The sequence below is a fragment of the Lycium barbarum genome, chromosome 8, assembly GCF_019175385.1.
Source record: "Lycium barbarum isolate Lr01 chromosome 8, ASM1917538v2, whole genome shotgun sequence".
In the NCBI taxonomy this organism is placed as follows: domain Eukaryota; kingdom Viridiplantae; phylum Streptophyta; class Magnoliopsida; order Solanales; family Solanaceae; genus Lycium; species Lycium barbarum.
Window position 1 is genome coordinate 2,193,789 of NC_083344.1, and position 67,475 is coordinate 2,261,263.

General features: G+C 36.6%; 4 long non-coding RNA genes across 64 annotated transcripts; 2 read left to right on the forward strand and 2 right to left on the reverse strand.

Moving 5' to 3' along the window:
- Positions 1–19,488: 19,488 nt before the first annotated feature.
- LOC132605655 (uncharacterized) lies at positions 19,489–27,867 on the reverse strand. The gene is made up of 2 exons (XR_009569301.1): positions 27,336–27,867; positions 19,489–19,831 (listed from the first exon to the last, which is right to left on the reverse strand). It is a non-coding gene; the product is annotated as an uncharacterized LOC132605655 (long non-coding RNA).
- A 2,995-nt stretch (positions 27,868–30,862) lies between these two features.
- LOC132604928 (uncharacterized) lies at positions 30,863–37,519 on the reverse strand. Its single transcript, XR_009568933.1, has 3 exons — positions 36,964–37,519; positions 32,278–32,351; positions 30,863–31,136 (listed from the first exon to the last, which is right to left on the reverse strand). It is a non-coding gene; the product is annotated as an uncharacterized LOC132604928 (long non-coding RNA).
- Positions 37,520–38,399: 880 nt separating this feature from the next.
- LOC132605656 (uncharacterized) lies at positions 38,400–50,201 on the forward strand. Of its 12 annotated transcripts, XR_009569313.1 has the most exons (9): positions 38,409–39,190; positions 42,608–42,699; positions 42,965–43,157; positions 43,703–43,762; positions 45,236–45,343; positions 45,672–45,722; positions 46,002–46,057; positions 47,827–47,901; positions 49,464–50,201. It is a non-coding gene; the product is annotated as an uncharacterized LOC132605656 (long non-coding RNA). The 12 variants fall into 12 exon arrangements; XR_009569307.1 differs by having other exon boundaries at positions 38,400–39,190; positions 42,965–43,762; positions 47,827–47,969; XR_009569312.1 differs by having other exon boundaries at positions 38,401–39,066; positions 43,016–43,762.
- A 1,724-nt stretch (positions 50,202–51,925) lies between these two features.
- On the forward strand, positions 51,926–63,871 carry LOC132605660 (uncharacterized). 50 transcript variants are annotated; one of them, XR_009569355.1, is made up of 13 exons: positions 51,927–52,169; positions 52,272–52,354; positions 56,372–56,486; positions 56,581–56,705; positions 56,798–58,685; positions 59,172–59,227; positions 59,715–59,765; positions 60,815–60,876; positions 60,970–61,082; positions 61,178–61,285; positions 61,380–61,494; positions 63,052–63,193; positions 63,287–63,819. It is a non-coding gene; the product is annotated as an uncharacterized LOC132605660 (long non-coding RNA). The 50 variants fall into 50 exon arrangements; XR_009569368.1 differs by having other exon boundaries at positions 51,931–52,169; positions 56,798–56,902; positions 60,720–60,876; XR_009569371.1 differs by having other exon boundaries at positions 51,931–52,169; positions 56,798–56,902.
- The last annotated feature ends 3,604 nt before the right edge of the window (positions 63,872–67,475 follow it).

A 67,475-nucleotide genomic window follows, 5' to 3' on the forward strand; every position in this document is an offset into this window, starting at 1 on the left:
ACCAATATTTTAAGATGTATAAAATTCATATGAGAAAAGTTGCAACTTCTATTAATTTTCATGTAATTTTCAAATATATAAATTTTAATGTTAAAATATTGAGTTAATCTAATCCAATTTAGTTTTAAAGTTTAATCAAATTGAATTTCGAAAAGCGAAAAGTGCCACATAAATTGGGATCGAGGGAGTACCACGTAAAAGTACGTGACTCTCTAATCTTAAAAGCTTAAACCATGAAATAAAATACATTTTTCTTTACTTAATTATATCCTCAACAAATCACTAGATCAATGCCAAAAGATCGATGATTTCCTGATGGTCTTTACGTTTAGCCTCAACTCCATCATCAATGTCATCTTTATATAATCCTTCCCCACCAGGCCACCTCCCCTTCTATTGAGCAGGTCTAATGTACCCTTCCCTTAGCTTTCATCTTTGTCATTGCCTATAATAATGAACCAAAAAATAAATAAATAGACATTTATTAATTTCAATTGTCCGCGGAGAGAGAAATGTCTATAACAAATTAACACTATGTAGAAACTTATAAAACATTGATTGATTAGAACAGAAAATACTTCTATTAAAAGGACAAAAACTAAAAAGAAGAACGAAAGAGCCAAGATAGTATTTCTTTTTCCTTTTTTTAAGAGCGAAGATAGTATGATTTACTTCTAGTCGCATAAATATTTAATTTCATTATCGGTTAGTATAATTTTTAAAATCAATATAAAAATGTGGACGAAAATATCAAAGACGTCCAAACAAATTTAGGTTGTGGACCATTGTGCAACATATCTCTTGGTTCCACATAGTGTCTATTTTTCCACAAGCCCCATGTTCATGTGTCAGATTTTCTAGTTAAGTTTTAATCACATAATGAATGGGACTCTGAAATTATGCAACCAAACTCACAATCAATCGCTTTAGTTTCTTCAACTTGATCTTAATATTATCTATTTCTCTCTTTTCCCAGATTTTTTCCAGCTTTGATTGAAGTGAAAACCAAGACTACGGAGGATTCCAGGCTGAATCGTGACATAAATGGTGTCATTCTTTTTTTTTTTTTTTTGTATAATCATCTTATATCAGGTGGATATCCACTTAAACATTAAGGTTGATTTGTGCAAATAGCCCTTTTTGAGGTCTAAGTGGAGCCTTAACGTAACAGGTAAAATTGTTTCCATGGTGCAGGAGATCACAGGTTCAAGCCGTCGGAACAACGTCTTAGAGAAATGCAAGGTAAGATTACGTACAATATGACCCTTGAAAAAGTTACCATTCAGGACCCCGCACATAGCGGGAGCTTAGTGCACCAGGGTGCCTTTTTTTAAGCCCTTTTTGAGTCATCACTTAAATTGTCGCTATTATCAAAATTGGGTAAATATAGCCCTTGAAAAATTGTCATTCAAGACATTAGACTCGAGTCTAATATCTGCTCATAAGTTGTTGAACCTAAAACATTAGATTGTGATCTAACGTTTTCTCAAAAGGAATTTTTAGATTGTGGTTTAAATGGTTAATAAGACGCAAGAAAATAAAAAGAGGGCAAGGTACCAAACAGTTAACCAAAACAAAGTGACAATCAGCAAATAGTTATGTTCGATTAATCCAGATTTGCACTGTGTAGAATCCGTTTTAAAAAGAAATCATATAAGTTTAGAAGAAACAAGGAATCTGCTAGGGTTGTTTCACAAGAGTAACTCGGAACATTCGAGTATGTTTAAGATTTTAAGATCTTTAAGGAACCGTTTGGCCATGATAAATTTTCACTTTTTTCCGGATTTTTTTTTTTACTTTATTTGAAAATCAGCATTTGGCCATGAAAATTTCAAATATAACTTGAAGTTTTTACTTTTTTCACTTTCATTTAATTCAAACGACCAAATATTCTTCGCAAAAACTATAACCAAACACAACTCCAACTTCAAAATTCCAAATAAAGTGAAAAATATTTCGTTTTCGTGGCCAAACGCCTACTTATTTAGTTTGTTTTTTCCACTATATCAAAAGAAAAGTTTAAACAAAGGGCATATTCAACCACTTTTTTTAAAGGCCTAGCCAAGGACCATTGGAAATTTGGATATTTTCAAAAATGTACCTTTCCCTTAGCTTGCATCTTTGTCCCCTTTGAAATTGTGACATTTCATTTTCTTTTTTCCACAAACCACATGTTCAGGTTTCGATTTTCTAAACTTTAATCACCCAACTGGAAATTTGGATTTTTTTAAAAATGTACCTTTTGCTTAGCTTGCATCTTTGTCCATTTTAAAAATGTGACCTTTCATTTTCTTTTTTTCCACAAACCATATGTTCATGTTTTGATTTTCTAAACTTTAATTGCATAACTGGACCCTTTCAACACGCTGTTTGTTTTCAATTTTATGTCTATTGCTTCTAAGTTATGCATCTTTCTCCCATTTTTAAGCATATATGATGTCCTTGTTACAGTCCGCTTTTACGCTAGCGCATAAAAGGTTCTCATAACTTTGGCTCTTTGTCGTGGACAAACAGAGTTGCCACCTAATTTATGGAATGAGAACTAGGAAACTAATTTAAAGATTAATTATTGAAAACCTTTAAATAAAATCCAGAGAACGGGTAAGGGTTCTGGTGATTCCCAGGGAAGGTTTTAAGCACCTCGGTATTAAGGATCCACCCTATGATCTAACATTTTATGGCTAAAATTTGTATAACTCGTTTTGTAAAATGTGTTTAAGACTCGTACGTATACAGTTTGAAAGGGGCATATTCATGGCTAACTAATTAGAAGAAGAAAAAAAAAGTGTATTTTATTTAAAAAATGAGCTTTAGGAGGTGTTTTAGTTTTGAAAATCATTTTTTTAGTGTTTCAATTATGTCATTGACTCAACAAGTGAATTAACTCATAATTTAGCTAATTATGAAGGATTTAATTCCTTCAAATGTGCACAGCTTATCGAGATTTTGAATTATATATATAATCCTACTTCTTAATCTGTTAGAGCCTATTTGCAAAGCCACCTGGTAATTGGAATTGATGTAATTACTACCCTAATAATTACACAGCCTAGTAATTACACAGTATTATAATTACAACGACTTGTTTATTTGTCACAATGTAATTACAGTGTAATTACAAGCATGTTGTTTGGTTGCACAGGTGTAATTACACAGTTAGTTTAATTTAAAATAAATTTAATTATAAAAAAATTAGAATTAATATTTAAAAATATGTGCATATATAAATGATATCAAAATAGTTATTTAATAATACATTGTTTCTTGAAAATATGTTAATTAATAATGCATATATTTGCAACTAATATTGTAAAAAATAATTGATATATAATTTCAAATTAATAATATTTTAATTGATTATAAAATTTAAAAGCATACCTTTTTTGTGGGAACATCGTGGGATTGAATGTTTGATAAAAAAATATTTATAAATATAATGTCATAGCATTATTCAAATATTTGACAATAATTCTATCAACTGTAAGTGAAAAATAAACAGCATGCAATGTGAAATAACAAGTCAATAGTACTAAAGAAAATATTTTTAAAATAAAAAATATAACCTAAATTCAAAATCCAAAAGATTTATTTTTTTAAATAATACTCTTATGTCAAATTCCAACGTTACATAAGTAAGTTTCAAAGTAACATAAGTAATTACTCCTATAATTCAAAAGAAAGGGAAAATATAAGTAAGTTTCAAAGTAACATAAGTAAATACTCCTATAATTAAAAAAAAGAAGGGAAAATACAGGTCTATAACCTCATTCACAATGAAATTCTACTTTATTAACGTCACTCATTATCTGCCAAGTTTGATAATGACTCATTCTTTCTAATATTAAGAGGTGTGGTTTCAAAAATTAGAATATTAACACGGTCATGTTAAATGAATAAAATAAAAAACTAAACAAATACGAGCAATTACATGGAACCACAAGAAGTAAAGATTAGGAATGAGAAGAAAGGAAATGAGATATATATACTATAAAAAAAATATTTTAAAAAATAAAATAATTAAAAGGTAAAAAAAAAAAAAAAATAGAAATAAAAAATAAATTAGAAAACAAAAGGAATCAAAATAAAATAAAAAAGAAATTAAAATAAAATTAAAAAGAAATAAACTAAAAAGTAATCCTGTAATTACAGGATGTGATTACACCGAATTCTCTGCCCCCCGGAGAATTGGAGAGTGTAATTACACCCTCTCAATTACACCCAATTCTCACCTAGCTATGTAATTACCTGGTCAAACAAACAGGTCAAACTGTGTAATTACACCCAATTTCAATTACATTGGTGTCTTTCCAAACAGGCCCTTAATGAATTCACTTGTTCATAATTCAAAAATACGAGAAATCTTTAAGTTATTCCAACAAGTTCTCGAGTTTAAATAAGTTTGGGCTTTGACAAAGTCCAACTCGTGCAACATTTCAATTGCGAGAAAAAACAGAAAAATGGTTACTCGGATTTAGACTAAAACATTTTGGTACTTTAGCCTACCTTCCAATTTATATTTTTTTGTTTTTGGGAAAATATGTGTTAACATTAAATTTAAGACCTCATTTCTCTTAAATTTGCACGCAGCTCAAGAGGACAAAATCTGCCATTACTAACTTTAAAAACAGCTCTCGAACTCAAGGCAACATTTTGAAATCATATTATGAGTAACAGTTCAAAAGAACGTACTCCATTTTAATGCTTAACACTTAATCTCATTTGATCTTTAATAGATTTTCGAAAGAAAAAAAAAAACCATTTGACAAAGTTTATCATGAGAAAAGTACTCAATTTAGCAACTAAGAATCACGTTCTGCCTGAGATTCATCTGAGGTTTAGGAAAAGAAACAAGTGGAGAGTTAGTAAATTTTTTTTACAAATTAACAATCTAGCATATAACTAGTATAATATAAATGAAGAAGAAAAATCAAAGTTATGGGTGTATACGGTAAGAACCGGATGTGAGCCAAACCGGTGGAAAGGGAACCGGAGGAAGGAACAATGATGTGCCCGAGGCTACTCGCCCTTGACCAAAACAGTGCCTGGGCCGAAGCTGAGCAAAGGCACCGACTGATCTGCCCTCTGCATCGTTGAAACGGCCAAGCCCGAGGACCCGGGCTTTCATGGCCGTTGGTCCGCATGACCGTTAGCCCGAGTGACCGTTTGTCCGTGTGGCCGTTGCAGACGGGTCACGCGCCAGTAACGTCCAGTCATGGTCAACTACCTACCATGCGTGTGTCAGACGGCGCCATCAGTCTAATCCCACCAAATCCGTGCAGAGCAGTCCTTTTTATTATTATTTTATTAACTCATATTGTATGAGAACCATGGGAGTGCCACTATAAAAGGGCATGTCCCCTTCCTTTAAGGGGGTTGGTCACTTTTATTTTCCAAGAACACTTGTAGTAGAAGAATTCATATATACAATCTCTCTCATTGTTTGATTCGGCCAAGGCCACCAGTTATTATTGTTATTGCATTCCATCCATCTAATATCATACTTTGTTCACTAACGCTCGTATCACTAGCAAACTATCGTCATTAGTCGTTTCACTAAGGAGCTCCCAAATACTTGTTTTTCCCCCTTAACATACATCAAGAACAAAGCACATATCCTATACCCATTCACAAATTTAATTGATTATCCGAATCCGGGGTAAACAGTTTGGCGCCCACCGTGGGGCTAGGATAATAGTGGTCTTTGGCCTTGATTTCTACCGTATTCATCAAAACCAAAAGCGTCCCTACCCATCTCTGTGAAAACGGTCCAAATAGCTGACGTCGAACAATCCGGTCATGTCAATAATACCGAGATTGTGGCGGAAAACGAGGGGAGCGGACTGCGGGCATTGCCGAACCCCGCTGACCTGAACCCCGTTGATTCAAGGGAGGGACTCAACCGGCAAAATACCGTGGATCAAGAGAATGCCGCCCTATCGGCCACCGATCCTCTAAATACTCACCATTCCGTTACGCTGTCCCGGGATCGGGGCCGGAGAGAACCGGACGCACCAAACGATGGTGTTAACTTACGTTTAATTTTTGAAATGTTGCAGGAACAAAGAGCGGCAATCGCCGAGCAAGGAATAACAATAGCGCAGCTGCAGAGCGGGAAGGGTGAAACAGGGCCGGTAAAGGCAAAGGGTATAGCCGAAACCGAAAGAAACGAAGCACGAATGGCTGAGAGTGACGGCTCCGGAGCCGGCTCCTCAACCGAGGTCCTAAAGATGCTCGAAACCTTGGCGAAACGGGTGGATTCGACCGAAAAGAGGGTCGAGACATACAATTCTCGGGTGGACCAGATACCGGGGGCTCCGCCTTTACTGAAGGGGCCGAATTCGAAAAGGTACATCCAAAGGCCTTTTCCACCGAGTGCGGCCCCGAAACTGATCCCGAAGAGGTTCAAAATGCCCGACATACAGAAGTATGACGGCACCACGGACCCGCACGAGCACGTGACCTCGTATACTTGTGCCATAAAAGGCAATGACATGGAAGAAGATGAGATCGAGTCGGTGTTGCTGAAGAAATTTGGGGAAACTCTGTCGAAGGGAGCGTTGACGTGGTATGACCATCTACCCGAGCACTTCTTTCGAAATGCTCGCCGATGCCTTCGTAAAAACACATGCCGGTGCCATAAAGGTGTAGGCCCGTAAGGCCGATATCTTCCGGATAACTCAAAGGGACGATGAGCTACTACGGGAGTTTGTCACCCGGTTCCAAAGGGAACGGATGGAACTCCCCCCGGTACCAGAAGAATGGGCCACACAAGCTTTCACAAAGGGGCTCAACATGCTAAGTTCAGTTGCCTTGGCCAAGTTGAAAGAAAATTTGCTGGAATACGAGGCCGTGACATGGGCCGATGTCCACAATCGGTATGAATCGAAGATTCGGGTAGAGGATGATCAGTTCGAGCTCTCTCCGGTAAAGTTAAAAGTGGATAGAGGATTCGAGAAGTCGAGGAAAGGTTATGAAATGAAGTCTGAATCATCAAAAGAAAGGTTTCGGCCATACTCCCACTCGGAGAGACCAATTTTCAGGTCGGAAAGGTCGAGGCAAAGCCCAAACCACCTCTCCGGTCGAGGTAGCAAGCGGGTCGAGCGCCCGTCAAACAGCCGGGGACTCTCTTTCGGAAGCAACGCCGAAAGTCCCGTCAACAATAAGGCTCCACCGAAGATTTCGGAGTACAACTTCAACGTCAATACCTCGGGCCTTGTATCGGCCATCGGCCGCGTCCCGGATGTGCGATGGCCAAAACCACTAAGGTCAGACTCGGGACAGCGGGATCCGAGCGTGGTGTGTGAATATCACGGAACCCATGGTCACAAAACGGAGAATTTCCGCCAGTTGAGAGAAGAGGTAGCCCGGTTATTAAAGAACGGCCACCTCCGAGATCTATTGAGCGAGCGAGCCAAAAATCACTACAAAGAAAGGGAAGCTCACCGAAGGGTCGAACCGGTTGAACACCAGCATACAATCAACATGATAGTTGGGGGAATTGACGTCCCTCGGGGACCGGTAATGAAACGGACCAAGGTCTCAATTGTTCATGAAAAACGCATCCGAGACCATTCGACGAGGGCTCTATTTTCTTCGATGACGAAGACGCGGAAGGCATCGTTCAACCGCACAACGATGCACTGGTAATTTCTGTACTTGTCTTTAAAACTAAAGTTAAACGTATTTTGGTTGACCCAGGTAGCTCGGCCAACATCATCCGATGGAGAGTGGTCGAACAGCTAGGGTTGCTCGATAGGATTGTACCGGTGGCTCGGGTACTCAGCGGGTTCAATATGGCCAGTAAAACCACGAAGGGAGAGATCTCGTTGCCCGTGAACGTGGATGGCACCATTCAGCAAACAATGTTCTCTGTGATCGAAGGGGACATGAAATATAATGCGTTATTAGGCAGACCTTGGATACATAGCATGAAGGCAGTTTCCTCAACACTGCATCAGTTGCTGAAATTCCCCACTCCGGAGGGGGTGAAAACCATCCGAGGCGAGCAGCCCGCAGCAAAGGAAATGTTCGCAGTAGAAGAGGCAACTCACCGGCCTGAGGAGCCGCCACAAGAATAGAAGGGAACAACCGGAGGGGAGGTCCCCCAATAGCAACTAAAGTATACTGGATCGGATCCAATGCATGAAGAGGATGACTTCGGGATGCCCAGATCCTTTGTCATGCCGGATGACTCGGACGCGACCAAGTCAACTGTGGAGGAGCTGGAGCAGATCATCTTGTTCGAGTTCTTACCGGACAGAAAGGTATACCTGGGCACGGGGCTTACCCCGGAGCTCAGGCGTAAATTAATTGAGTTTCTTCAAGCTAACGCCGATTGCTTTGCATGGTCGCATATAGACATGACAGGTATATCACCGGAAATAGCGTCACACAAACTCAGCTTGGACGGAAAATTTCCCCCGGTGAAGCAAAAAAGAAGGCCCATGGCAGAACCAAAACACACTTTCGTGAAAGACGAGGTAACAAAGCTTTTGAATATAGGTTCCATCCGGGAGGTGAAATACCCGGATTGGCTCGCTAACGTGGTGGTGGTGCCCAAGAAAGGTAATAAATTTCGAATGTGTGTCGATTATAAGGATTTAAACAAGGCCTGCCCGAAGGATTCATTTCCATTGCCTCACATAGACAGAATGATCGATGCGACGGCCGGACATGAAATGTTAAGTTTCCTCGATGCTTACTCCGGGTACAACCAAATCCGGATGCACCCGGAGGATCAAGAGAAAACGTCCTTCATCACCCGCTATGGGACTTACTGTTATAACGTCATGCCTTTCGGGTTAAAAAATGCCGGTGCAACTTACCAACGCCTAGTTAATGGGATGTTCGAAGAACAAGTAGGGAAAACAATGGAAGTTTACGTTGACGACATGGTTGTTAAGTCCCTGGAAACAGAGGACCATTTAAAACATTTGCAGGAAACCTTCGATGTGCTCCGCAGATACAACATGAAGCTCAACCCGGAAAAATGTGCTTTCGGGGTGAGGTCCGGTAAATTTCTGGGTTTCATGGTGTCGAACCGGGGAATTGAGATCAACCCGGACAAGATCAAGGCCATCGAGGATATCGAGGTCGTGAACAACATAAAGGGGGTACAGAAGCTCACCGGGAGGATAGCGGCGCTGAGCCGTTTCATATCGAGATCCTCGGACAAGAGTCATCGGTTCTTCTCTTTGCTCAGAAAGAAGAACGACTTCGTTTGAACACCGGAGTGCTAAGAAGCCTTAAGAGAGTTGAAGAAGTATTTGTCCAGCCCCCCGTTGCTGCACACACCGAAGACCGGTGAGCCACTTTTCCTCTACCTAGCAGTCTCCGAAATGGCGGTAAGCGGAGTTTTGGTCCGAGAAGAATCAGGTACGCAATTCCCTGTCTATTATGTAAGTAGAACTTTGGGGGATGCGAAGACCCGTTATCCCCATTTGGAGAAGCTGGCATTAGCACTGGTAAGCGCTTCTAGAAAGCTCAAACCCTATTTTCAATGCCACCCCATATGTGTAGTAACCAGTTACCCTTTAAAAAACATCATGTATAAACCAGAGTTATCCGGTAGATTAACAAAATGGGTTGTAGAAATTAGCGGTTACGACATCGAGTACAAGCCTCGGACGGCCATCAAATCCCAAATCTTGGTCGATTTTGTGGCAGACTTTACCCCGGCCATGGTCCCCGAGGTCGAGAAGGAACTTTTGCTGACCTCGGGAAAGACCACGGGCATTTGGTCTTTACACACGGACGGGGCCTCAAATGTTAGAGGTTCCGGACTAGGGATCGTCCTTAGGACCCCGGTCGGGGATGTCATCCGACAGTCCGTTAGAACTACTAGATTGATTAACAATGAAGCCGAGTATGAGGCTACGATTGCAGGTTTGGAGTTGGCTCGAAGCATGGGAGCCGAAACGATCGAGGCAAAGTGCGACTCGCTTTTGGTCGTGAACCAGGTGAGCGGCATATTCGAGGTAAAGGACGAACGGATGCAGCGGTACCTCAAAAAAACCCAAGTGGTACTTCATCAATTTAAAGGATGGACCATGCAGCACATACCGAGGGAACAGAACAGCGAAGCCGATGCACTAGCAAACTTGGGATCCTCGGTCAAGGGGGAGGAAATCAATCTCGGGGAAACGGTGCACTTATCAAACACGGCCATAGAAACCGGGCACGCCAAAATACACACCATGGGCTTGACCTGGGATTGGCGCAACAAGTACATCGACTACTTGCGTGATGGTAAGCTCCCAAATGACCCGAAGGAGTCACGATCATTACGGACCAAGGATGCTCGCTTTTGCTTGGTGGACGGTCAACTGTATCGACGCTCTTTCCTCGGTCCTCTGGCTAAGTGTTTGGGCCCCGGCGAAACGGAATACGTGATAAGAGAGGTACACGGGGGAACTTGCGGCAACCACTCCGGTGCGGAAGCTTTGGTTCGAAAAATTATCAGGGCCGGTTATTACTGGAATCAGATGGACGAAGACGCAAAAAGTTTTGTCCGAAGATGCGACGGGTGTCAGAAGCATGCTCCGATGATTCACCAGCCCAGGGAGTTGCTGCATTCGGTGACCTCACCTTGGCCTTTCATGAAGTGGGGAATGGACATTGTGGGTCCGTTGCCTCAGGCACCAGGTAAGGCCCGTTTCATTTTGTTTATGACTGACTATTTTTCTAAGTGGGTTGAAGCGCAGGCTTTCGAAAAGATAAGAGAGAAGGAAGTCATCGACTTCATATGGGATCACATCATATGCCGTTTCGGCATCCCCTCCGAGATAACCAGTGATAATGGCCCCCAGTTTGTGGGTGGAAAGGTCAACAGTTTCCTCGAGGGGTTGAAGATCAAGAAAATCGTGTCGACCTCATATCACCCGTGTGCGAACGGACAGGCAGAATCAACGAACAAAACAATAATCCAAAATCTGAGGAAGAGACTTGAAGCATCATTGGAGGGAGATACTCCCGGAGGTATTGTGGGCTTACAGAACCACATCCAAGTCGAGCATAGGGGAAACCCCGTTCTCGTTGGTTTACGGAGCCGAACCCCTCTTCCCCGTGGAAGTTGGCGAACCGACCCTCCGTTTCAGGTATACCACCGAAGAGTCAAACGGGGAGGCCATGGCAGTGAAGCTCGACCTCACGGATGAACTGCGCGAAAGAGCGGCGGTCCGCATAGCGGCCCAGAAACAGAGGATGGAAAGATATTACAACTGAAAAGCCAACTTCCGGCACTTCCAAGTTGGGGACTTGGTACTTCGAAAAGTTACCTTGCACACCAAGAACCCCAACGAGGGAAAGCTGGGTCCAAACTGGGAAGGCCCGTACAAGATAACCGGTATAACGGGCAAAGGGTCGTATCAGTTGGAGTCTATGGACGAGCAACGTCTGCGTAATAACTGGAACGTGGCCCACCTAAAGAGATACTACTGCTAAGGTATGGACTCCCCGTATTCTCTTATCAACTTTTCTCCTTTTGCAGGAAGCCAAGTGAGGGACAAAATTAGAGCCCAGATCTGAAAACACGTGTTGCACTCTTTTCCTTAGTACGGATTTGTCCCAAAATGGGTTTTCCGACAAGGTTTTTAATGAGGCAACGAGTACAACGTGTTACTTGACGAATACGAAGGGCAAGTACCCGGTCACACGGTGTCGCATCCTCCGATAGGGACATAATAGCACTCACCCGACCTTGGAGATCGGATAAGTGCTAGGGGAGTACTATGCCACACCAAAGATGACACCGGTTAAAACAAACGGAGAAGCTCAACATTTGCTACGGCAAAACTAAGGCCCGGCCACCGGCCACCGGCCATAGCCTCCGATGTAAGGACCAAACGATCATAATGAATCGTGTCCCATTTTACATTTGCTACGGCAAAACTAAGGCCCGGCCACCGGCCATAGCCTCAGATGTAAGGACCAAACGATCATAGTGAATCGTGTCCCATTTTACATTTGCTACGGCAAAACTAAGGCCCGGCCACCGGCCATAGCCTCCGATGTAAGGACCAAACGATCATAGTGAATCGTGTTCCATTTTACATTTGCTACGGCTAAGGAAGAAGGAGTTAAAATTCTCATATGTACAAACATTTTTGCAAACACAAGTTATCAAAACTTGGGATAACAACTCTATGATTAAATATACTTTGCCCAGTTGATAACCGTCGTATATCGGCGCTGCCTCATTTGCATACCCTACGCCGGGTACCTTCGTCGGAATTCGCCAAGGGCAACGAGATCACTATGATCCAAGCCAAAATTCGATAAGCTACCGGCCCCAAAATATCGGATAAGACCGGCGGGTATGAACTGGTCCTAGAACAGACCAACAACTATAGCAAAAGCAGCGAGCAAACATTCAAACGAAGAAGCGAGAAAGATGCATTTTTCATTTATACAACGGATGTCTCTTACATCAAAAGAAAAACAAAGTCCTACAAAGGCAAAAAAACAAAAACAAAAAGCAAGGCATAAGCCCCATATTATCCGGCATGACTGGAGGAGGATGAGTGCTCGGACACAGTTCGCTCGGAGTCGTCTGACTCGGACCCGAGGGCACGATTGGATTCTTCCTCCATCCTCTTGGCCTCGAGTATCAGGGCCGGAAGATCAAAGAGACCGTGCTCGGCTTGCTCGAGGGTGATCCGCCGAGACTTACACTTCTCATACTCGGCAACAATAGCAGTATGAGCCTCGGCCGCCTCAACACTTCTCCATGTTTCATCCAAGTCGGCCTCAGCCTTGGCCAGTTTTGCTTCCAAATCGGCCCGGTCCCCCTCAAGGACACTTATCCTACCAGTAGCTGCATCCAGCTCGGCCTTAAGGGCATTGTTGGCAATAGCCGCCTCCTCGAGCTCGGTTCTTAGGCCTTGGTATATCCGAGATCGCTCCTTGGCTCTCTCTTCAAACACCCTCCTGCGCTCGTCGGACAAAGCAGCCTCGGACTCAAGCCGCCGGTTCCTCTCAGCCAGGGTTGTTGCATCAGCATTCACCGAGTCCAGCTCCCCCCGGAGTCGGGAAACCGTGGTCTCCAGCTCATCTAGCCTCGAAGAAAACTGGGCTTTATCCCGGCTAAGGCCGATCTTTTCAGCCTCAAGGCTCCGGTTATAGTCGGTCATAGCGACCAGCTCACCCTTCAAATGACGGTTTTCGTCCTTAGCCGCATCGAGCTCAGGACGAAGGTTGGCCAGCACGGCCGCCCGATTCAACTCTTCCTCCTTCTCCTGAAGGAGATGCCGGTATTTCTCCGTTTCTCGGCCTTGGGCATCCAGTTGGCCTCGGAGATCATCTATCTCATGTTGGGCACGGATGAAAGCTTCATTAACCAACACCACACTCTACAGGTAAAACAAGTCAGAAGGCTTAGGCGAAGTGAGGATAAAATCCATTGATAAACTGTACAAGGATGACAGAAGAGCTTACCCGGTTGCTTGCATGCATACCCTCGTTAATGAGGCACTGCCAAGTGAGCCCGGTCATTTTGCGCTTGTCCGAGTCAGAAATAAGGGGCCGCAAGTAGCTCGCTACGCCCACCGGGCGAGACAGAAAGCTGCAGTCCTCGGGTACGGTGACTACGGCCGATCTGGTTCTCCTTGGCTCTACGCTCGGGGCCGGGAAGATGTTTACCAAGCTGTCCCTGGCCCCTGACTCGGAGATCCGGTTGGCCGGCCTCGTGGCCCGAGGAATAGGGAGATGACCAAAGCCCGCTGCTTCTCCGGTAGGGGGGGGGGTGCTCGAGAACATATCATCAAAATCATCCACCTGCCTAGCCGGGGTAGATGAACTTGGAGCAGCCTCAATAATTTCGGCAAAGGCCGAGGGCTCCACAGTTGCAGCAGGATCGTGCTCGGGAGACGGACGAGCGTCTGTGGGGGCTTCGCACTCCGGCACTGGGGCAGTCCTTATATCGGATTCAACAGCAACCGCTCCCCCGAACCTTTTTCTTTGAAGGGGAGCATCTTCCGAAGAAGTTTCACCTGAAATGTCGACAAAGTCAATCGACCGAAGAGGAGCTGGTGAAAGTATATCTTCCGCACCTGAATGTGGAGTAGGAACCAAGAGGCCTTCGCCGACGGAAGGAAGGGGCGGAACGGAGACCGCCAACTCCGGTATTGAAGCCACGGTGGGAACGGAGCCGACTCTCCGAACAATGATGTCGGGATCCGTCTCTTCCCTCGAAGGACGAGCAACACTCCTTGCCTTCTTCCTTTTCGACGTCTGCCCCTTTTCGGAGGGCCACTTTCTTTTTGCAGCATCGGAGAGGACATGGGAAGAACCCGCTGTGTCGAATTCGGGCGCCGTTGCCGGAGGGGCGGTCCCCGACTCCGATCTAGGTTCTACCGAGCCCTTATGTAAACCTAAAAAGACAAAATGTTAGCAAAGGTCAAAGGACGAAACGAATGAAGGGGAATGCAGCAGAATAAAAATAGAAGGTTACCGTGATTTTGGGCAATCCATCGGCCACGAGACAGGTGAGCCCATGTCCGGTCGTCGTAGGGATGCTGGGCGAGGAGCACGGTGACCCAATCGTTCAGATTCCGGATGACCGGAGGAACGTACCCATTGGCTGGCAAAAGTAAGAAAGAAACGGTGAGAAAGCAGAATCAAAATTTGACAAAGCAATACTAACGCAATTGTTCGAGACTTCGAGCTTACGCTTGTTATTCCACTTCTCCGGGAAGGGCATGTGCTCGGCTGGAATTATGTCCTCGGTCTTCACCCGGACATATCGCTCCAACCATCCCCTGTCTCGATCTTCATCCATTTTCAAGAAGAATTGGTTCCGGCTCCGCTTGGCCAGTTTCATTACACCACCCCGGAACAGCCTCGGGGAGTAAAGGCGTATCAGATGGGCCAGTGTGAACTCCTCCTCTGTGTTGTTGGCCAACATCCGGAGGCACGCTACGACCCTCCAAACGTTTGGGCTGATCTGAGCCAATGTGGCGCTGTAAACCCGGCACATGTCGAGAATGACCGGGTCCACCGGGGGGTCGAGTTTGAGAGTGAAGGGGTATGTATAAACATACAAAAACCCTTCACGATGGTCGGTAACGGATTCATCTGGCCCGGGGGCGAAAACCCGAACCGGACGGGTGTCCCACCCGCAATCGGCCCGGACTATGTCGAACCTGTCCTCGATGATAGATGAGGGATACCGCCTCACGTCAAATCCCCTGTCTGAAACGGAGGAAGGCTTCTCGACCTCAAGGTCCTTGTTAAAGTTGAATTTAGCCGGTATGATATCCGAGGCCGTGGGCTCGAATTTAACCGGGGTCGCAGGCTCGGCCCCTGGGGACGATACCGGTGGAGCATCATGAGAAGTGGATTCAGACATCGTGATGACGAGAAAGAAGGAAGGCCCAAGAGAGGGATTTAAGAAAGATGAAGAGACTAGTAATAACTAAAAGCAAGGGGAGCAGAATTGGTTCTTTTTGCACGCTGTGCGAATCAATGAAACAGCAGCAGATCAAATGGGAAGTTAATTGTATGTGGTGAAGATGAAAAGGTGCAGAAAATGAAGTGGAGATTGAAGAAGAGCAAATGCGTGAAAATGGAAAAATGAGGAGGTGAAGGGCCTTATATAGGCAAAGAAGAGGAGCGGTTACCGAGGACGGCCAATCGAGGGGCGCCACGTGTCCCGTCATTAATTCGAAGTGACTTGAAATGATATGAAAAAGGCGGTTGACAGAGACGAGCCATCCGGAGCGGGACACGTGGCCGATAAAAGGGGACGCATTACGCAACCGTTCCCGCCAAAATAAGAAGACAATGACGAGCTGCCGGAACCACCGGTTTAAGGGAATTATCCACTTCCCGTTACTCCGATAGATCGCAGATCCGAGAAGTGCGGGGCTATCTGTATACGGTAAGAACCGGATGTGAGCCAAACCGGTAGAAAGGGAACCGGTGGAAAGGGAACCGGAGGAAGGAACAATGATGCGCCCGAGGCTACTCGCCCTTGACCAAAACAGTGCCTGGGCCAAAGCTGAGCAAAGGCACCGACTGATCTACCCTCTGCATCGTTGAAACGGCCAAGCCCGAGGACCTGGGCTTTCATGGCCGTTGGTCCGCATGACCGTTAGCCCGAGTGACCGTTTGTTCGTGTGGCCGTTGCAGACGGGTCACGCGCCAGTAACGTCCAGTCATGGTCAACTACCTACCATGCGTGTGTCAGACGGCGCCGTCAGTCTAATCCCACCAAATCCGTGCAGAGCAGTCCTTTTTATTATTATTTTATTAACTCATATTGTATGAGAACCATGGGAGTGCCACTATAAAAAGGGCATGTCCCCTTCCTTTAAGGGGGTTGGTCACTTTTATTTTCCAAGAACACTTGTAGTAGAAGAATTCATATATACAATCTCTCTCATTGTTTGATTCGGCCAAGGCCACCAGTTATTATTGTTATTGCATTCCATCCATCTAATATCATACTTTGTTCACTAACGCTCGTATCACTAGCAAACTATCGTCATTAGCCATTTCACTAAGGAGCTCCCAAATACTTGTTTTTCCCCCTTAACATACATCAAGAACAAAGCACATATCCTATACTCATTCACAAATTTAATTTATTATCCGAATCCGGGGTAAACAATGGGCTCGGGCCCACTTGCGCCTCTGGACAGCTGCTGCTACTGTTGATGTTGACGGGCCGCTGGCTACGGGGTTGACTCGGTGAGAATATATTATGTGGGGCCAAAGGCCCAACACACAATGACGGAGGAGGAGTCCATTGACTCGTCGAGGTTTATGCATAGAAAAAATAAAAGTAAAGGATTAATGATCTGGTAAGACAGCCTCAAAATAACTTATAAGCACATTCATTGATACACTCTTAAACAGGGAATCAACAAGATTAAATGAGATACTTTACTGGAGAATATAGGCAAGACAAATAGCAGCCTCTAACACATTTTCGGGATTTCTCTTAATAAGGTTCAAGCAAAACATGAAATACGAATAGTCTTTAAGAACTTCAGCAAATAAGAATATTAATTCTAACGTGGGAATTCAAGTTCACCAGAAGGGTGAATAAGTTGTTACAATCATTCATCAATTTGCTTAAGTGAAAAAGGTAAGACAATGCATGGTCCCAGGATCTACTTTTGAATTCAAACAAGATTTAGAGAGCTATTTTTCAGCCATGCACCAACTGAAAAGAGCAGCAACCACTTTGCCACACTATACTAGATAAACACCAGTAAACTGACGTTGTATTCATTAGCTTTAAGCTATACTATAAAACGAGGGCTCAAGTTCTAATTTAAACTATCAGTCAATAAAACGTACATGAAAATACCTCAAACAAGGAATGGACTATCTCAACTTCTTCAAATGTATTAAAGGGAATAACTGCATTTGAATATCCTAATTTCAAAAAAAAAAAAAAAAAAAAAAAAAAAAAACAGGGAGAGAGCTTGAACTATTAAACCAAGATGATTATCCACAAATAAACAATACCAGAACACATTTTATATCCTCAACGAATTCGTAAAGCGATAAACAAACAATTTCATACTTCATACATAACTACAGGAATCAACTACAAAGCAGCGGGCTCAACGTAAAAACTTTACTAAACCAATCACATAACTGAAAATACCCGGAAATAAAGTTAATGGGCTGGGTCTGGGTAAATTTTGGGCTGAGTTATGGTTTTGTTTGGTTTTTTCGCTAGTGGAGAAATGAGGAAGTGATTGGGGTTGGGAGAAAAAATAATGGGCTGGGTCTGCGTAAATTTTAGGCTGGGGAATTCTTAATTGGGCTGAAGGAGAAGCTGCTTTGAGAATTAAAAAGTGGCTAAAAATTAGTTTAAAAGGTAATCTTTTATGTTTCAATTGTAAGAGATTAGGCCAATTTGAGACAAAATGAAGCGAAATAATCACTCAATTAATTAATTAAGCTTCATGATTTGAACAAAGTAAAGTACTTATTTTACACAAATATGGGCTAATTATCGCAATTAAGTCGTAAGTGACTTTGATTTAGACAATTTTAAATAAGTACTAAGTTAAACACTTAATTTGAACATAATTAATCCTTAAAATTTACGTAAAATATACATAATATATATGTTAGGATATTTTTCCAAGTGAAATGGCTAAATAACACCAAACTAGTTTAAAAAATATTTTTTTTTTTGACTTTTCCGAATACGTATTTCATTTTGTTTGAAATTCAAGAAGCTCAACTAATTAATTTAAAATATAATGGGTCAAAATTGAGTGTCAGCAGTCCTATTTCACAATCGTAGAGGTTACAAATCTCAATCCCCTAATAATTCTTTAATTGCTTTTACTTACTCTGGCACATATTTGTTAGTATTAGGTTTAATTTTTATACCATCACGATTAATATTTTTTATTATATATTATCAACTTACTAAAAAATGTCAACTATAAATACTCCCTCCATCTCAAATTATTTGTCATTTTCTTAGACGCCCTTTAAGAAATATTAATTAGGAGGCGGGAGGGGTATTATCTAACTTTACCCTTATTTATATCTAAGTTTTAATCTCTCCATTAAAATGTTTATTCTATTTATGTGTCATCTCCATTAATGACAAAATTCTACTACGGGTAAAATGGAGAAAAATAATTAATTGTGCATTGAACTTCTAAAACAACAAATAATTTGAGATAACTATTTTTAATAACCGACATAAATATTTTGAGACGGAGAGAGTAATTGTCTATAAGTAAATGAGTCATGTCTGAGATTTTGTCTTGTATGACAGAAGTAATTTATTTTCAATTTCACGGGAAATATTTTCCTAAAAACTGCTAATCCGTGTTTTGTCGGTGAATGAAAAATTATCTTGAAAAATACATCTTACAAATTAATAATAATATTAGCACATCGGAGAGTTTCTTGATGAAATGTTTTAATACTAATGATTAGTCAAAATGTCTCTTTGTTAGTTGGAGCAACTATTATAAAGTTAAATATAGTTCTATGGACAATGACTCACCCTAAGTGAGGAAGTTATTTTCCTCATTTTGATGGAAGATGACTTCCTAGTGTCAAAGATTTTCCTCCAAAATGACATTCTTCGTGCCAAAAACACAATGAGTTTTATTGGAAGACTATTATTTGGTTGCCACTTGATATTGCCGCAATAATATTAATCATTAATTTAGGTAATTGATAAATTTGTTGTCTTTTATTGAATACTAATTTGTCACGATCCCTTTTCTAAACAAGCCATGACTGGCACTCGATGCCTTGACCGAGCGAACCAACTTGACTATTCTAACTTGTACTTTTTCATAACACATAACCCACGTGCATTTAAATAAATAACTTAACTCTCAAAACTCTAATGCAAACAATCCTTAAAATAATCCAAATGAATTTCCAAATCCATAAATACTCAAACGTACTGAAAATGATACCAAGTACCGTCAGTAGCGGAGCCAGAAATTTTATCTAGGGGGTTCAAAAATTCTAAAAGGTAAATACACGAAGAAATCAGGGGGTTCAACATCTACTATATATACATAATAAAATAATTTTAACTTTGAAAATACACTATAATTTTTCGCTAAGGGGGTTCAGATAAACCCCCTGGAGCTAATGTGGCTCCGCCCCTGAGTACCGTTATCAACTAAAACACGTCTACGAAGCCTCTATTGGAGTACTAAAGGAAATGCACAGGACATAGGGTTCCTGGCTAATCCCAAAACAAATGCTAAATAAAGGAATAAATGAATAAACATATACGAGGCCCCACCGAAAGAAAGAAGTGGAGCTACCAAAAGCACGGAGAGCGATGATCTCTAGCCTGAAGCCTGTTTGTCTGCAAAACTGGCACCTACGTTGTACCGCAGGACAACGTAGGTTCCCAAAAGAGAACGTCAGTACAATTACCGTACTCGATGAGTCTCAACATTCTCCTCGCTAAAGTCTGAATGAGATCTAGGATCAAAATATGTAGATAATGAAGGTATAAGAGAGGAAATAAGTCATAATTTATCATAAAGAATCATACAACACTGAAGCAGAAACATAATCACTCGAAACATATAACTTAATTCATTAAGTCCTTCTTTCACTTTCTTTATGCTATTTTAGTCGACAGAACAACATTAAGTAACCCTTTATACGGTTACTCGTAACCCTTTATACAGCTATCAAATCTTTTACATCATTATGAAAATATTAGCAACCCTTTATACGGCTGCTCATAACCCTTTATGCAGTTATCATTCATGTTGCACCTCATTATTAAAAAAAATATATAAAAAAAATGTTAACCATTTGTACGGTTACTCGGAGCCCTTTATACGGCCACCTAATCTGTTATGCCTCATTATGAAATTATTAGCAACACTTCGTACGGTTACCATTGAATTAACGTTAGAATTAACTTCAAGCACATCATGACATTCTTCACCTTAAACCATAAAAAGAAGTTAAATCCTCCCACATTTCACAAGTATAAAGAAAACTCCAAACTTACATAATTGAGCATGACTTTCATGAGAAAAGAACTTTAGTAAAGACAAGTCTTAACTCACCTCAAACGTGAAATTCAACACCTAATTAAAGCCTCCATCTTTTCCTCCAATTCAAACTCCATTATCAATTTTTCTACCCAAATCTCAACTATTTAATTAGAACTAGAAATAACTATTTTACGAGATTATCTCTTACAATTTGGGTGAAACAGGAATAGCAACCAGCTGTTAATGGAAAATAAAATGGCAGATGCGGGTAGTGTTGCGAAGCACTTAAAAACATTGACATTGATGAAGTTGGATTGTAAAAAGCGTTAATCAGGTTTCAGGACAGTCAATGAGAGCTTATCTCAAACTTAGAATGTTTTGTTTTGATTTTTGAGTGTTTAATTTCCTTTTGTTTTGGGCTTTTGAGTATGTGCAATTGGTTTGAAGAGAATTGTTTTTGGGATTCTATGCAAGAATGACTTTTGATGTTTTAACTAATTGTTCTGCAAAAATGATTTCCTTTACTCTGTTTTACCGCTTAAATGCAGATCCTTCATCTACCTTATGCTTTTTAATTCTTAGACTTTACTTAACATGCGAGGTCTGTTTGGTAGAGACTCTTAGATGTTATCATTATGGGTTATGTATTTGTTGAGGATTATAACTCTACATGGGAAGATGATTAAGATATTGTTATCTATAACTACTATGTTGAGATTTATTAAACTTCCGTTGTTATTTAGTTATCGATTGGGTAATGCTGAAGAAAACAGGTTCGTGATATTCCTCGGGTGGATAGGATACTAAAGGCTGACCAAACGATAGATTACACCAAGTTGGAACCGAGGACAGGGACTAGAAAGAGAAAGCGGGTGAGTCCAGCACCGAGAGCATCGACAACAGTACTTAATGCTCACATTCTCGAGCCTGAGGATTTGGCCACAGATGATGATGCTACAGCTCCTAGTTCTATGCCTCCCGCTCCGGGGCCTGACCCTCCAAGTGCTCCATCTTCCACTTCAGGTCCCTTTGCCCCTATTCCACCATCCACCACAGCAGCTCGTGGTGTTTCTGGTGAGGGTATGAGAGTGCTTCGGGCAGCGAATGCTAAGGTAAATTGGCTGGTGGAGAAGCTTCCTAATTTTGTGAAAGAGGCTATTGAGGCAGTGATGGCATCATATACTCAGGCTGTCAAAGATATTCGTAATGAGCAGGACAAAATTAAGGAGCATGCATGCCAGATCGATCTTCGGTAAGAGAATCGAGGGGTGTGGTGAAGGAGGACTTCCAGCCATTCGGGCTGACCTGGCAACGGTCAAGGAGGATATTCGGGTGTTGAAAGTTCGGACATTGAGCTTAGTGCACCCATTCTACCATCCGGTGCCTCATTGTTCTCCACTGGGCCCACAACACATGCCATGCCTTCCAAGAAAGAAGTTGAGGAGGTGGCTGAGGAAGAAGAAGAAAATGAGGAGGAAGAAGAAGAGGAAGAGGAGGAGAGTGAGCAAGAGTCCGAAGAGGAGTTTGAGAATGACCCTCGAGCTGGTGTAACAGAGCACGCATCCCGAGAGAGCGCCTCAAGGAGGCACGCGCTTCAGCACAGGCTGCTGGTATTTCGGAGGATGAGATTGACACATTTGTGGCCTTGCAGCAATCCTTTGAGGCAAGCAGAGAGGGGGGGGGGGGGAGCCAGCCCCGGAGGGCAAGTGAGGCCAGTTCATCGGCAGCTTCCCCAACTGATATGCCATTACCCCCATCAGTAGGCCCTGATATAGTGTCACCTAAGCCGGCGACGGCGGTGGAGGGGTGCTGCTGAGACGGTCCCGTTGATAATGCCTCCATTGGAGGTCCTTCCTGCTGATCAGACACCACCGGACGCCTGATGCGTCCTTTGTGAGCTACTCATCTCTTGTACTACATTTTGATGCGTTGGGGACACTGCATATTCTTTTGTTGGGGGGTGGGATAGCTCATGATTCATGTTTTATTTTGTTGTTATGTTTTGTGTACTCTTAGTTTTTCATTGTCAAATATGATAGTGATGGTTGATCAATTAATAGCATAAATGTTTTCATCTTGTTTTAATAATACTCCTCCCAATTTTTTTTATTTTTTTTTGCAACACTAACATGACTCATCTGATGACATAGTTGTTGTGCAAAGCATAGAGTGATGGGTTGCGAAGTAATTAGAAGATAGTCAAGTAATCCATATGCCATGTGTTGTGAGATGTTATTGTTCTAGTCTTGTGCATAATTGTGATCTAGAACTTGCCCGGAAAGTGTCTCAAGGCAAAATCCTAAACTACACTTGTTTGAAAGAGGATATTAGGCTTTCTTTGGATCGCCACTAAACCTAAATATTCCTACCCATTGCATATCTATCCTAGTTAACCCCTTTTTGAGCCTTAACTTTGTTTTTCTTTTCCTTTATTTCAACCTTGTGACAAGTTTTGTCCCTTTTTGTCCCTTGTTTACTCACCTTTTGGCACCCTATCCCCCTAAGCAACTTGAATGTGCTAAAAAAGGCAAAAACGCCTAAGTTTGGGGGTGGTGGTTGGCAATAAATGGTGCAGTATGTGATGGAAAGTTAAAGGGCACACTAAAAAAAAAAGGTGTATATGTACATATATATGTATAAGAAAGATGTGTATATGTACATATAGATTGTATGTTTAGTTGTGAACACGAGTGTGTAAGTAATGGTTGTGACTTAAGAAATAAATGGGGAAGCTAGGGAAGTAATAATGGTGTTGGCTAAAGGAGGTCCTAATGGGCGGTAAATGTTTAAATGATGTAGAAGGGACGAATTAGGTGAAGAAAGCGTGTTCGAAAATGCTTAGGGAGACATCAAGTCACTCTTACCCAAAGTACACCCCACCTTAACCCCGAACCTTCATTATAACACGCAAGTCCTAGTTGATTTTGAACAAAGTGTGTCTACATTAGTGGAAAAATACTTAAAGGGCAAGCTTATGGCATCGCATTTGTGTACTTGCACATCATCTTTTCTGAGTATGAGTTGTTCTCTCCTTATTCGTCTTTTGTCCCAGTTGCTATGTGTGAATATATGTATGTGGGACTTTCTTTGGTCTTTTGTGAGAGCGTGTGGATTACTAAGCTTAATGAAAAAAAAAAAAATCACTTCTTGACGCATCATTTGAAGCCATTCCCTTAAAAGCTAGAGTAACATTATGTCACCAAGTGAAGCGGTTGGTTAATGCTTGACCTTTGAGAAAATGCACCATGTTTGGCAACAAGAGGTAGGGGATATCATATTTTAAATGGGTGTGTTTAACTGATCACTATCATCACTATAGTACCTTAGCAATTGTTATATATTATAGTTTTGCTTTAATTGCTTGAGGATAAGCAAAAGTACAAGTTTGGGGTGTTGATGTGCCGTGAAATTACGGCGCATTCGATGTCAATTGCTTAGTCTTTTGTGAATCCTCAAGTACTTTTAATGTCGTTTTTCGTGTTCTTGTGATAATTTGTAGAATAACAAGTGGTGGAAGCAACTTGAGGCAAAATGAAGCAAAAACAAGCTAAAGTGAACCAAAACATCACCTGCGAGTCGCATGTATTACATGCGAGTCGCAGGTGCTGCAGCATCTGATGATAGAGATGGCTAGAACTGAAGATAGTGGTGCAGCACATGCGAGCACCACCTGCGAGTCGCATGTTGTGCATGCGAGTCGCACCTGATGCAGGAGATGTTGCACCACAGCTGCTTGAAGATGCAGTACCTGCGAGACTTTGGTGCAACCTGCGACTCGCAAGTTGCACGTGCTACACCAAGTGCGATTCGCATCAGATGCGCAGGGGTATTTTTGTCTGGAATTTGTTCCCGTTTTGGAAAGTCTATAAATAGATTTCTAGGATTTTGGACTCAGATTATTCTACACATTTTAAGTTTTTTTTTTTTTTTTGTGGAGCTTATTTATTATTGTTTGGTGGAGCTTTTAAGAGAGATTCCTTTACTTTTGTCATCTTCTCCATTCAATACTTTTGTAAGCTTTATGAATACACTTTTTACTATTGCTTTACTTTTAATGAATATTAGTGGCTAAACCCTTTGGCTAAGGTTGTGGGACCAAATGTGTTAGTTATGCGATTGGGTTTCGTATTTATACTTCATTTATATGCTAATGGTGTTTTCTATTAACTTTTCATGCTTTAATGTCTTGTGATGGTATACAACATTGCTTGTGCCTTTTTACCATTACTTTGCTTGAAAAATAAATCAAAGTAGAGATTAGGAAAATAGTTAATCGCAACAATTTGGGTCATTAAATCCACCTAATAGCTTGAGCCAGGAATAGGAAAGCTAGTTGAGGCTAAATGGGTGCTCTCATTTAAAACATTCTAGGGCTTGGAAAAGCCTAGGATGAAATTTACTAATTTGGTTGGAAAACTTTTAGCAAGATTCACGTGACCCGTGGTTATTGAGGCATATGAATAATTTGAATTGATACCCAAGCGCATTACTTTCCATTGGAACCACAACCGTGGTCCCATTTACCAATAGTTTACATCTTATTACTACTCTTAGTCTTTAATGAACAAACAACCCAACTACTACTATATTCTCCTCTCCCATGAAATATAGACTAATAATCGAGCATTATACTTGACAAGTATATTTGTTTATTATATTCTCTGTGGGATTCAACCTCAACCTAGTTAGGTTCTATATTTGACAAATGACCGCTTACTCCTAATATTAAAGGTATAATTTGAGCGTATCAAGGTTGAGGCTTTAAATCTCTATTTGATGTTTCTAATGCTATGTTTGCTAAATTATGGTGGAGATTCAGGACCACAAGCTCTTTTTGGGCAAACTACATGTGGAATAAATATTGTAAAAAGTTGGCACCCACATTAGTCCAATGGAAAGGAGGAACTCAGGTTTGGAAGAAAATGTTAGAAGAAAGAGATTCCATGGAACATGAGATTTGGTGGAAAATTAAAGGGGGTTCAGTCAATGTTTGGCATGAAAATTCAACAAAATTGGATGCCTTACATTATGTGGTCCCCAATGATTATCCCATCAATGAATATCTGGGTGATGTCGCAGAATTGATTGAAGAAGGGAACTGGAATGAGAATTTGTTACAATAAAATTTCCCAGCAGACGTAGTTGATCATATCAAGGAAGAAATTCTTATTGAGAATCTTAATGGTGTATGGGACAGGGTTTGGTGGATGCCAACAAGCACAGGAAAGTTTACTTTAAACATTGCTTGGGAGTTGCTAAGACATAAAGGGCATGTGCAGGATGACTTCAAACAGTTGTGGAGGAAGGGGATTCCATTCAAGATTTCTTTTTTTTTTCTATGGAAACTATGGAAAAGGATAATTCCTACAGATGATAACCTAATGAGAATGAGGATTGCAATGGTTTCTAGGTGTTATTGCTGCAGAATTCCTTATCAAGAGACAATGCAACACCTTTTCCTAACAAGTAACTTTGCAGCAGGAGTATGGGAGGTATTTTTACAGGCATCATGGGTGCAAATTAATAGAGTTCAACTACAGCAAACAATAAGAGCGTGGTCAGTACAGTGTAGTGAAAATGTGAAGCCTGTGATTCAGGCTATGCCAGCAATGATTACATGGGAATTATGCAAAAGGAGAAACACAATAAGGCATGGAGGACAGGTGAGTTTTAGAAGGGTAGTACATGAAGTGAATAATAACCTATATTTTTTCACAAAACAGAGATTTCCTTGGTTGAGTAATTTGCCCTTTTTATGGCCTGATTTGGTTCATTGTTTAGAAGTGATTCAGCCTAGAATCATCACAAAGGTTGTTCAATGGAAGTTGCCTTTTGAAAGATAGTTTAAGTGTAATACTGATGGGGCATCAAGAGGGAACCCAGGACCTAGCTCTTACGGATTTTGTGTGAGGGATTGGCAAGGAGATTTGACTTATGCTAAATGTGCAGAGATAGGTGATAATACAAATATTGTAGCAGAAGCAAAAGCTGTGTTAAAGGGGCTGATTTGGTGTGTAGAAAATGACTGTCATTCTTTGATTTTGGAAACAGATTCTCTACTACTAAAGAAGGTGGTGGAAGGGCAGTGGGATCCACCCTGGTGCATTATATCAGAAGTAGATAAAGTAAAAAAGTTGATGGAGAGTTGCAATGTGATAATCCAACATATTTATAGGGAGGGCAACAGTGTGGCTGATTTTTTAACTAACCGTGCTTTTGATTTTACAGGTACATCTGAGTTTAATAGTTTTTCTGAACTACCTTGTGTAGGGAGAAAAATCCAAAATCTGGAAAAGCAGCAAATACCTAATCTACGGATCAGGAATGCTAAGTTTATAGGGCCTAGGGATTATACGGGTGAAGTTGTAACTCAACTATTGACAATACTTCAATGTGTGGTATTGGCTTTGGCTCATCCTATTGAAGGATTAGCAATAGTTGAGAAGCAACAGGCACTACACTTTGCAGGTCTGCACATATCATCTGAAGTTTATTTTGAGGTGCTAGCATAATCCTTACTTGGTTGAAATTAGAATGAGGTATCCTGTCTATTTAAATAGTGTCCAAAACCTAGAGAAAATCTCAAGATGGTTGTTAACCATGCCTCTGGTGAAAGCTTAGAGGGACATATCAATGGGGTCAACCATGGGTTACCGGACTGACACTTATTCAAGATACACATCATCTGATTATTAACACAAGCTGGAAATGCTACTAATCTCAAAACTCATGAAGTATCAAATCACAACAACTAGAGCAGGAACAAACATAGCAGATTGCAGCAGGAACAGACATAGAAGATCTCAGCAACAATGGCAAATCTGATAACTACCAATTCAAGAAAGAATACAAGGGATTAAAATTGCATACCTGAACTCTGCAACTCTCTGCATCTCCGATCCTCATGTTACAGCTGAGCTTCAAGGGAGTTGAATCGGCAAATGGAGTAGAAAGTGAACCGTAATTTTTAGGGATTTTAGAGAGATGGTGTAATAGAGTGTAGAAATTTCCTTTTCCGTTTTCTTAATTGTTGATGTTGGGACAACTTTATTATTTAATAAAATAAAAAACAATACGCTTAGTGGTTGACTCATTTAAAACAAAAACAAAAATTTTTTTACTAGGGACTAAATATGTAACCATCTAGAGCCTGTTTGGATGAGCCTATAAGCTGTTTGCAGTTTATAAGTTGGGTAGTCTAATTTTTTTTTGGCTTATAAGCTATTTTCAACTTATAAGCTGTTTTAGATAAGCTAAGTCAAATGAGCCCAATTATTTTTTTGAGCTTATTTTAAGCACAAAATGACTTTAAGCCGGTCAGTCAAACACTCAAAAAAACTGAAAACAGCTTGTAAGCAACTTATAAGTCAATCCAAACGGGCTCCTAGTTACTTTTTTATGGATTCAGTTCCTCTCCATTACCCTTTCTCTCAATTTCATCAAGTACACATCTAGATGAGAGACATGTGCTCTATTTTATTTTTAAAAGTCAAGATTTAAGTGAATAAATTTGGAAAACTATTTTCCAACTTTGTTAAGAAAAAGATATTCCCACATTATTTGTTACCCATTAATATTATTAATTTCATCTTATTTATTAATAAACGTTAACTATGCGATATTTAAGCTGAGGTTCAAACAACCTTCTGTACAAGTAAATTTATTTTTGAAATATTATGTTGACAAACAAAACAAGGGAAGGATTATCAATGTTGACAAAAACCATAAAATAAAAGAACAGTAAAAGAAAAAAGGCGAGAGGGCATCAGAATTACAAATGTGAAATATCCAAATTCTAAAATTCACAGAGAAATTGACTGTTGCACATGCGCGGACCCCTTTTACGACCGCATCATTATGCTAGTGCTACTGTTGACTTGTTCTAGGCCTTTGTTGGACTGGTTATAATCAGGATTTTCTCTCGCGCGGTCGCAATTATTGGTTAAGTAGGCGTGATTTGAAATCAATATTTGTTTATGAAATTTGAACATAATTTTAACTTTAACTTCACGTCCTGATTTCAAATCACAAATTTTCTAAAAAGTAGGATTTGGGATTCTAAATCATGATTTCAAACTTTTTTAAAATGTAAAACTTGACCCCTTAATAACGTCCAAATTCACTCTTTAAAGAGAAAGTGTACACGGTCGTATGCAATATAATTTACCCAATTATGATTCGGGGTCGATCCCACAGGAAACAATATACTAGGCGATTTAAACAAGTAAGAAATTATCACCAACTACGCTAAGTCAAACACTTTTTCAATATTTGATTTTTATTTTAAAAACTAAGAAAGATAAAGTTAACTAGAAAGCGGGTAAAATGATCAATGGCCACAAGTATGGATACAAAGGAAATTACACTTAAGTAACGATCCAATGTATTTCACAATTTTACAACTAAGAGTGAGTTTATGCTAATTAGATAATGATCTCCTACGCTAAGCCAAACTCTTTTTTGATATTTGATTTTTATTTTAACAACTAAGAAAGATAAAATTAACTAGAAAGTGGGTAAAGTGATCAATGGCCACAAGTATGGATACAAAGGAAATTATGCTTAAGTAACGATCCAATGTATTTCACGATTTTACAACTAAGAGTAAGTTTATGCTAATTAGATAATGATCTCTAAAATTTCATCAAAAGTCTCTCGACCAAATCAATGAATTTCACTCTAAGCTTTCTCAAGCCTTGAGTGTGATATTAAGCAAAATCAATATAATCTCAAGTAACTTTCCTATCTCTAGCTCAAGTTATTAAACGAGGCTTAAAGCCCCAAATTGTTGTTAATTAATCTTTCTCAAACTCAATTTTCCTTTCTCGAGCTCAAATCAAAGTAAATGCGAAAACTGAAATAAGATAAATGTTGTGGCCGCTACAAAGCAAGGTAAGGAGCTCACCACAAAAGCTAGACTCCAAGCTGGAATTCACTTTCTACTCCATTAATGTTAGGATCTGATCCTACACAAAAAGTGCAACAAGTATAATATGAGTACACCATGTACTCTACAATTAATCATAGACAGCCCTAATAAACAGTGACGAGAGTTATTAAAAAGGGCAATTGATACCTTCAATATGTACAGTATATCAATAGAGACGAAGGTTAAAAAAGAAGGGGGATAAGAAAGAAGTTGTGGATAAACAGTTAATATCAATTAAATAACTAACACAACGGTAGACATTACACAAATCAAATAATCAATTAAAAGCAGGTTACAATTAAGAATTTGCACAATATTTTTTAACTACATTTCAAAGAGGAAACATAACTATTGTATTACAACAATATCTTTATCACAATTTCATAAAAGTCATGAAGTTTTCTATAACAACATACATACAATAAATCCAATAAAATAAATTAGTTATTCTAACATAGACATTCCAATTAGTTAAAGACCACCAATTTGAAGGGCAAAAATTACAGACCACCCCAAATGAAGAGTAATCCGCTCAAAAAAAAAAAAGATTAGTTTTCTTTTTTTTTTTTGCGCGGGTTGCCCTTCATTTGGGGTGATCTTTAATTTTTGCCCTTCAAATTGGTAGTCTTTAAGTTTTGCCCTTCTCCTAATACCCCGAGGTTGTGGGTTCGAAACCCAGCTCAATAAAAAAAAATCACAGGGCAGAATTTCACAAGGCAGAATTTGCCTTAAGGTAGAATTTAAATTCTGCCTAAAGGGAAAAAGGTTAAAGACCACCTTTTTGAGAGGCAAAAATTAAAGACCACCCCAGCGAAGGACAATCCTGCAAATTGCCCATTAATTTTTACCTCTCTTTTCTTTTAATTTCGCAGTGGTCCTCAGATTAATCCGCAAATCATTTGGCTTATATCATACTAATTCCTTAATGGAAAAATTACACAGGGTACCTACATGACGGATTTTTATATATTTTTTTTGAGAAAAATATTTTTTTAAAAATATTTTAATTTAAAAAATATATATATATTTTTTAAATAAAAATAATTTTTTTTCCTCAAAGGTGTAAAAACTTACCTCAAATTTGTGTATGAAAGCTGTCTGAAAAATGTATGAAATGTGTATGTGTGATCGAAATATATATATATATATATATATTTCGATCACACATACACATTTCATACATATATAATTGTAGGATAAAGGCCCAGTGACATGGCGCTCTAACAAAATAGGAATCATATTTATCTATTTTCTCCTTTTTTTGAATTTTTTTCCTATTATTTTGCTTTCTCTTAAAAAGCCTAAGTGGTCGTTTGGTAGGTAGCCAAAATTATCCCGGGATTATTGTCACACCCCAATCCCGATAGGGCGTGACGGGCACCCGACCCTTACTTAGAGCCGAGCGAACCCGCTGGATCTCACTGTACTCATAATCCTTAAGTCATGAACTGAAATGCATAGGGAAAGCTTTTAACAAAAACATTCTTTTCGTCTTTATCAAATCAAGCCAAAATCTGTAATCATATGAAATTTGGTAACATAATGCATAATGATACGTTGGCTTAAATAACCGCTTACAAGAATGACATACTATATACGTGACTCTGTCTGCAAAGTCTCTAACATAAAATCATTATATCATGACATGAGTACTCTGACTCGGCAACACTCCGGAAAGAAATGGAGCTCGCCAACCCAGCTGGAACATCTTCTAGCAATATCCTCTACTCCTCTGTATGCACCTGCGTGGCATGAAACGCAGCGCCCGCAAGAAGGAACGTCAGTACGAATAATGTACTGAGTATGTAAGGCATGAGTAACAATATAAAATAGATATGAAAAGAAACAAGGAATAAGAGATAACCTGTACACCTGAATGCCTCATAGGGCGGATGTCATGCATGCTTAGCCTTGTAAAAAAAAACATTTCAATACATATACATAGTAACATGCCCGACCATTAAGGCACGGTGTCATATATATAATATCATGCCCGGCCATTTAAGGCTCAGTGTTATCATCATTAACCTGCGTCCAGGCCTCCCGCGTCCGGGGCCATATCATAACATGCCCACTACAGTGGTGTGCACATCTACGTGCCTGCCCGGCCGACTATACCGCGGCGCGGTGTGAGAAAATACATACATATATATAGCATGCATAAGAGCCCAATCAAAAGCCACAACTGTATCGGAGTGACGTAAGGTCGGTAGCCTCCGATTGTATTATGGAATAATCGTCGTCGCTTTGTCTCACCTTGAAGGAACAATTATTTTAAGGTGAGACTATCGATGAAGAATAGGATTAAGAGAAAACATAGAATAGGATCGTAAATCTCATAAGGCATCAATTCATATACTTTGGAATATTTAGAAATAAAGTCACCATCCATGAATAGATTGAGAAATCAATAAATAGCTCGACATTCTCATATCGTCATTGAAATCATAAAATTGGAACCTTTGAACATAAAATCGTTCTCATCATAGTCAACATAATAATGTAAAGCTCATGTACATGGAAATCTCTATGAATGAAAAATTATCTCATAATAACATGAAATCCGTATGCCTTGGAGTTTGGATAAATAAATCTCTCATAATCATCATCATGGTTATCATAAGGAATTATTCATCTTTGCCATCATAAAAACTTTGAGAATAATGAATTTCTAACGTTCTTGGAAATGAAAATTTTTATGGGATTCATACCTAGTTTGGTAGGAAAAGAATCATGCTTTTATAAATTCAAGAACCTCATAAGGATCACGAAAATTCGCAGGCTTCTAGAATTTGCGGGAAACAACGATATTATGGATACGACACAGAGATTTATAACGGAAAGATCATGCCTTTAGAAAGAAGGGGAGTAGCCTTAACATACCTGGAAGATAATTCTCGACTTTCAATTTACTTCATATCTTGCAATTCACTGGAGATTATCTCTAGCCTCGTAATCTACATATAGAACCATTCATAATATTATTAAAATCATCATCATATGCTCGACTCGAAACTTTAATTAAAATCCTTTTAGGTTCTGTCGAAATTCGGGCAGCATTTTCCCTGTTTATATGCCTCGCCCGAAATTCCAATTCAATAACCAACAACATCAACAACAATACCAAAATAAATACAATCATTTTCATACCAATATACTTCCTAAAACATCCCACACGATGTTTCCTAAATTTCTTAACTAACCCACTTGTAATACGACTATTCAATAATCTTTACTTTCGTAAAGAAGCCGAAATTAACACTAACGACATCAATAATAACATCCCAAACATCCTACAAGATAAATATATGTATTTTCATTCAAATTTATCTTCAACCCTCAATCCATAAATCAACAACATCAACACAACAACTATAACTTAATTCTTGCAATTATTCCTTAATCAAACTTGATAAAGAGAGAGATTTAATGATTCATACCTTATTTTTATGAAAGTAGCAAAATCTTCAACATTTTCTTGTTTCCATGCTCCTCTAACTCCAAACGAAATTATATTCGTGACTATGCGTTGCCCGGACTTCGATTAGTACTTCGTAGCTTGAAATTTCGCCCAAAATCTTCACTTTTATGTGAGATTAAGAGCCTTTTTAATGGCTGAATTTTCTGGAACTTTGTAGCATTTTTTTGTGATGAAAATGGGGGGTTTTTAGCCCTTTTATAGTGGGTGGGCCGACGACTGTAGCTACAGTACTGTAGCAGTACTGTGCAGCCCTGTTTTTGCGTGACAGTTCAGTTTGTAACGTCTATAAGTCTCTACTCCGAGGTCCTATCAACGAGCGGTTTGTTGCATTACAAACTAGACTCGACGAAATTCATTTTAGGCTTTTGAAACGCCTTAAAACTCCAAATATACCTGGAGATATACCTCTCCAAAGTTGACTAAAAATCTTTCCAGCATTTCTCAAATTTTCGTCGAACTTATTTTCTTCTATTTGCTCGATCTCAAAATATTCCGAAACTCTCCATACATGATATTTATCACTTATTATACTAATAATGGCCACGTTCTCGTGTTTCAAAAAAACTCTTTCCCGATTACAACTTACGAGATCGTAATTCGTCTTTTTATTTCGTTGTTACATACTTCCCATGGCTTGTATCTTTCAAAACATCATGGGACATCTCCGATACTTCGTTGCTACGGTGATGTACATGTCATGCTCATGCTCTGAAAGTGTGGGGTGTAACAATTATAATCTTGGGACTAATTTATCCCACTTCTTGGGTCTATTTTATCCTATCTCCATAATCCCGAGACTAATTTATCCCACTTCTTGGGTCTATTTTATCCCATCTGGGAGATGGGATAAAATAATCCCAGGATAAGTGGGATAAGGTGGGATATCCCACCCTTAGTATAAGACTTCATTTTGTACCGTGTTTGGTAGGAGATATAAATTTATCCAAGATAAATTTATACTTCCTACCAAACACGGTACAAAAAATTAGTGCTAGAATATCCCAACCTATATCATGCACCAAACGAAAAGTTTTGGCAGAAAAGGTAAATGTGTGCCTCATATAATAAGCGCCCCTTCGGCCACATAAATGTACGCCTCATAGAAGAAGCGTATGTTCGGTAACATTATCAAAACAAGAAACTTATTGAAGATTCCAAAAGTATCTTCCAAAAGAAAAAAACTGAACCCACAATGGCATTTACTAACTCTATACATGGCAGAAACCCAAAAGCATTCGCCCTGTTTCTTAATCATTGGACGCAGATCTTTTCTCTCAATTAAGGCCATCTCAATGCAACCGGTACACACATTATGCTATTGCATTTACTACTTTTAGAGTATTTTATTACAGATAAGTGAATTCATATGCTATATAATTTTACAAGTCATTGTTAACACTGAATGGCTGCATGTACTATCACAAGGTTTCTAACAAGAAAATGCTCCACAAGGAGATCTGTAATAAACTTGGACTTTGCATTTTGCTAATCGCCATTTTCAGTTTAATCAGAAAATCAACCTTGACTTTGGATTTTGATAATCGTCATTTCATTTTGGAATTCTGGGCCCAAGTTCATTTGATTTTAGTTATATATTTCATGATCTCCCATTATTATGTAGCTACATGTTTCTAGGTCAACACTTCAAAGAGGAAATTGTTAGTAAAAATTTACATGCACCAGGTGTTTATACCAATTAATGGATGCATATGTTAATCAATGGATGTATGACATATGTTTGAACGAACACTATTATCACTTAGTCGTGGTTAATTAATATACAGTTTAGTTCATCGAACCACTTACCTATAATAATTGTATTGGTTTGGGATAAATACTCTGTGAGGATAAGTAGTTACCCTTCTCCCATTATTGGATGGACAGAATCACCTACAAGATGAATACTGCTCTTACACTGACTCTGTTCCTTTATGAGGGACTAATTTATCTTTCCCATGATTAGATTATGAACATCCAAATATAAAATTTACTGCCACCACCAAAAGATATAGTACATCTACGAGTGTTCATGGACCATGTCATAATGTCATAAACAGTAAGGAAAAGATGCTGCTAAGGGCTTGAAAACAAGTAAAGTGTACGCCTCAAATTGAGTATTTTATACTTTTTGTGTACACAAAATACAGAATGTAATGCTTGATTATGATCATTCAAAATTGAGAACCAGCTATATCGAGGAACAAATGTTACCACCGAAAAATATGTAGAAGATAACATGACGGGAGTAGGCTTGAAAAGGATCAAAAGACTTTATCTTGATGCAAGAGGAAAAAAATCTAGGTTATTCAGTTTCTTGATATATATGTGTAGCAATTCTAAATCTTGTACTACTTTATGTTGAAAAAGTTCTAATTGCCTTAAGTTTTAATAAGAATCTACCTTTTCGTTATTTTTATTATTTGGATGCTGGGGAAGAATAGTTCGTTATCTTAATGAGATCATTTATGATCGCGCGAAGCGTGGGCAGCTTACCTAGTTTTTAATATAATTTTCATACACAAAATTGTGAGCGAAAACTTTAGGCCTTGAATATTGTATGAAAGTTGTTATAATGTTGTTATAGTGGTATTAATTTTCCAAAAACCTAATATGAACTTTATATACTAAAAATGTGAATGAAATTCTAAGTCTCGGACGAGATATACTAAAATAGTTCGTTATCTTAATGAGATCATTTATGACCGCGCGAAGCGAGGGCAGCTTACCTAGTTTTTAATATAATTTTCATACACAAAATTGCGAGCGAAAACTTTAAGCCTTGAATATTGTATGAAAGTTGTTAAAATGTTGTTGTAGTGGTATTAGTTTTCCAAAAACCTAATATGAACTTTAGATACTAAAAATGTGAATGAAATTCTAAGTCTCGGACAAGATATACACATTTCATACCATTCTCATGCATAAAATTTTGAGCGTAATGTTTAAGCCTTGATCGAGATATACACATTTCATACATTCTTCAAACATAAAATTTGAGCGAACTTTTTAAGCCTTGAGCAAGATATATAAATTTCATACACAAAAATTTTTGCGATTATTTAACTCTTGAATGTTGTATCAAAGTTATATACAATGTTGTTGTAGTTGTATTAATTTTATAGAAATCTAACATGAACTTTATATATGAAAATGTTTAAGACTTGAGCGAGATACAAATTTCATACTGTTTTCATACACACAATTTTGAGCGGATATTTTAAGCCTTGAACGAGATATACACATTTCATGCATTTTTCATACACTAAATTTTGAGCGAACTTTTTAAGCCTTGAGCGAGATATACACATTTCATACAACTTTTCATCCATAAATTCTTGAGCAAAACAAATATTTTAAAAAAAATTAAAAATAATTTTTTTAAAAAATAAAATAAAAATTTAAAAATATTTTTTCTTTAAAAAAAGCATGTTTTGTATAGGGTTTGTAAATATAAAAATATCGGCACATTTCGCAAATATTTCTCCTTAAGATGTATATATAGATAGCTGTCCTTTAATTAATTCGGGCCTAAAATTCGATCTAGACCCACCACATTCTTTTGATTTATATTAATTTATTAAAAAAATAATGATTAAACTAATCTCTTCTCAATGCAGGACCACATGGCCCATTTGCATCGTCCTCATGCATTATCCAATGGAATTTAAAGAAACATCCATTACAGTAGGCCATAAACCACTCGTACTAATATGATGCTAGCATTTAGAGATCTACACTTATTTAATCCATTAAAATACCCAGTAAGTCAAATAGGGTAATGAAACACAAATAGAAAACTTAAGTTAAGAAAACAATGAGCTAAAATCCCTTCATGTATCAACGTGTTTGCATCTTCAAGTATTAGTTATTAAAGAAACATAAACTTTATTAGAGATTACTAATTAACAAACCCAGTTTGTAAGAAAACTAAGTAACACAAAAAAGCGTACCAACTGGAGCAAGAAAGATACATATTTGTATATAACCAACTGAAAACCAATGACAAACTCATCAAGATCATATTTTTACTCAAGCCAAACATTCACAAAATCAGCCATAAAATTTAAAGAGCAAAGTGAAAAATGGACCTTAAAGAGCTTTTCAACAAATTTGAATCCATCTTTGGTGGCTTTATGGAGTTTTACTGTGGTGGTTAACAAGAGGTTTTGGGGCTGGTTTCATAAGAACATTTGCTGCTTTTCGTTTTTTTAAGCTGTTGTGATTCTAATGGATCTAGTTTTATGGCTGTTTGGAGAAGGATCTCACGGTGGCTAGTGGGTGGAGATGAAGTGGCTATGTTGTAGCAGCTATAGAGGGGTGGTGAGCTTTGTGGTTAAGCTGTGCTCATGGAGAAGATGAGACGAAAAAGAGATGAATTCGTATGCGGCTGAATATGGTGTATTCAGATTAGTGTGTGTTAATTAGTCTAGTTTCTGGTGCAGTGCGTGTATGGGTGTGTAGTTTTATGGCTGATGATGATGATGGTGTAGGCTCTAGCCATTATGTTTCTATCTTTAGCTATTTATAGTGCCTACGTGTAGGATTTTGAATGTGTTTTCTTTATTTTTTTTTTCTTCAAAATGTTCATGTGTAAAAATTATCTTGGTAAGGAAGAATGTAATATTCCTTACCATAATGAAATGTATTTTTTGTGTGGATAGGATGAAATTTTGCCTAGTGGCAACACACTGTTGGTTTTCACTTTTTTTTTCAGAAAAAAATACTACTCCTAATTAAAAAGCAAAAAAACTCAATTACTCGATACTTATTTTATTACAATATTTAACTTAGAAATTTACTAAATAGATAAAACGTATTTTTTGGGAAATTTTCTTTCTTTTGTTGCAAATTAACACAAAACTTGTACTCTAAAGATGAGACTCTTTTTTGCGGTTTTCAAATTCTCTAATAAAACCTGTAGACACGTAATTTCGACCCTCCCCGTGTGTTTCACCTTATAGTGTTTAAATATTTCTTTTAATTTTAATTTTTGACGTGTCGATTGTATTCTATTTTTATTTAGTAGGCTTATTTGCGAAAATAAAAAAGAACAAAAAATATTTGCTATTTTTAGAATATAAGTTTTGTTTTAATTTGCAACAAAAGAAAGAAAATTTATTTTCTTGGTTTCTAAAGTTCTCACAATTTTTGAGTATTATAAAATAGTTTTAAGCTACTGTAATAGTGTTATTTAGTTGAGAGAATTATTTTCTTGTCATTTTGATTTCGTTTCAATATTTTGGGTGATATTTTATTTCATTAAATTAGTTAGCATATTTTATTTTAGTTTAAGTTTTCTTTTAGATAATTCAGGAAATATCTCATTACTTTTGTCTTTTTCCCTAACCAACTTACACATAATACCACTCCCATTTTGACATCTCACCTAGAATAATTCTTGCTCACCACTCCACTCTTCCACAAAATATACCACCTCAGTACAAAATGACAAAACTTATAACAAATTTTATCACAAAAGGGGAGGGGTTCACGTGAATTGAGGGAGTATTATTGTTGGGGGTGGGGCTCACACAATTAAAAAAAAAAGGAAAAAATGAAAAAAAAAAAGAGAAGAATAGAAACACGTGAACAGAAAAGGGGCACAAATATAAAAAGAGAAAAGGCATAGGCATAAAAATAAAACAGAAGATTGATATAGAGAAAGTGACGAACAGGAAAAAAAAAATCCTCATTATCATCTTCTTCTTTTCTTCACTCACCATTAAGCACCAACTCCACTGTTTTCCGCCAGCAGCCACCACTTCCATCACTTTATCATCATCATCAGCCGCAACACACACTACACTTAGACCTCACACACCTACACCACAATAATCCTACACTAATTGGCCGCATCACACAATTTTTTGGGCTTGACCTCCACCTCCTTCATAAACCCAAGAACTGATTCCTTTATTTTTCAATCATGGGATAAATAAATCGTCCTAATAGCCTACAGCCAAAAAAAAACATAACCATCTAAAAACACCTAATAGCTAGAATATGTGAAAAACGGGAGTAACTAGAGAAAAAAGGAAAGGAAGAACCTAAGCTTCTCTTTTTTTTTTTTTTATATCCACCATGTGAGAGTCTCAAACAGCCATGAAACAACTGAGAAATTAACCATCACCAAATAACCGTGGTCGATCCCCAAAGTTCAAGGTCAGTCGAGGTTGTCGAGTTCCGATGAGGTGAGGTTTTTCAGTCGAGGTCTCTATTCTGGGTTTTCGCTCAAAGTTCACGGTTGAAAGCCCATTTGAGGTTGTATCTGGTGTCTAGAATCTTTTAAACAAAGAAAATTTGCTTCATTGAAAGGTCCAATTCTTTATTCTCTATTTTTATATGATGTTTGAATGAAAGATTTATGTAGTTTATTTGCATACTTGTGACGTGTTGAAGTGATTTTTTTTTTTTTCTCTTTCTTTTGATTGAAATGCAATGTTGGATTTGCTGGGCATTAGCTTGCTGTTCGTAAAAATTATAGTTAAATGTTTAGTGTCCCCACTACTTCAGATTGTTAGATTATAGAATGTTTATGCTATAATGGGTATCACTGTATCTCAATTCAATTAAATGAATAAGTCTGTGTTCCGTTCATTTTAGCATTATGTGAGAATGAGTTTATATCAAAAGTGCATTAACTTTTTTTTAGCGATTAGCCTTCTTGGGTCACATGCATACATCATTAGTTTCATTAGTCTTTTTTGAAAATACTATCTTTAGTTTCTTTTCTAAGATCCAAGAGGTTCTCTCTTTACACAAAAATATGATTCCTTCCATTAAATTTAGTGTTTTGCTTTTGTTGAAATGATGCGTGTGAAATAGTAATTGCTTTGATTGTTTGACGTTTCCGACTGTGTCGACATTCGTGTCGGGGTTCTAATTCCAAACGATAAAAAAGAGTACTTTGGACCGAGAGTGATATTAAGGCCCAATTAATTAAGTGGTGATATGAGCGAGACGAGATGCGAATTATTTCAAATTTTATTGCTAGTATAAAAAAGAGTGGTAAAACCAATTGTGAGGGAGCGAGATGGATTGCGAATTTATTCAAAACCCATTGTCAAGGAGTGAAAAATAATAACCAAATAATAATAAGTCTCGGATTTCAGAGACAAATAATTCCCTTTAACGCTAGATGAGCTTTAGGCACGTTTCAATATGTTTGTTTCGATTAAGAATGCAGTTACGCATCTTATTTCGAGACGTTCTTAAATAACTCAAGGATGCAGTTATGCACCTTGGCCAAACTCGTTTTTAATAATTAATTTTGTTTCGAATAAGAATGCAGTTATGCATCTTACTTTGAAACGCTTAAAAGATTCGGAATGCGGTTACGCATCCGGTTTAAGACTAATAAAAGTTCAACAATAAAAGCACGAGCAAATCAAGGCTCGGGAACATAATTTATCCAAAATAGATTAAGCTAAGTATAAGTCGATAAAGCGACCATGCTAGAACCACGGGACTCGGGGAATGCCTAACACCTTCTCTCCGATCAACAAAATTTCTTACCCGGTCTTCTGTTTTCGCGGACCATAATAAAGAGTCATTTCCTTTTGATTAGGGATTCATAAGGTGGCTTAGAACACCAAAACTTAATTCCAAGTGGCGACTCTGTAAATAAAATAATCCCTTTTCAAAACCGTCACTTCAAATGGAAAAACCCTTTAATAATAAAAACTTGCGCGTTTATAGCGAGGGGGCGCAAAAAAGGGGTGTGATAAAACCTACTAAAAAGAAATAAAGGTCAAAATATCAAGATTAAGCTTAAAAGAAATACTTAATGCTGATAATCATGTAAAAACTAAGGGAGAGTCAAAAATCACGCGTCTACAGATTTTATTCTAGAAATGAAGGAAATTAATTCGAATTGGGAGTTAAGATGGTTTGATGTTGAAATTATAGTTAGATTTCAGTTTTACTTGAAATAGAACAAATTGTTTAATTTGACATCGTTTAATTTTTACAAAACATTTATTATAATGCTACTTTGTTCCTTGGTTATAATATTAAAACACATTTTCTTTACATATATTTCATGTTTGTTACAAAAGGTTGACATTTATATGAATTTACAAATTGAATATAAGTATTTGTGTCATAATAAAAACTATATAGATAGATTTTTATGACATTTGACATTTTTATTTGTTGACATTAGTCAAAATGTCAGAATTTTAATGTGACATTTTACAATGCAGCAAGTAAATGTCGTAAAGAAATTTTTACCACATTAATCTAAATGTCAGAAATTTTAAGCGGCATTTCATAAATGTCATAAATTCCTTACCGACATTTACTTAAATGCCGTAAATTTCTTACCAACATCTACCTAAAATTCGTAAATTTCTTACTGGAATTTGCCTAAACTCAGAAAATAAATGTCATAAATTATTTTTGACATTTAGGTAAATGCCGGAAAATAAATGTCGTAAAATTTCTTACCTGACATTTACCTAAATGTCGCAAAATAAATGTCGTAAATTCTTTTCGACGTTTACCAAAAATGTTGTAAATTTCTTACCAACATTTGCCTAAATGTCACAAAACAAATGTCGTAAATTCTTTCCGACATTTACCAAAATGTCGGAAAATAAATATCATAAATTTCTTACCGACATTTGGCTAAATGTCACAAAATAAATGTCGTAAATTCTTTCCGACATTTAGTAAATGTCGGAAAATTCCTGACACTAACATTTACGACATTTGATCCAAATGTAAATTAAATGTTGGTAAACTAATTTGCGACATTTAATCAACTTAATACGACATTTACAAAATGTCATCATATATACACTTTCTTGCAGTGTGTCCATCAGTTACCTTAATGGAGTAGCTGACCGACAACGTTTACCGATATTCGTGTCTCGAAAAAACTTATCTTTTTAGTAATGACAATTGAGAGCGACAGTTGAAGGGGGATTGTTCATTGTCGAAAAAACTACAGTGCTGGTGTAGGGACGTAAACCAAAACTAAGGTTAAAGTCCACAAATGTGGGCAAATATTAGACCTGAGTAAAACATATCAAATTGTTCTGTTAGCGGCATTTTCCCATTACTTTTAGCTGCTTTATTTTTATATATTTTTAGCACCAACTTCAATGATGTATTATAATGCTTGTATCGCATGTGAGAATATGTTACTCCCTCCATTCCACAATAAGTGACTCTTTTAGCTTATGCACACTCTTTAAGAAATTGCTCAATCCTAAAAAATTATGAGTATTTTTACTAACTTATCCCTAATTAATGCTTAAAAAAGGAAAAGTTATTTAATAATTCTTGATTATAAATAAGGGTACGTTTGGAAGAATATGATTATTTTCTTCTAGAAATCCTAAAGCGTCACTTATTTTAAAATAAAATAAAAAGCCTAAATGGCCACTTCATATGAAACGGAGGGAGTACATAATAATAACTCGACCTAGTGAGTACTTAACAAAAAGATATAATGACTTGGTTAATGAAGAGAGAATGAGGATTGAATTGAAAGGCTGCTTTTCGCTCTTTGTGGGTTACCCCGGTATTATCAGAACATTTTGATAACAGGGGTAATCAAAATAGGTCTGTCTGCCTTGTTTTTAGCGTGTTATTCCACCTCACTTCTCCTTTTGGTTACCTATTATTATTGTTGTTGGTTTTCCAAAATAAATTGTTACCTTCCCAGTTATTTCACTGACAGTTTTGGGTGTGAAGTAGGTAAATATTTGGTTCTGTTTTCTCCAGATTGTTAGAGCTATTCTCGGAAATCAAAAGAACAAGACAATGTCGCACTTGATATATATGCTAATGTCACCTATGAATACATTCTTTTAAAGGTAATTTAGCATATCGCCCGATGAATCTGCTGGTTGAGTTTGCCGCAGAACATATTGGATAGTTTTAAGTAGCGAGCTTATTATTATTCTCATTGTTCTTGCTTCTATTTTGAGTAGCGAGCTTATTATTATTTTGAGTAGCGAGCTTATTATTAATCTCATTGCTATTAAGGGTCACCTATTGTCCTGTATGTGCCAGTAGTCCTGTGTTATTGTATCCGGTAAAGTATTTTGTTTAGTTCTATGCTGACTGTGGCTTTAACAGATTTGGTAAACTTCTCCATTTGAAGATGCTATAAGTTTGTCTGAATTTCAGAATTATGAAGTTGGTTTAGAGGCAGAAGTAGTTCTTCTAGATCTGTTGAGACAAGCAAAAGTCTCCTAACATGGTGAGCTACCCGAGTAGAAGGCCTTCATTGAAAGGCAGATTGAGCAGCCTAGATCAAAAGCCTCACCAGGTGAACTGTTGAAGGATCCAAAATCCTCTTTGATGTTGTCAATTACTTTGATAATGATGTTAGTTGCTTAATATGGTTTGCTATCATTATGTATCATGACTAATCTGTGTCCTCTCTTGATTGGTAATTTAGAGTATCAACTATGACATTTTTAATTGTCATTTTAGTCACTGCTTTAGGTAATTCTTGATTGGTTATGTGAAATTTCAACTAGAAATGTTTATTTAAAAGATAAAAAGGTAATAAAATGAACAACAAGCAAAAAAGTGAAAGAAAAGAATCATATATATCATATATATATATATATATATATATATATATATATATATATATATATATAGGACAAAGGCCCGCTGACGTAGCATGCCTCATTGATCAGAAAACCTATTTATCTATTTTCTCAGGTTTTTGCCTTTTCCCTTTTATCTAAAAGCCTACTTTTCTTTAATGGTTGTCCCCAAAGGGACACCATTTTAAACACCTTAATTAATAACGCTGTTTCACTTCCTCTTACCCTGGGTCTCAACAATCAACAATCAACAAAGTGGACTCGAATAGATACTCCAGTAAGGGACAGATGAATGCAGAGAACCTTCATTATAGAGGTAAATCTCTTTTTAGCTACTATTTTTTAATATCGTTCTCCCCTTCATATCTCGTAGGTGTTTCATCTTTCTTCTGATTCCAATATTTGCGTTCTGATAAAGGTATATTTGATGATTATCTATTCCCAATTAAATAAGTACTTAAGACTTTGTCTTTTCGGTAAATCCACTTCCGGAATATTATAGGACTTTCTATATATGTTTGGTTAGTGCTAATTGTCTGCTTGGAGATGAAGGCAAGGCAATATATGAAAATTAAAAGACACTTATGTATACATATTCTGTTTCAATATGTACACATATACTTCTGTATGTGAGATATGTGCTGGCATAACTAAAAGCTATATAATTTTGTGAAGTTTATAATAGGTAATATAAGTCTAATGTTATTTATAGAAAACCTGCATAACTATTATATGTAGACCTGTCCGATCCCGGAATAAAATTTTGTATGTTTCCGCGTTTTCCCCCTTTTCTCTATTATTATTCTTGCAATAGCTTTATTCTAGGATTAAAAGTCTTAAATTGCATCCAAAAGATTAATTTGCAAGGTAGTGATTGACAGATTACATCTGATTCTTCTTAAACGCTAATTCAAATTTTTGTATTTACTTGGTTGTAGCCCCTTGGATGCTCATCATGTGTGGACGATATCTGAATAAGCTACTTGATGCTTATCTACCAAATCCGTAGAGTAGAATGATGAACTCAAAAACATGTAGTTCGACCGATCTTAAAGCATATCACGTTCCTTTTTAAAGATTTTTGGGCTTCTTATTTTTCTCTTTGTGGTGTTTTAGAATTTGATTATAATCACAGGACATAGGCCTCGTGAAAAAAAAAGTTATAAACAAAAAAGGTGAACAAAAAAATGTCAAAGAAAAGGAAGAAGAGAAGAATCTATATTGGGGAAACGAAAGAGGTCATGAGGGACAACTAACAAACTTAACAATTTCTGAGTTAAAACAAAATAAAACTAAAAAGAAAACCAATAAAGAAAGAACAAAGCTGTATGGGGAAAAAAAAAAAGGAAAAGTCAAAAATAAGAAAAAGTAGACAGGAAATTCTAATTTTGTGTAAACTGGGAATCAATCACAGGCCAGGCCTGTCATGACTATCCAATTCAGGCTCTCAACCAAAGCACCCAGCACAACTTTTGTTTAATGGGTGCTACTCAAATAATATATCCATTTTTAAAGAAGTTTCTGTAATAATACATATAGTTTGTGTATGGGTCAATGGGTGCTCGAGCACCTTAATACAGTACGTGGGTCCGCCCCTGTGGCGCTCTCTAGTATCAGAATGCCTATTTATCTTTTTCCTCAGTTTTTTGCCATTTAAAATATTATCAAAAACAATTGTTTAATTAAATAAAACTCAGGAAATCCTTCGGCCTTCGGTTAAAGCAATCCCAAAAGACGCTAATGTTTCCGGTTAAATAGAACTCTAACAGGCACTTCTTTGTCCACACAGCTCCTTCTTCATGTTCTTTCTTCCCAATACCTTACAGCGAGTCTTCGACTTTTCAGATGATGTATGTAAAAAAGACTCTGCATGCGTCCTTATTTACTTCGGTGCCAGGTGAGTGCTCTGTCTCTTACTTACGTTGAAAAGTTGGAATTTATTCCCAACCCATGAATAATTTCTTTCATTTAATTTTACTTTTTTGTCTTAATCAAAATGTATAAGTTTTCTCAATATATTTTGTACTCTGAGTTGCGGCTGTAAAATACTCGAAAGCCATTTATGAATGAATAACTCTGACTATTATGTATTACATGCAACACATTTATAATAAAGCAGTTCACCTGTAGATAATTCAATTTGATTTGGCTTAATCGACTAGAAATTTATTGTAATACGGGATGGAGGAGAGTCGTCTAATATCCTTAAACCTTTGCTTGTTCAGTTTCAATACATGGAGTTTTCAGTTCTGCAACGGAGAAGAAGCACACGACCGGTATGTGTCTCAATATTTTACTGATGTTTACAAATTTGTTTCTGCATTAGCTGCGTTTGCCTCCATATATATCAAACACTGATTAACTTGAAATTTATTTGACCGTTCATCGTATTTGGTGTTGCCGAAAGCTGTGATTATAAGGATAAGAATCACTCCAAGTCAATTATTATTTCATCACTTGCCTTCAGTGTGCTTCTATGCTTATATGCTTTACTCTATGACATAAATAGTTTGGATTGGATTTTCTGCATTATCTCAATTTATTATGAATGCTAGCATTGCAGGAATAGAGTTCACCTGTAGGATATAACCATCAAGCTAATCAGTGCAAGGTTAGTTCATTGTCAGTTCTATGTACGGATACAAATCTCATCAATTGGTTCAATTTTCTCAAGGTGTCTCCTTATTAAATACTCTTTTGCTCTTCTTTTCTCTCTATTTCATAGTGCACAATATAATTTTTTCAATTGGCATGTTGTACACATAGCTATTGTTTAGCAGGGAAATGTTTATTCTTCAAATTCTAAATTCATGATACTTCATAGAGTTGAAATGTCAGTTTTTAGAACTGTTTACATATCTGGTCATAAAACTGGTGACTAGAGTTCAAAATGATATTTGACTCATTTAAAGAAATATGATTAGAGCAAGAAATACGATACAAGAGAAACGGATCATGTTAGTCTTAGCAATTCAAATATGTTAAAACTTAGTTGTGTAGGTGAATATGCCTATCATCTCCTGTGTTAGATGTTGTCGGCTTTAGATCTTTTTACCAGTTTGAAGGTACGATCAATGTTGAGGAAAACTTTAACCATTGTTTAAGAAAAAGATGGGTGCAGTGTGTAATTATTGATCATGATGAAACGGAACATGAGTTCTGGAACATAATTCTGCAGTTTTTTTAAGGCTGATTTGTTGAAACTTTACATGATCACTGGACGAAAGGTTACATTATGACAGCTATAGTGTTGCACTTTTGAACTAAGACGTGCATTCTTTGGCATGATTCTAAAAAATTTGAATGTAAGAAGTATATCAATATGCTCTAATTTGAACTAATTCCTTTACAATAATAAAATCAGTTTAAAGAAATTTGAGATGATTCGTCAAAAAGATTATATTCTCTAAGTTTCAAATGATATTGAATCAATTATAGAGTTTATAATGTTATTCAACTGAATAGTGTGATGGTATCTGGCTCCACAATGGCACAATCACAATTTTCTATCAACTTTTGGCACACACATTAACATCATTTGTCAACATTCTACTTTTATTAAGAGGGTATTTGGATTGACTTTTTAAAAATAGTTTATAAGTTAAAAGCTAAAAGTCATAAGTCTGCAATACCCTACTTTTGTCTTTTGACTTATTTTTGTACTTTGGCCTAAACGTAAGTGCTTAAGCATTTTTTATATTTCCCAAACACTAAAAAAAAAAAAAAAAAAGCTTAAAAGCCAGTAAGCAGTTAAAACAAGTCAATCCAAACACCGGCTAAGTACTGAAAAAATATTAAGTTTGTTTTCCTTTCTGTTCCACATAAGCAAACAACTGTAAGGTATTGATAATTCCCTTTTTGGAGAGTATAGACTGGTTAGTCTTGTGTTGATGGGAGAATTTAGTAAGGTTGGAGTTAGGATATGTCACCTTTCACAAAAGATACACGACAAGGTACTATTTGAGTACTTCTAGACAGAGTTGGAGGTGACATTTTGAGGTGTAGTTCATGGCTCTGATTCCTTTGTTTGGTTTAAGATGTCTATGGCGCCAAGAGGAAAGAAAATTCTTACTACAAATAGTTATCACCAAGTATGGAGATATTTATAAATCTTTGTACATTGGTTCCAAGAAGAAATTAAAGTACATACAACAATGTCATAATTTAAATATTCTCTTGAGTGAACAATAAAGTATGAGGAAAAAAGAAAAGAAGAAATGTTAAAAATCATCTATCGCAGTGCAAAGCAAGGCGTTGATAATTGAACTTATTCCTTTATGTGGAGTGACTACTAAACCAAATACCATTAGCTCTGAATGTTGAAAGGCGTGTGTGTCATAATATATGCTTCTGAAATCTTAATTTTCCTTTCGCTTGTAGGAGCAGGGTGAGCTAATTATTGCAGAACAGTAACTACGTTATGCAAGGAAAGAAATTAACCAGGCTGTACATCAGGTGAGAGAAGTCGCCAACATACATTCAAGTATGTAGCGCACTCTATTCTGGACATTCTTAGCCTTGAGGTGATCTTTCACAACATGAACTCTGCAACCTGAAAGATCTTACCTAGGCAGTATGGACATTAAAACAGTCACAAAGATACTGCTCTTAAAAGGGTGCAAAGGATGTTCCGACTAGAAATTTTGAGAACAAGGAGTTGAAAAGAAAAATAATATTAGAAATTACGTGTTTAGAAAGCAGTTAACTCTGGAAGTTAGGACTTTGTCTTGAAGTTGTGGTTGGGTACCAAAGACGCGCTCAGTTCTTCTCTAATTCCCCCCCCCCCCCCCCCCCCACCACCACCCGACTCGCCGAGTGCTTGAACAGATAGTATCATTGTCTTATGGGTTTTGTTTAAAGGGTTTGAGATTCTTTTCTTGCAGGATAAATCGTTAGATTTGCTTACAGGTACATGATTTTTTCCACTGTTGTGAGTGGAACAACGAAACTGAAATAGCGTCAAATAAGTTCTAAAGTAGGTGCTATAGCATATTGATGTTTGGTTTGTAGGTTAGATGGTAATTGTTTGGGCCAGTAGGTGGTCTTGGTATGAGGAAGCAATTGATATGATGCGTGAATTTGTAGGTTGAGAATTATTTCAGACATTACAAACAGGGGCGTATGTAGTGTTCGAGGTGGGGGTTCAATTTGAACCCCTCACTTTCAACGGGGTGCATAAATTTGTGTAAAAATTTATTGAAATTACAATAAATAATAGATATGAACCCATAATTTTTAAAATACCAACGAAGAATCCTGAAAAATTGAACCCATAAAGCTTAAATCTTGAATCCGCTTCTGATTACGACCTATTATCAATTAGACATACAATTGCCCTCTACTAAATAGTTCAACTGTATGTGAAAAGCTAGAGAAAAGACCATCAATTCTTGGCAACTTACTGATAACTGGTTCTAGAACATTGTTACTGCTTTGTTTTGCGGTAACCAATAAACATATGGTAGGCTTTGAACTGTGGGTTTGACCTTTTGGCCAGTTGTGTTGTTGTATGGTAACTTTGTGAAAACTTGATTAGTACTAATTGTACTGTACATGAAACAAGGAGGTAAGATCGCCTTCAAAGTCAATGTTAGCTTTAGTAGTCATGAGTTCTTGACTGAACTAATCAAACAATGTACACTTTCCTATTGTTTTTAGCCTTGAATATTTTATTTGCTTTTATATTTATGCAGCTTTGACTGTAAAGTTTCATTTTAATTTTTCAACGGTTAAATTTATATCCTATTTATGAAAGATTAGAATTCTTTCCCCTTCGCGAAGCGCATTATTTCATATCTATGCTTTTCTTCATCCTCCTTCCAGGTTATTACGCAGAATCTCTATAGATTATAGCACTCAGAACTTAAAATATGAGTTATTGTTTATTTATATAATATGACATCTCTTTTATAGCACTCTGAACTTAAAATATGAGTTATTGTTTATTTATATAATATGACATCTCTTTGTGTCATTTCGTAATCATGAACTCATGATTGTGCTAATTAATTCTGCAGTTGATCGATCTGGTTCTAATTATATCTAATTTGTGGTGTCTTCTGGATGATGATTAAAGAAGAAAGAGAGCAAAAAAAGAGCCACGAGAAAAGAACTATGAACACTTTGAAAAGTTATGCTATGGAATAAGCAGAAGAACAAAAAAGAGTACTGCAATGAACAATCTGAAAACAGTAGTGGATAAACACAACATCATTGACAGGTACGAGACACAAAATGAGGAATGCCAGAATATTGGTGATATGCATTCTTCTACTGATGAGGATAAGAGAGCAAAGGCACAAGAGAATACTGGGAAACAAGATATGTTGCTCCCGACTAGCCTCAATACTGCTAATGGACAAAATAAAGGTGGCATGACCATGGTAGACTTGGGTTCCATATAAGTTATACTTAACACCGGACTGAACCAAATGCATGGCCCTGACATCCAAAATGTCATTGAACAACTGGTGGTGGAGAGTGATGAGGACAGTGTTTCAATGGAGCATATACAGATGATGATGAAAAGGTAGCGGACAGTTTGGTACAAACATTTGCACTTACATCCATTGAAGATGATTTAAGGCGCAGTTCGGTTCGTCGAAGTGGGGGATAAGAATTTTGGATGTTTAAAATACAGGAATAACCACTGTCTAGTCCCTTCCATGAGCAAGAAATTGGGACACCCACTGGATATTTTTATGTTAATTCGAAAACATCAAAGTAAATCCAAAATGAATTTACCTGGTACTGGAGATGATATTTTTTGCGGCCACGCTACATTTGCTGAAATAACATCATTGTGATAATAATTAGTTACGGCGGTGGAAATATAAAAATACCAACAAGCGAACTTTTTTGGGGATATGACATAATTTTTTTTAAAAAAAAACTTATTAATAGTTGTGCTTGTGAGGCTAATGAAGGGCCCGAAGTGCTGGCAGATTTATTAGTTTTATTTATATCTATAGTCTGGTGTAGGCTTATAGCTGTTTGATGTGTAATTTTTGATATTATTTTTGGTGTAGTGTAGTGTTTTTGAGTTACGTTTTTTGCAACTTGATGGGACTTTTTTTGAATTTAAGATTTAAAAATCATTGTTTTCGTCAAATTTAGCAAACATAAACTATTAAATTAGTTTGCGCTTGGCTAATTAATTTAAAAAATACTTTTGAGTAGCAATTAGTGTTTGGCTTAGCTTTTAAAAAGTATTTCTATGTATATTTTTGTCAATAGTATTTTTCAAAAAAAGTGTTTTTGGGCAAAAATAATTTTTTCTAGCTTCTAAAAAATCGCTTTTGCTACTCACCATAAGTACTTATTTTCTCTCAAAAGCTTAATCAAACACCTCACATTTAAAAAATAAGCACTTTTGAAAAAAAAAAAAGGCTTGGCCAAACAAGCTATTAACTATGGAGGAATTTTATCGAGATTTTGGTTTCCCAAATTTCAACCGAAATAATCAGAGAAAATGACAAAAGTGGTCCTTATGTTTGAGTGTAGGTTTAAAGAAACCCCTTAAATATGTAATGAACCATTTTGATCTTTAAGTTTGTCAAAAATTACTGCTCCCTTTGTCTCAATTTGTTCAAAGGTTGATCAGTTTGGAGAGTCAAACAGTTTTTTCTTTGGTTGAATTCTAAACATAGATTCTTGAGTATTTTATAATAAAATTTACATATTTAAAAACTAAATAAAAAGTATTATAATAGCTCGTTTGGGCAAGCTTTTAAAATCAGCTTATTTTAAAAAATAAAAATAGTTTGTATTTGGCCAATAAATATTTTTGAGCAGCAATTAGTGTTTGACCAAACTTTTAAAAAGTGTTTCTAAGTGTATTTTTCTCAATAGTACTTTTCAAAAAAGTATTTTTGGGAAAAAGTTATTTTTTTAAGTTTCTGAAAAACTACTTCTACTCATCAAAAGCAATCTATATCTATATATATTATTAAAAGCAGAGAAAGAAACACCACATTTAGCCAAGTGATTGGCTAATAATAAGTCACTTGGCAATTTAGGACAAGAAATTAGTTATTCATAAAAAAAAAATAACCAAGTGGCAAGATACTACACAACCACTTAGCAAATTTTAGGAATTTTCATAAAAAGGAAAAAAAAATTCCAAAGCATTTAAATACGCAAAAAAAAATCGTATGATCTCTATATTATGTAAACACTAGTTTCAACATGTCAGCTTGATGTCAATCAATCTCCAGCTGAGGGTATATTCAACTTTGCTCCATTAAGTTATAGGCATAATACATAACAAAATCTTAAACTTAATTTCAGCTGATAAATATGTCTTCCAATTTTAGGTGTGTACAAATAGACACTTTAAGTTATCTAGAGTTAGACATGTGAACATAAATGTCAATGTTACACATAAATTTTGAAGGGTCACATCATTGCCACGTTAATATTATGTATGTATTTATGTTTATATATTCAACTTTAAATAAGTTGAGATGCGTTAAGGTTGCTATGTAATTATGCCTTAGGTTATAACTTACAGGCGCCTTTTATCCTACCCTTAAAATAGACACGTAGCACACGCTTTCAAGCTTGATTTCATTCCGACCCTAGTATCTTCTACATCTTTCACTCCACTATTTCTCCCTCTTCACTTCTTCATCGCTACCTCTTTCTCTGCTGATTTTGTATATCTCTATTTGAATTCTCAATAATATATAAATCGGGAGGAATTGCAGACGGAAATTGTTCAGGTTATTTTCTTCAATTTGATTTCTTATTATTTTTCTATTTGGACGGGATTTCCCTGCTAAAAATTACCTTACGAATTATTGAAGATTTTTGCTAATGTCTAGGGATGAAAAAGAGGTTAAGAGACGCGGGAGAAGATTATCTACTTGTGCCTTTGATATTCTCACGGTGAATTGGAGAATATCAGGTAGTTGATAGACAGCTGCCACGTAATTTCTTTTTTAATTCATTGTTTTTTCTCTTTTTAGCTTTAATATCTTTTGTGATTTCTGTGTTTGATATAGATTTTAACTTTTTAATCCATTCCAATTATAACAGCTGTCGATTCAGAATTTGAAATTATCAAGTTTCATGTGATTTGAATGTTGGATAATTTTGATATTACGCTCAGAAAATGCAGAAAATTCATAGTCGTTTAATTTTCCTTTAAGTACTCATTAAATCTTTGATGTTCAACACCTGCGAGTTAACGCCCCAGGCTATAAGCTGGCTTTAAGGTTTGTCAGCCCACTTCCCTTGAGTAACTATCTTGCCCTCAACATTTATATGAATGGATGCAGGTAGCAATTCTTATTAACGCACCGACAACAATAACGACTACGTTCTAATCTCAAACTGGTTGTGCCTTATTAACAAAACCAAAATTTGAAAATGTTACACCGAAGGTAGGAGACAAAAGCCACTCTGTTGTTGTACCTGTTATTTGGAAGGTAGGTTATTACTCTTAAGTGTAATATTTATGAAGATTTGTTTGTGGATTATTGGTTAAGAAAATTTATTGATATCTCTGAAAGGAAATAATATAAAGTTGAGTCAAATTGGGCGGTTGGGTTGTGACTCATCATTTAGCCCGTCTTGATCTAACTTTTTCCAAGCAAGCTTCGGGCAGAGTTGGGCTTTGGTCATGTTCATACTTGAGTTATAATTGAGAGGAAAGTTATACTTTGCTTTAGCACCTGATGTCAAGTAACAGGAAGCAACTCCTCATATGTATGTACTGGCATATGTAAAGCTGCAACACAATTTCTTTGCCATGACGACTTTTTTTAGGTTTTCCATGTCTATCGTAAATGTAATTAATGTTCTGGAGAAACTAAAAGTATGTCATTCAGGTGCTGTTTCCATAGGTTTTCGACAAACATGCTTTGTTCTGAAGAGTTACTTGATGCATGGTAGCAAATACGATAGTTCCTTAAGAAGTAAGGAGGATACCCATGCTGAATTAAATGCATTTTTTCAGAGCTGTGGGTGAGACGTGCTAGATGAAATAATAGATGCTAACTTCTTCGTCTTTGTGGTGAGAACCGAATTTGTTATCCATTTTTTATGTCAATTGAATTTGAATTTTAAGTATCAGATATTTTTTCTTCAATTTGTAGCTTGACATCAACTGCCATAAAATCGTAAAAACTTTAGCCTTTAGCTCACTAGCATCATGATATGTTGAAGCTTACTTTAGATCATACTGTCGTTTAGAGGGTAAGCAAACAGGCCAGCACAAAGAACAAACTGGAGGGCACTCTGCGAATATTGAATTTGTACTTTATATCCTTTCATGTTATCTGGATCTATTGGTGTTCTGAAAGTACACCAAATCCTCTTTATAATATTTTTCTTTCAAATATGAAAATAAAAAAGAATAAATCTATTTTTGGCACTCTTCTAAATTTCAATTTCTTTTAATTGACTGGTGGTTACCTGCTTTTTATTGAAGATGGCCTATTCTGCCTCTTCAATAGAGTTGTATTTGAACTTGGAAAGGGGTTCAATCTGCCAAGAGAAGCAAATCCATAGGCAAATCTTCCATGCAAGAAAGTGATGATGACTTGAATGCGAAATTATCCAGCAATAAAGTTCAGAAAGTGATTAAGAAGGAAAAGGAAACATGAGTTCTTCACTTATAGGATACTGTAGTAACTAAATGCACACTTTTATTTCAGTCAGGATTTTTTATTCGTTAAACATTTGTTTTACAATGTTTATTAGCTCTTTTAGTTATGTACAAGTTTTACATTATGGTTCTTCCTGTTTGGTATTGTGATGTGACAGGTTTTGAGAAAGTACAACCTTTGAATTTTCTTCAGCCAAATGAATGATTGATTACACTTTTAGGTCAAATGAACCAAGGATTTTGTGTACTTTATTGTATTTCCTATTTCAGATGATTATGAAAATAATTATCACTTCTGAAATAGTCTTCTTCAGCTTTTGTACTGGAAAGATTGTTGTAGGAATGTCGTCACAAATGTCTTACGTTCAAGTATCATTTTACACCAGAAAGATTGTTTCCTTGAGATATGGAGCAGTATTATCTTTTTCAATTTTTTCCTCCGAATCAGTGTCTATTCATAGATGTTGATTCCACTTATTTGTATGAAAGTTTGTTTCATTAAAGAACAACGATGCATCCTATATAGCATTCAGGGATATTTACTGCTTCCTTTTTTTAGCAGAATCTTGCTGCTACGAAAACAAGAACGAGTTTCTCCATATCAATGAGCTTCAGATAACGAAATATTGATTGTACTAATATCTGTCCAATACAAAAGGAATGACCATTATTAACATCCTGTCCTCTCTGGCTATAGTTGAAACACCAAATGTGATAGTGTTTTGAACTTATCCTATGGAATATCAAATTATAGCGTCAATACTAACATTCAATTGATGAAATTGAATGCGTTCTTCAAGGCTAATGCGTAGCTCACTCGAATTAGCTGTTGACTTTTAATTTCTTCATTCATCTGAGAATGGTAAAGCCCATAAACTTGCTTTACCAAGCCTGAAGCTTTAACTAAATATTATATTATTTATGCTATCTTGATTTTCTCTTTCTTTGAAACATACAATGTGTGGATTATGTACGTAAATATTATGAAGACAAAAGAATTCCAAAATATATAACAAGCCAATGAATATAATAAAACCGGATTTTTATCATGCTTCTTTGTGACTACCGTATTATTCAAGTAATATTTTCTTGCTATTTTTTATTTTTATAATTATCCGCGCAATATGTGGGTACGAATATTAGTTGGAGAAATACCAGGGAATTTTTCAGTTTCCTTCATCGACAGGAAACTTTGCTGTTAATTCCTTCACTGCATCTCTCTCGGCTGAATTTTGAAGTTGAACTTCAAAATTCAATTACTTCCATACATGTCTCCGTTGTCCTTTCTCGCTGATTGCCACCGATCAGGTGTCTTTTTGCTTTCTATTCTTTTTATGTGTATAGAAAATTAGTATGATTCTGTGTGAGAAAAAAATCCTTAGGATAGTACTTAAATTGATGGTAATTGATTTTAGTTTTTTCACAACATATTTCGTTTCGAATTTGATTACTGACCTGGTTCTGCTTAGTATAGGTTGAAACTATAGAATTCTATTACATTTATTTTTATTCTCAACTTCCATCAGTTTGTGTTTACAACTGGTCCCACATTCCAAAACTATTATGATATGGTCAGTTTTCTTTGTATTCTTCTTTTTTCACACTAATACTTTGGTTCCTTTTGTGTTTTGCTACAACTAATTGCAAGCGATAGCAATAGTAAATATTTGATTGATTCATTTTCAGCACCATGGTAGGACGAATTTTGGTAGAACTTCTGGTGTCCGTATATTACAACCATATACTATTATAATACACCACTTGATGAATTTGGTAAGGTGATTTCCACTTGGAGGTTAATGTCTTGAATTATGTTGTCTGGGGTCCTATAACTTTGTCCTCAATTTGCATGTGCTTTTTAAAAGGCTGCTCGCACCATCTTAAGATATGCCAGTCTTGTGCTCAAAGTTTGCTTGACAGTAGTTTTGTGCTGGCTTGGTTTTAGAGTAATATGTTGAAGAGTTGAATTAATTGGATGTTTTATTTCTCTGTAGTGAAGCCCTGTACTGAAGTATTCAATGGATGTTACGAAGATCGTTTTAAGTGTGAATTTTTTTTTAATAGGTTTGACGTGTACATTTGCAGCCATCGAGGCTCTTAAATGTCAAAAATATGTCCAAAGGTGTTACTTAATGCAGTGTTGTGTATGCCATAAACAGTAACTATAAAAACAAATGGCTCAGGAGACCTTGCAAGTTTTCTATTTTCTCTTTTCAAAGTGGTATTATGCAAGTTTTATATTTTCTGGCAAACAGAAGTTTTTGTATCTGTATATACATCTTTGTTCTGATTAAGCTTTTGTCTTCTCAATAGGAAAAACCAGCCTGCCGAATGGATTGACTAATGCGTCTCAAATTACTTCCTTTGGCAGACAAGAGGAAGAAAATAGTCTATGTGGAGTATTTTAGCAAGAGGCTGAACTCAAGCAGTTAGTATATTATGTGTAATATTTTGATTTTTTAGTCTATTTCGTATCCGTTTCTATCCAGTTCTTAAAGGAATTTCGAATGGTTTGTTTTCAGGAAAGAAAGCCAGATGAAATGGAGAAACTGGTAACTCAGTAACTGCTTCTCAATAGAAATGAAGGAAAATTATTTTACATTTCTTGCCATGAATTTTCTGGACTTCAAAATTGGTGTAAACAAAGGTAACCTTTAGGTTTTTCTATTTCAATTTTGATGGATTATTGCAGATGGAAATTGTGCAGAGGAATTATTGAAGATTTTTGCTTATGTCTAGGGATGGAAAAGAGGTTAAGAGACGCAGGAGAAGATTATCTACTTGTGCCTTTGATATTGTCACGGTGAATTGGAGAATGTCAGGTAGTTGATAGACAGCTGTCAGGTAATTTCTTTTTAATTCATTGTTTTTCTCTTTTTAGCTTTAATATCTTTTGTGATTTCTGTGTTTGATATAGATTTTAACTTTTTAATCCATTCCAATTATAACAGTTGTCGAATCTGAATTTGAAATTATCAAGTTTCATGTGATTTGAATGTTGAATAATTTTGATATTACGCTCAGAAAATGCAGAAAATTCATAGTCGCCTCGATTAACCAGATCCCATGGGATAGCAGTCGTTTAATTTTCCTTTAAGTACTCATAAATCTTTGATGTTCAACACCTGGGAGTTAACGCCCCAGGCTATAAGCTGGCTTTAAGGTTTGTCAGCCCACTTCCCCTGAGAAACCATCTTGCCCTCAACATTTATATGAGTGGATGCAGCTAGCAATTCTTATTAACGCACCAACAACAATAACAGCTACGTTCAAACTGGTCGTTCCTTATTAGCAAACCAAAATTTTGAAAATGTTACACCGAAGATAGGAGACAAAAGCCACTCTGTTATTGTACCTGTTATCTGGAAGGTAGGATATTACTCTTCAGTGTAATATTTATGAAGATTTGTTTGTGGATTATTGGTTAAGAAAATTTATTGATATCTTTAAAAGGAATATTATAAAGTTGAGTCAAATTGGGCGGTTGGGTTGTGACTCATCATTTAGCCCATCTTGATCTAATCCATCTTTGTTCAAGCAAGCTTCGGGCAGAGTTGGCATTGGTCATGTTCATACCTGAGTTATAATCGAGAGGGTTATGCTTTGCTTTAGCACCTGATGTCACGTAACAGGAAGCAACTCTTCATATGTATGTACTGGCATATATAAAGATGCAACGCAATTTGACTTGCATGTCTATCGTAAAGGTAATTAATGTTCTGGAGAAACTAAAAGTATGTCATTCAGGTGCTGTTTCCATAGTTTTTCGACAAAATTCACAAAATTAAGAATTAGTGAGGGAGTTGAAGGAAAAGAAGTATACAAAGAGTACAGATAAATTTAAGATGATTCACATCTACAAAAAACCAGCCTTTGCGTTCAACTAAGGGTGCTTACGTTGAGCTTTAGAGATTGTCTCTGTTTGCTATAGAAACATGCTTTGTTCTGAAGAGTTACTTGATGCATGGTAGCAAATACGATAGTTCCTTAAGAAGTAAGGAGGATACCCATGCTGAATTAAATGCAGTTTTTCATAGCTGTGGGTGAGACGTGCTAGATGAAATAATAGATGCTAACTTCTTCGTCTTTGTGGTGAGAACCGAATTTGTTATCCATTTTTTATGTCAATTGAATTTGAATTTTAAGTATCAGATATTTTTTCTTCAATTTGTAGCTTGACATCAACTGCCATAAAATCGTAAAAACTTTAGCCTTTAGCTCACTAGCATCATGATATGTTGAAGCTTACTTTAGATCATACTGTCGTTTAGAGGGTAAGCAAACAGGCCAGCACAAAGAACAAACTGGAGGGCACTCTGCGAATATTGAATTTGTACTTTATATCCTTTCATGTTATCTGGATCTATTGGTGTTCTGAAAGTACACCAAATCCTCTTTATAATATTTTTCTTTCAAATATGAAAATAAAAAAGAATAAATCTATTTTTGGCACTCTTCTAAATTTCAATTTCTTTTAATTGACTGGTGGTTACCTGCTTTTTATGGGTGCTTGAAGACTTCTCCTTAATATTGTGATTTTTGGAATGGTAAAGATTGGCTGCGACACTGGTGAAAACAGCCCCTGCTAGATGTTCAAGATGAAAACAAATATGTCTGTGATGTATAGGTGGATGGATATATTTTCTATAATTTCTTTGGGTATTTTGTCTATAATATAATATTAGAATGGTTCTTCTAGACAGTGGAGCAAGGCCCTTCCTCACATATATTGTACATAAGAGTATCCTATTAAGTTCTTTGATTAAGTTTTACAAATTGTCATGTATTTCATCTTCTACAAATGCAACAACAGTTTTCTCGGCAAATTAAAAACAAAAACAAAAACCTTCAGGGGTTAAAAAACAATTGCAAGGAGCAGATAAAAAAGCAAAATATAAAAAATAAAAAATCAACCTAAAAATAAAAACCTGCAAGGGTAAAAAAACAAGGGATTGCGAGGAGCGGAAAAAACCCTATGAAATTCAAACATGGGAGAACTAACTGATCCACCTTCTCTTACTCATATATGTTCCACTCCTGTTCTTTGTTTCTTCTTTACAGTCGTTTTCGATTCCCCTTTTTCAAAATTGGCTTTAATTGTTCACTATACCAGATAAATCAAAGCCTGAGATACCGTTTTCCAGTGAGATGATCTTACAAGATTAAGAGGTAACAGGATATAATATTACTTTTTGTACTTTTTCAAATTCCTGTATTATGATCAGGAGACAGTATTACTTTTTTTGTCTACCTTCATCATTCTTCTCTTTTTTCAGTATTTTGATAAGCCTTCATGCTGTTTTTTTCTCATAATCTTAGTGTCGTTTGAATCTTAAAGGAAAGTTAGAGTCGTTCAAAAATATCTGACATGTGAATGTTGTTCATCATCTGTACTTTTTGCAGGAACATTTTATTAGATGATGTGTTCACTTTCGTTTCCATTTATTTACAGCGCTTCTTTTTTGTTTTTGCATATCACTATTTTTAGCTTACTATGTTTCCACTGGCCTCAAACTGTTTTTGGGAAAGTGTAGTTTTGGACAAAATATGCTGAGCATTAATTCAAGAGAGATCATTATGGATTAACGACCAAATTTAAATATAAACCGTCTTCTTAAGATTAATTTTTAATTTATGGTGTTTCGCTGCGTAACAGGATCCACAGTTTCATGATGGACAAAGCTTTGGTGGAGAGAAGGTTTTTCAGGTAATTTTCATGAAATTAATTAATTGAAAAAGGAGTTGGGAGTGTACATGTTTGAAGAACAGCTTACTTATTTAGATTATGCTAAAAAATTAGCCATTACCTTCTTATCCTCTTTAATAAATAAATATGAAAGGAAAGAGCTCTACAAAGTTCTCTCCATCCTCAGGCTCTTATTTTTCTATTCTACAAGAAATATATACTTCAGGATGACATTCTGTTTTGAAGATGGCCTATTCTGCCTCTTCAAATAGAGTTGTATTTGAACTTGGAAAGGGGTTTAATCTGCCAAGAGAAGCAAATCCATAGGCAAATCCTCCATGCAAGAAAGTGATGATGCCTTGAATGCGAAATTATGCAGCAATAAAGTTCAGAAAGTGATTAAGAAGGAAAAGAAAACATGAGCTCTTCACTTATAGGATACTGTAGTAACTAAATGCACACTTTTGTTTCAGTCAGGTTTTTTTATTCGTTAAACATTTGTTTTACAATGTTTATTAGCTCTTTTAGTTATGGACAAGTTTTACATTGTGGTTCTTCCTGTTGGTATTGTGTTGTGACAGGTTTTGAGGAAGTACAACCTTTGAATTTTCTTCATTCAAATGAATGATTGATTAAATTTTTACTATTACAACCATATACTATTATAGTACACCACTTGACAAACTTGGTAGGGTGATTTCCACTTGGAGGTTAATGTCTTGAAGTATGTTGTCTGGGGTCCTATGACTTTGTCCTCAATTTGCACGTGCTTTTTAAAAGGCTACGCGCACCATCTTAAGTTATGCCAGTCTTGTGCTAAAAGTTTGCTTGACAGTAGTTTTGTGCTGGCTTGGTTTAAGAGTAATATGTTGAAGAGCTGAATTAATTGGATGTTTTATTTCTCTGTAGTGAAGCCATGTATTGAAGTACTCAATGGATGTTACGAAGATCTTTTTAAGTGTAGATTTTTTGTAGGTTTGACGTGTGTATTTGCAGTCATTGAGGCTCTTAAATGCCAGAAATATGTCCAAAGGTGTTACTTAACGAAGTGCTGTGTATGCCATAAACAGTAACTATAAAAACAAACGGCTCAGGAGACCTTGCAAGCTTTCTATTTTCTCTTTTCAAAGTGGTATTATGCAAGTTTTATATTTTCTGGCAAACAGAAGTTTTTGTATCTGTATATACATCTTTGTTCTCATCAAGCTTTTTGTCTTCTCAATAGGAAAAACCAGCCTGCCGAATGGACTGACTAATGCGTCTCAAATTACTCCCTTTGGCAGACAAGAGGAAGAAAATAGTCTATGTGGAGTATTTTAGCAAGTCTGAACTCAAGCAGTTAGTATATTATGTGTAATATTTTGATCTTTTTAGTCTATTTCGTATCCGTTTCTATCCAGTTCTGAAAGGAATTTCGAATGGTTTGTTTTCAGGAAAGAAAGCCAGATGAAATGGAGAAAAGCTGCTTCTCAATAGAAATGAAAGTTATTTTACATTTCTTGCCATGAATTTTCTGGACTTCAAAATTGGTGTAAACAAAGGTAACCTTTGGGTTTTTCTATTTCAATTTTGATGGATTATGCTAATCATATAGACTTTTTCAGTTTATACTTATTGAAGTAGTGAATGTGTCAGATTGAAGTAGTGAATGTATCAGTTGTCCAGTCGAGAAACAAGAGGTGTTTTCTAAGTGACGATGTCAACGACATGAGAAAATAAGAGAATGTGCTGAGCTCAAATTGTGCTTCAGGTGAGTTAATTATTTTCTAATACATTTCTGGAGAGACTGACAAGGCTTCAATGCTTGATAAAGCCATTGTTTACCTCAAGCAGCTTCAGCAAGTACACGTCTGCTGCTTTTGTTTGTAATTTGCTGCCTGTGATTTATGATTCATGGGTTTGGTTCTAGCTTTTTCTGGATGTATTTTAAGTGCATTATGGGAGTTATTTTCTATGGAAATTATTTTCTGAGAACAAAAAGGAATATTAAAGATTAATACTAATAATTAGCAAATTGGATAGCGTCTTAATGAGATTCCTGATTATAAACTATTGATAATAATTTCCAAGAATGCTGACAGACCCAAGTGTTGTGAGATTCAAAATTAAGATAGTTGCAAAGAAACATGAGGCACAACACCATAATGACTTCTTCCTGGAAACATTTTTGTGGAAAATAACCTCTGTCGTACCATCGAACTTTATTCTTTCAATTAGAAAGAGTGGCTTTTGGCTCAAAGAAATCACAATTGGCCTAGACAGGTGTGTTTTGGTGTGAATCCATCTAAATTCGAAGTATATCTTGAGGAGCTAGATCCTCTCTGCCTTTGTCTTAGCTGGTGCTTTTCCTGATTGAATAGATTTTATGAACAAAATCCCGCATTTTCAAGAGGACCATCATTGTTTGTTTGATGACAGCTGAACAGATTAATGACCACCGTTTCCTGTTTCTGGCATCTGGTGCTGAATATTGAATACCTGCATTTTACTTTAGTTTGGGATTCAACTTTCTCCACCAATGGCAGTGTGTTTCACAAAAGGACCATTTTAGCTGAATCAAGACCTGATCAAATACCTATATTCTCCTTTCATGTTCATCTGAACAATTTTGTCTTTCTTTTTCTGCAATATTGAATAGGAACGAATGCTATATGTTATTTAGAATCGTTCAGTTGGCAGATGATTGTTCTTTCTCCTTAATTGGATGATCAGTTGTAGCAACGGGTGCGCGTGGAGTGACATTGGTATCATGAGTGACGCATTGGCTTGAATATCTTTGTGGATAATTTTGAATGAAATAACAAGTGTCCTGTTCTGTGATTAATGGTAATTGAAGCTGAAAAGACTAATGACCAATTAGCACTGACTTATATCCCCCCCCCCCCTTTTCTCAATTTCAACGGCATAAACAGTGAAGAAATGCATATTTCATAGTCAACTTTATAAGTCTTTCTAGGCTAATTTGATAAAATTAGCTGAACAAGTTATTACATTTGCAGATTTTACGGAGTAGGCAGTTATTCCTTAAGTTACTTTATATGATAAGAAAGTGTTTAATCTCCCCTGTTTCCAATTCATTGTATATTCAGTAGTAAGAAAAATATCATCTTACTTCACAACCAAGATAGACCAAGCCTGATTCTTAATATGCCTCATTACAAAAGCCGAGATTATAGTTTCATTGAGAATCCTTTTTTTTTTTTTTTTGGGTGTCGTGTGCTTGGCTGCAGCTTTGATTTATAAATAATTGCTATAAAAGTATTTTTTTTGCCCGTCATATGTGATGAAGAACAACATCTGGGTGCAGATGCCTCTTTAGCAATACATTGTTCCTTCCAGTTTACACTGACTATTAGCGTTCTGCAATTTGGTGAAGAAAATTGTCATATGGATGAAACTTTGTTGGAATACCAAGCGCACGCCGTGGCAAGGCAGATACCTTCTCTGTGGTGAGTTTTATGGTCCCTTCTTCTGATTATCGGGTTTTATTTTGTAGAAGCTCTTTGGTATTTAAATTCAACTGCTTCCTTTGTGTATTGCAGAGAGCTCGCTAATCAAATAGTTGAACTGTGTGAAGCTTTAGGAGTAAAATGTGCAGTAGTAAGCCTTTGTATCCCTTTTTAGGTGAAGTAAGCAGAAATGGTTAACAGATTGTAATCTCTTTGCCAACAATTAGTTTTTAAATTAGCTAATATATGAGGCAGAGTTGGTGACTCAGAGGTGGAGTTATGGAAGTGCATGCTAAGTTGCTACCAAAGGAGTACCAGCTGTACGGCCGGTGGTCTACTGGTTATGCTGAATGAAAGGCACCCCCAGTTGAAATTCCACCTCTCTCCAATCTCAATGCCTTTGTTGATTACTTCTGGCTGCAGATTTCTACATCAGTCACTGTCATGTAATACTTACATTGCCTTCTACTTACGTTAGTGTTATTTGTATAGCAGTATTTCCTTTTGTTTCGTGCAATTGAAATGTGTCGACAGTAATAGAATGTAAAACTCTTTTTGCTTTCTTGAGGCGATATTTCATGTTGGGAAGAACATTCATTATTTATGATAAACCTGATTTGAAATAATGACAGTTTATATTAACTGTATTTATTTAGAAATTGAAGTAGTGAATGTGTTAGATTATGATGCTATGCAGAATATTTCCAAGTAGTGAATTTTTCCTCCAATGATGCTATACAGAATAAAACTTCCAGGAAGTAGTGAATTGTTCCCCTATGTAGAGGCGTGTAAATTGTGCAATTGTGATATTTTGTTTTATTTAAAATTTATTGGCGCATTTCTTATTCATGTTGTTGGTAGAAGTTCTGGGGGGAGAGCTCTTTGTGCGGTTTCAAAAGATGAACAGGAAGGGTGATGAACAAGGGTTTATGATAACAGACTAGTGAATCACAAAGCAGCTGGCACCTTATATGGATGGGCTTAACTCATTTTACAAACATAAGCTGAGCCGTTGTTTTCCTTTTGTTAGGTGTTTGTTACCATCTGTACTCATATGTGATCATATTTCTGAACTAATTATAATCTCATAATTGCTCCATACTTTATTTGTCATTTTCTCTCTAATTTATGGGAGTTCTAAGTTGAAAGACATTTGAAATTTCTATTTTTGCTTGTGCTGGCTGAGAAGATTGCACCGGCGAAATTCTTATTTACAAGTTTATTAAGGCAGTGTTTAGACAGATGTGTCTCAATCTTCGTGGATCAAATAGTTTAAATTTCACAATTGATAAAATAATTAGTATGGTCAAGCAAAGAAGGTAATATTTTTTTTCTCTTAAACACTTTCCGCGCGATTGTACTCAACTAGTGAAGAAAGAAAACATCCTATCAAAATGAACAAATGTGTTCCATTTTTCAACCAGTTATTTTAAATATGGGTTTATTTGTTAAACTTAGTAAAAGGTTATTGATGATAGATAATAAAGGGTAATTTTATCTTTTGGTGTTTAACTTGTGTATTGTTATTCCATGTTATATTAGGTATAAAATAATGCACGCTACGAAATTATATCAAGGCTAGTGTACTTGTCCGCGCTTCGCGCGATTGTAATAATCCGGTATTTTCCAAATGAATTTTACAGTTACTTCCTCAATTATAGTTTACTAGTTTTAACGAGTTCGATACCGTTGCAGGTACTAATTATATCTATATAACATGTATGTATATATATTTATTATTGAAAATATTATTTTATGATATAATATATTAAATGGTGCATGAATTAGTTAAGTTAGTGAGTGAGCCAGGCCCACTACTCTTGTGACTGTGCACGTTATATTCCAAAGGGAGGAGTAAAAGTAAAAGAAAATTATTAATCTGTTTCTAGTCAAAGGAGAAAGAAGGGACAAGAAGAGGGCATAGATTACCGTGTTCAATGTTTGACACAGTGCAGTTTATTTCCCACAATTACCAAGGCATGCAGGTATACATCTTGAGATTTATATTTTTTTTCCTTATAATTTAGTATGTAAGCCATGAATTGTGTTGCAAGGGTGTTAGGTCAAATAGGATTGGATAGCATGAATTATTAATAGGACGTAATCATGATCTAATGATTAGGGGAAACAAACCATTATAGTAATTGATGGTGAGTTGTGGAGTTAGAGATATAAATTGGTTTAAAGGAATAAAATTGCTATTATTTCTCTCAGAAATTCGTGCACTGCTACAGTGCTCACTTTTGGGTTTCCAATAAGACAAAATAGGTTTTCAAAGTGACAAATTACTCTTCTTTGTTTCAAGTCACCAACTGTGTCGTTTTCTTTTTAATATTTGTTTTTGCTTTCTTTCTTTATTTAATTACACACCGTCATTATTAGTATTTTGGTACTAAAACATATGTATATAGTTGGTTGGTAAAGTTATTAGGATACAGTTCTTTCATTTGAAGAAATTATGAAATTTTGGTACAGAATGTTAGAGATTTAGTTTTAAACCTAATAATTTAGAAAATATGAGAATTGACTCATCAATTGACATCAATAGCGAAACTTTTATTATAGATTTAGACTCCATGGTTTATGGGTAATGTGTCTTATTTAATCAATTTTGAATAGATTGAGGCTATCGGATATCGTTGAAGAGATATTGACGTTTCAAGAGAGGTTTACGTACCGTTTATGAGACAAGTGAGGCTTAAACTTTTAGTTTACTTGCTTTTCATAAAAAGCATATGGTTTGTGTTGTATGTATGCATTTAAACCGTTTAGTTCTTGTGAGTGGGCAAGCATGATCTAAATTGGATAATTTTCAAGTTTCTAAAGTAATGACCGTATGAGTCCTTTAGCGTAAATTCGCTTAAATAGATACTATTTATATAAATGTAAAGTTTGGAAGTGGTATTGATTGGATGTATGTTCCACTTATCGTATCTTCAGAGGGGCACTTCCATAGATCCCATTGATGTTCAGTGAGAGATAGATGCTAGAATCTTAAGTGACCCGTGTAAGATGGGGATAAATAATGCCCTCTCCGGAAGACGGGATAAGACATAGACAAATACGTACTATGTCCCGTGAACATACATTCCGATTCAGTGTATTTCATGTATTGCTTGTCCGGGTAAGATGGGGGTAAATAATGCCCTCTCCGGAAGACGGGGTAAGACATAGGTAAATACGTACTATGTCCCGTGAGCATAGATTCAAATTTAGATTATTTCATGTTTTGCTTGTTTATGCTTCATGATTTCAGCTTTAGCTTCAGTGTTTGAATATATTTAATATACTTGTACTGTGTAATTGCTTTTATGCATTATCAGGGATTCCAAAGACTTGCCCTAGGGGTAACCTGAGAGTGTCGTTGATCTTGCTGGGTCTTTTAGACTCACGCTTGTTGATGTTGTATGTGTGCAGGTGTGGTTAACGGTGACCAGGTAGCTGGTACTTGATTCATTCCAGCTTTGTTCAGTCTAGTTCAGTCGAGGTGAGTCACCATTCGATCATGGAGGCCTCTTCTTCTTTAGTTGACTTAGTAGTATTCCGAGCTACATCTCGTACTTTTATATTCAGACTAGTAGTTCCATGGCTTAGACATTTTTATGGGGTTTATGGGCAAAACTCAGTATTTATATTTCGCTTCCGCACTTTTCTTTATATTATGAGACTTTGCGTATTATTCATTTTATTCGTTAATTTTTGCATGATTAGCTTAGAAGGTTCACCTTATGGGTAGAAGCTCGACGGGTGCCCGGTCACGACCTGAGTGTCAGATTTGGGTCGTGACAGCGATCTTGAAAAATAGTTCTTTTACAAATACAAAGTCATAAACTTAATGAAATAAAAATGAAAAAATACAAAAAATTGATGTGGATAAGTAACATAAAGGTATAGATATTAATCCGCACATTTAGTCTAAAATACTCCCTCAATGTCATTTTATGTGAAGGTATTATTATTGATAAAGTCAAATAATTTTTTCTTTAATTAAAATTTTCTCATAACATTTTAAAATACTTTGACTAAGCTAATCCTTCAGGAAAAAATCAATCAAATTTAGTGACAGACTATTTAGTTTAATGGGGATCTCATAACGAATTAAAAAGTAGTAATAATTTTGAAGAAAGGTGAACTCAAGTATAAGAATAAGGTGGTGACTGGCGATGTATGTAAAATTAGTTAAAAACAAAACATACATGAGCAAATAAGATAAAATTACTTATATGTAGATAATTCAATTAAAAAAAAAAACTTCCCAACAGAACATAACAACGAACAGATA